The sequence below is a fragment of the Sorex araneus genome, chromosome 6 (genome assembly GCF_027595985.1).
Source record: "Sorex araneus isolate mSorAra2 chromosome 6, mSorAra2.pri, whole genome shotgun sequence".
In the NCBI taxonomy this organism is placed as follows: Eukaryota; Metazoa; Chordata; class Mammalia; order Eulipotyphla; family Soricidae; genus Sorex; species Sorex araneus.
This window is the reverse complement of record NC_073307.1, coordinates 76867935-76940023: the sequence shown is the minus strand read 5'-3', so window position 1 is coordinate 76940023 and position 72089 is coordinate 76867935. Positions and strand designations below refer to the sequence as shown.

At 39.7% G+C, this 72089-nt stretch overlaps 1 pseudogene; it reads right to left on the bottom strand.

Annotated features, from left to right (window-relative positions):
• Positions 1–35208: 35208 nt before the first annotated feature.
• Positions 35209–37967, bottom strand: LOC101549081 (coiled-coil domain-containing protein 117-like; annotated as a pseudogene).
• Positions 37968–72089: the final 34122 nt, after the last annotated feature.

Sequence of the window (72089 nt, the reverse complement as noted above, 5' to 3'; positions counted from 1 at the left end):
GCAAGCTATTGAGAGTATTGCACCTACATGGCAGAGCCTGGCAAGCTACCCATGGCGTATTGGATATGCCAAAAATAGTAACAATAAGTCTCACAATGAGAGACATTACTGGTGCCCGCTCGAACAAATCGATGAGTAACGGGATGACAGTGACAGCATCTTAAGAACTTTCAGTTAGTGACTGAAATTATTTTTATCAATATGTTTTTAAAGCACACTGTTTTTCTCCCCCAGGATATTGCTTTTTAACACTCTTTTAATGTGAATTTTTTTTTCCTCAATAAATTTTTGTAGAACTTGAAATAAAAATAAAGGTCCTTTCACAACTTCTGGAGTGTGTCCATTATGTTTCCTTTGCATAAATGTCATAAAAAAGTTGCTCAAGTTAAAATACACAATTTACTGTTAATACAAAACAATTCTACATGAGTCACCATATATGATGTTGATGCCAACATGCCCCTAAGTTTTAACCCAGAAAATTTTATACTGTGTGAATTTAACATGCATGCCAGTTAGTGGTTGTTTTTCTCAGGATGTTTCTGCCCTGTAGAGAAAGAAGTCCATACATTATCATATAGAGAGAGCAGTATCAGATATTTTAGTTAGTAAACTATCAACTGTGGATAATCCAACTTTGGCATAATAATTCTCATTTGATAATCTTTAAAATGAAGCCACAACTTGATAATTTTGAATCCATTAAATGTGTAACTTATAAAAAGGGTATGAATCATTTAGATGAACCTTTTTGGATGGAAATTATAAATAAAATATAAATGACTGCTTATCTCTTCCCCAATGTTACAGAGAAGAAATGACCATGAGAAATTCTAACCAGCTGTGCATGGCAGAAAGGGGCCACTCTGGCACAGTAAGTTCCACACTGTGTCATTTACAAGAAAAACAAAGTGGTAACAGCTAGTTCAGGGATGATATGCAAAAAAGGTTAACTATGAAAAGCAGAAGAAAAACACCTTATGCTGGAAAGAAACACAATAATTCTCTGGGAAGAACACCGAACTTAAGAAAACCATTAAAGCACGTGCCATAGCCATGCTGCCAGACCCCAGCCAGGCTGTTTTTTTCAGGGAGACCCAGAGGGGGGCTTGTGAGTTCTCTCTCGAACCCCAAGGACCCAGTCCTGGAAGCCCCAAATCTCCAGAACTCAACTACTGACATGCTCACCGCCACTCTCCACACTCTTGCGCCAAGCCTCACCAATGAGTGAATCTGCAGAAAAAACAGATATGTGGGACTTGTGTTTGGAAACTCCAGGCTCAATAGAACCGAGAAAGGATGACCTCCCTCATATCCCCCTACTTCGGACAACTTGACACTCATACCCACAAGCCACCTGTGGCTGGAGCCAGATTATGTCATCAACAGCCATGATCCAGAGACTCATTTTAAATCTCCCAGAAGAGAGCATAAAACGACACACCACAGCCATGCCTCTGGCCCCTGCACCAGGCTGTTTCATTTGGGGAACCCGGAGGGAGGCGGTTAAGTTCTCTTCCTTGCACCAAAGACCCAGCCCCGGCAACTGAAAAGTTCCAGAACTCAATTGCTGTCATGGTCATGGCGAGTCTTCACACAATCAGGCCGAGCCTCACCCATGCATGAACCTACTCCTTGACTGCGTGGCCACATTCATGGCTGCAGGATATCTCATACCTCACACCATTAATATTCCAAGAGTAGCACACCACATTTGATGGCGTTTAAAGTTGAAGGCAACCAATCTTAGAGGGAAGCATATTTTTACAGATATATATTTACATGTATGTATATATGCATACATACATATAAGCACACAGGGCTCAACATTTAACAACATGTTAGTAATCTCTTATAGAAGGTCTTATTTGCCCCTTGTTGAAATACAAAAATCTTCACACACTTTCCTTTAAGCAAACATATTTGGAGCATTTTCAGCGGTTAATAACTAACAGTACAAACAAACAAACAGTACAACATAAATTCTTTCAGTTCTGCTTTGGGTAAGGGGTTGGCATTCAGGATGGAAACATGTGAAATATTGTGGTGGGAAGGTATAATGGTGGTGGGATTGGTGTTTGAATATTAAATGCAATCAAATGTTGTGAGCTACTTTATAAAAATAAAATAAAAAATTTAAAAATAACAACATAATTATTAAGTTACAATAATGTGGGTTGAGGAAATGAGTTCAATGTGCTTGCCTATATGATAATCAGAATTCTTTGGTCATCAAGTATAGTGTTATTGCTAAAGTGAAATTTCTCAGACTCCATTGTCACTTAATTACATTTTTATCAGCCATAAACTGCCTATGTGTCATTGTTCCCAAAGACTGCTACACCATAAGCTGAAAATGTAGATTATATCATCTAGATTTTTATAATTATACTCCATAACAATATGCAGTGTTAACATAACAGCAAAATCAGTTAAAAACATTAATTCTCAAAATATATCTCTAGCATAAGCCATATATTACCATATTCAAGTTAGAAAGACTGTGAATAGGGTCCAGTAAACTGTTTTAACATATCCTCCAGGTACTAAACACTAAAAGTGGTCGCAGACAACTGATTTAAGAGTCTACTGCTAGGTCAGTGAATACTTTAATCTTCCTCTAGATAGTTCCCCCACACACACATAATCCACACTGCCACTTAATACATGATTTTGCTTACTCATGAGAGTATGAAAAGCCCTTGAGAACAAAGACAGGAATAGTTGTACTGCTAAGAAGAATAATTGCTAATACTTTCTATTCCCATAAGAACTTGGGAAAGTACAGCCACTTTCTGTACTTCTGTTTTCAGACTGCAAAATTAGATAGTGTCCTGGAAGATCTATCTCCTTTTAGATATAATATTGCATGGTTCTTCTAGGAGCCAGGGCTAATTCTAAATATCCACACTGCTCTCATTATGCTTGTTTTAAAGGCACTCTAAAGAAAACAGAATTTGTCAATTCTCAGAATATTCTTCAATATTCTTCAATAAACTGAAGAAGCTTTATAGATAATGGAATCCTTAGTAAAAAATGTCTATGACATACATATTTAAGATAGAATGTGATATTTAACGATCACATATCTTAATTTATCTGTCTCCACACTTGAGACATACACTTTGTAGGATGACATTACTTTGTCCTTTCCCTCCTTGCCACAAGTAGTTTGTCCCGGTTTTCCCTGGAGTTTAGGCTTACCCCAGTCACACCCATCAAGGTGTTCCTGAATCTCTCCCATCCCTTTGTTTAGCTATAATCACTTCTCCATGCTCTCTTCCCCAAAAGAGTTAATCCTTGGCTTTCTCTTAATCTGACTCTGCTAATTTGTAAGGTCAGAACTTCCTAGGATACTGAATTTATATTATATAAGTTAATATTGCCTTTCTCCTCTTCTTGTGCCTTTTGAATAATTTACTTTAAAGCTATGTCTGTTTTGTATAGACACAAGAAGACAATATTATGTTTTTATAACTTGGGAATTAATTGGCCTCGAATATTATTCCCTCCCAGGCATCTGCTTTCTCCACTTAAGCCTCAGTTGCCCTCAGTTCTTAGCATCCCAAAGTAGGGTCCCCAACGTGGAATGGGAAGGATCCAGGGCAAGCGGTGAGTTATGTGCTACCCTGGCATCGAGATGGGCCTGGCCAAAGTGCCTAATTCTTAACTATAAGTTAAGAGCTTGATCATAGACAAATGCTGTCATGATCCAATAGTAATTATGAGACTGGAACCCTGCCAGGGATAGGAAAGACTGATCTGGCCTGAGCACTGTAGTCTGAAATTGAGATGCTCCCAGGAGAGCAATTCTATAAGCTTTAATGCATCTCTTATTGTGTCCATACAAAATAATTAATATTATGAATTCTTATATGTTTGCTGGCTGAGGAGAAGAGAAACACATTCATGGGACTCTGCCCTTGGGTGGATCCTCCTGCTGGAAGAGAATGAAGTCCTAGGAGAAGCATCCCCTAAGGGAAAGGAACCTTACCCTATTGATGGGGACCACACCTATGTGTATGCCCCAACCCCTTCATGCTGTGGAGATTTAACTAGGCTGTAAGAGTGGGTTCGGGGGGACAGATCCACGGGCCAGATCCACGAGAGCCAGATCCAGAGATCCAGGGAGAGACCGAGAGCCGGGAGAGAAAATGAAATAAACTGATCGAGCAACCAGTCTGGCCTTCTTCCTTCCGTCGCCTGCCCTCGACCGACAGCACACTGCGGTTCCAGGGCACCGAACGTGGGTGGTGAGACAGAGCCGCCCGGAGAGCCCGTGAGTGCGCTCGCCCCTCGGCGAGCCTTAGTTTTTTACACACTTAGATAGTATTAGTAAAATGTTAGTTTCTCACATAGGTTATTCTATTGGTATTTCCAATAAATATGGAATGATTAAATGGTAAATCTAGGTAAATACAAAATGTAGTAATAGCAATACCATTATATAGCAATAAAATGGCAATAGTAATACCATTACATAAAAATATAAAATGTAGTAAATACAATTATATAACAATAATAGTATATATTTTAATATCAACATGCAGTAAATATATCAATAATGTGCATATATATTAATACTATATGTGAGACCCAAAGCACTGGAAAACATTTTGGAAAACAGATGGATTTTTATTTTTATTTTATTTTTATTTAACAGGAGAGACTATTTCTGGCTTAATAAATTGTTTATTTTATTAAAACATGTTAAAATGTTCTTTTTAATTGACTATTTCAAATATATAAAAATTGAACACAAAAGAATAATTAACCCTAAAAGTCGCTGAAGTTAGTTTAGGTAAAAGTTTATACTCTAGAAATGTGCAAATAGGGACCCAAGAGATAGTACAGGGGTTAAGGTGCTTGCCTGCATGAGACTGACTCTGGTTTCATCCTTGAGCACTGCTTGGAGCAACCCCTGAGCAGAGGGCCAGGATTAAAGCCTTGGCCCCGAGAGAGAGAAAGAGAGATAGAGAGAGAGGTGGAGAGAGGTGCAAATAGTGCTTAAAATTCAGTGATGAGGGAGCAGAAATCAGAATACTCAAGAGCCTCATTAAAATCTAATGCTTTTTGTGCAGAATTCCTGAGAAATACTGTTGAGACCAGTCTCTGTGTGACTTATGTTGTGGTCCAAAGCACACAGTGACAATTGAGGCCACTCATCTGAATGATTTTTCACCTTATGCTTCCAACATTATAGTTTATGAAACATTCCTTGAATTCCAATAGAAATGGGGTAATATCATCTATAGGAATAGAAAGTGGTAGAAAAGAACTTGAACCCAACCAGGTAGCCTCTAGAATCTATGGCTAATTTGCTGAAATACCCCTTGATATTTACAGAAGTTACAGGGGAACTCCTTTGTTTTATAAACACAGGAGAAATTAAAAGGAGCAGTTTTAGACTGGAAGACACATCTTTTGGTTTACTGGGAAACCCAGCAAATCAAAATTAAATACTGGGATCTTGAGCAATAGTACAGCAGATTTGGCACATGCTTTGCATGTGGCCAACAAGGATTCAATCTCCATCATCCCATATAGTTCCCTACACCTCTCCAAAAGTGTTTCCTGAATGTAATCCAGGAGTAAGGCCTTACCACTACCTGTTGTTACCCAAAAGCAAAAATAAAATAATGCCTACACAAAACACATTGCATTTATATCCCAACATATAATAGAGTTATCATCCTGGAAGCTTTAATTATTCTTCTATTTTCTAAAAATAATAAATCCTTAATTCATATACACATGTATTCACAGAGCTTTAGATGTAGAAGGAGTTACAACTAGGGAACTTACCCAAGGCAGTGACTAGTCCATTCTGAGAGCAGTCATTTTCCAGTGTTTCATGTTACTTCTGAGGTTTTTCTTTTTTATTTTATTGTGATTTTTGAAGTGCTCAAAAAATAAAACCACAAGATTCTCAGAGTTGGTTTCAAAACACAACATTCTTGCTTGCAGATTATTTTGGGCTAAAACAAATGATAGCCTAAAAACATGGCTCTTGACTTTTCTCTGATCCCTTTTTACTCAAACCTTAATGGAAGGAGACCTCATTACTTCTTTTAATTATATAGAAGAATGTGGTCTGAAGAACATCACTCAGATATAGTTGTATCTATAAACGTGTCTTTTTAAAAAAATACTGAATCACTGTGAGATTGATCCTTACAAAACTGATCATGTCATAGAGTATGGTTTCAGTAATACAGTGTTCCAACACCAATCCCTCCACCAGTGTGCATTTCTAGCACCACTGTATCCATTTCCCTCCCATACTCCCCCACACACACACCGCCTGTCTCTGTGGTAAGCACTTTCTCTTTCTCTGTCTCTCTGACTCTGTCTCTGTCTCTGTGTGTCTCTCTGTCTCTGTCTCTCCCCACCTTTAGACATTGTCGTTTGCAATACAGATACTGCAAAGTTATCAGTTTATCACTTATCTACTTTTAACATGTAGGTCTTTTCCAGAGTGATCATTTCCAGCTATTATTGTCAAACTGGTCCCTTCCCTATGTTACCTACCCTCTGCCTCACACACACTTATGGTTGATTCCAAACCAGTCCACCCTTCCTAGTTGCTGTTTTCACTGCCACGGATATTAGTCTTCTAATATAGATAGATAGATAGATAGATAGATAGATAGATAGATAGATAGATAGATAGATAGATAGATAGAGAGGGAGAGAGAGAGAGATATCACTGTTCTCCCATTGTTCATCGATTTGCTCGAGTGGCACCAGTAACATCTCCATTGTGAGACTTGTTGTTACTGTTTTTGGCATATCAAATATGCCATAAGAAGTTTGCCAGGCTCTGCCGTGCGGACTGGATACTCTCGGCAAACATCCTATCTGCTGTGCTATCGCTCCAGTCCATATATTTTATATATACATATATATAATATATTTCTATGGGCTGGAGCGATAGTGCAGCGGGTAGGGCGTTTGCCTTACATGCGGCCAACCTGGGTTCAATTCCTCCACCCCTCTCAGAGAGCCCAGCAAGCCACCGAGAGTATCCCACCCACACGGCAGAGCCTGGCAAGCTTCCCTTGGCATATTCGATATGCCAAAAACAGTAACAAGTTTAAAGATGAGACATTACTGGTGCCCGCTCGAGCAAATTGATGAGTGACGGGATGATAGTGATCCAGTGACATTTCTATATCTGTCCCTCTCCTTCTGACTCATTTCACTCAGCGTGATATTTTCCACGTTCATCCATTTATAGGCACATTTCATGACTTTGTTTCCCTATGAATACATCTGCACAGTATTACACTGTGTAGATGTGCCACAGTTTCTGTATCCTTTTGTCTGTTTCTTCTGTTTGTTTCCATGTTCTGGCTATTGTGAATAGTGCTGCAATAAACACAGACATGTAGATGGTGTTTCTGCTGTGTGTGTTTGGGCCCCCAGGTATATTTCCAAAAAGTGGAATGGCTGGGTCAAATGGAAGCTCAATTTATAATTTTTTGAGGAATGTCCATATTGCTTTCCAAAAAGGCTGGACCAGTCAGCATTTCCACTCACATTGAAGGAGAGACCCATTCTATCCACATCCATGCCAGCACTGGTTGCTCTTGTTCTTTGAATGTGTGCTAGTCTCTGTGATGTGAGATGGATACCTCATTGTTTTGATTTGCGTTTCTCTGGTGATTAGTGATGAAGAGCAGTTTTTTATGTGCCTTTTAGCCATTTTAATCTCTCCTTTGAAAAAGTTTCTTTTCCTTTCTTCTTCCCATTTTTTATGGTGTTGGATGCTTTTCTTGTAGAGTTCAACCAGTGTCTTGTATATCTTTGATATTAATCTCTTATCAGAAGGATATCAGTTAAATAATCTTTCCCATTCCATAGTCTGTTTTTGTGTTTTGGTTACTGTTTCTTTTGAGGTACAGAGATTCTTAGTGTGATGTAGTACCATTTATTTATCTTTGCTTCCACTTGCTTGGTGAATGGTGATTTATCTTTGAAGATCCCTTTAGCTTCAATATCATGGAGAGTTTTGCCTACATTTTTTCCATTTTTGGATTCGGATCTGATATTGAGGTCTTTAATCCATTTTATCTGACTTTTATGCATAACATTAGAGAAATGTCTGAGTTCTTTTTTTTTTTTTTGCAAGTAGCTGCCTAGTTTTCCCAGCACCACTTGTTAAAGGGGCTTTTACTTACTCCACTTCATATTTATTGCTCCCTTATCAAAGACAAAATAATCATATATTTGAGAATGTGTGTCAGGATATTCAGTAGTATTCCCATGGTCTACAGGTCTGTCTTTATTCCACTGCCATGCTGTTTTAATTACTACCACTTTGTGGTACAGTTTGAAGTTGGGAAAGCTAACACCCCCCCATCTTCTTTTTCCCAAGAATTGCTTTAGTTTTTCATGGGGGGATTATTGTTCCATACGAATTTCAGGAGAGTTTGATCAATTTCTTTGAAAAATGTTAGAAGAGGGGACTGGCTTCCGGAGCCACATCCAGACTACGTTTAGAACTCCACGGGACCACTGGGACCCAGAGAAGATAGCCCTAACTCCAATTTCCAGCTGCAATGACCCGAAAAATTCCAATTACAGGTCAGAACATCCGTGGGAGTGGCTTTGGGAGCCACATCTTATAAGACAGCCACAAATTAATCTCTCTCTCTCTCTCTCTCTGTACCCCATAAGAACGATAAATTAGCTTCTTACATTGACTTTTCACTAGGGCAGGCTGATTGCAAAAACAAATTAAGCCAGTACATAATTAACCCCTACCTCAATTAATACTACACCAAAAACACTATAGTAATGGGGAGTGTAAAAGTCCAATCCACAGAGATCACAATAGAAAAGCAACATGAAAGCCACCAGGCTTTTTGAGTGAAACAAGCCCTAGATGACTCAACCAGTAATAGTGAACTAGACAACCTCTCCAATAAAGAATTTAGAAGGGAGCTATTAAGGATGTATTGGGAGCTAAAAGAAACAATGTAACACACTGCCAATAAAACACAAGAGGACTTGAGGACAGAAATGAGGAAAATGCAAATAAAAACTACAAGCAGAAATGACAGTTTGGTAAAAACTTGGTAGGAGAATTCAAAAACTCAGTGGAAGGCCTCAGCAACAGGGAAACAGCTGCTGAGGCCAGAATCAGTGAACTCCAAGATGAGGTGCAGAGAATCTCCAGACAACAGCAGAAAATGGAAAAAAGTTTCAAAATGAACCAACAGATATCAAAAGAAAATCAGGATGAAGCCAATAAGAGTTACATAAGAATTATTGGAGTCCCACAGGGACAGGAAGAAAACCCTGACAAAAGAAACTGTTAAAGACATTGCTAAGACATTCCCAGAGCTGCAGAGCACATTCGACCAGATTCAGGAGACCTGAAGGGTACCAGCTAGAAGAAATCCAAATAAAAATACTCTTAAAAACATCCTTATCAAGATGACAAAAATTTTAGACAGAGATAAAATTCTGAAAGAAGCAAGATTAAATAAAGAAATTGCCTATAAAGGAGCAGCCTTAAGATTTACTGCCAATTTACCTGATGCAACCCTCAGGGCCTGAAGACAGTGGTGGGATATAGTGAAAAAACTCAGTGAAATAAAAGTCTCACCAAAATTATTTTACCCAGCTAGATTCTCATTCATATTGGAGGGAACAAAACACAGTTTCATAGACAACTCAGGAACTTCATAGATTCAAAACCATGGTTACAAGAAAAACTAAATGAGCTCTTCTAAGACAAAACACCAAATTTCAGCAGAAATATGGGGCAAAACTTCATAACAATAATCTCTCAACATCAATGGGCTAAATGCACCAATTAAAAGACAGAGTGGCAGGATGGACCAGAAAATTGAACCCAACACTCTGCTGCCTGAAAGAAACACATCTGAACAGTCAGAGCAAACACAGATTCAAAGTCAAAGGCTGGAAAATAATTCTACAGGCAAAAAACTCCCTCAAAAAAGCTGGGTTGGTCATTCTGATATCAGACCACAGTGATTTCAGACTGAAGAAGGTCACAAGAGACAGTGAGGCCCATTTCTTATTGATCAAGGGATCTGTACAACAGGAAGAACTTACACTCCTAAATGCATATGCACCAAATGAGGGACAAGCAAAACACTTAAAACAACTCATAGACTTGAAGAAAGACATCAATAGCAACACAATACTAGTGGGAAATTTCAACACCACTTTATAACCTCTTGATAAATCAACTAGACTCAAGATTAGTAAGGACATACTTTATCTGAAGAAATGAAAGAAAGGGGCTTAGTAGATAGATATACATAGGACACTTCATCCTCAAAAACTGAATACACACATGCTCATTGGACATTCTCCAAGATAGACCACATGCTGGACTACAGTACATACATCTATAATATTAAGAAGATAAAGATTGTATCAACGATCATCTGAAACCATGATGCACTGAGAATAGAAGTGAATCACACACACAAACAGAAAATCAAATCAATACCTGGAAATTAAAGAGCTCACTACTTAACAACGAGCAGCTTAGAAGGAAATTAAAGAGGAAATAAAAAGATTCCTGGAAACAAACGAAAATGAAACCACGAGTTACCGGAATTTATGAGACACAGAAAACACTGTGTTAATAGGAAAGTTTATAACTCTACAGCATTCCTCAGGAAGGAAGAGCAAGCCCACATAAGCAACCTAACTTTACAGCTTAAGGTCTTGAAGAATGACCAACAAAAGAAGCCCAACCTAGGCAGGAGAAAAGAAATTAAATAAATAAATAGATAAATTCCGAGCAGAAATTAATGAGATGGAAGCTCCCACCCACCACAAATCCAAAAGATCAGTGAAACAAAGAGCTGGTTCTTTGGGAAAACAAACAAGATTTATAAACCTCAAGCAAGACTCACAAAACAAGAAGAGAGAAAACCGTAATAAAAATAGTCAAAAATGAAAATGTAATATCAAAACAAAAACTACAGAAATTAAAAGGATCCTCAGAGATTACTTTGAGAATCTCTGTGCCACAAAACAAGAAAACCTCAGGAAACGGATGAATTTCTGGATTTCTATAGCCTCCTGAGGCTGAACCAAGACCTGGAATACCTGAACAGACTCATCACCATCGAAGAAATTGAAACAGTAATTAAAAAGTCTCCCCCAAAACTAAAGTCCTGGCCCAGACGAATTCACTAGTGAATTCTTCCAAATCTTTAAAGAAGACTTACTCCCCCCAGATGAGATCCGGAGCAGCTGTGCGTGATGCGGCTCCTCTGCTCCTTAAAGACTATGATCCAGGAGGTCTACTAACACATTTTGGCACCCAGAGACTTATAGAAATGCATCTAGGCTGTAAACTGAGCGAAAACAACAGAAATCCAAAACCACGCAGCCGCGACAGCAGCCACGCAAGATCCTATAATCTTCATTCTCAGCAATGGAAAACAAACTATCAAATGATTCCTTTTTTGCAGGTTTGATTGTTGAGGGAAACTCCAAATAATAATAGTCAGTCCTTTGTTGAAATATTGAATGTATCCAAAGTATAGAGAGATAAAGTGAAGATAATTGGCCACTCAGGTGCGGGGGGGGGGGGAGAGGGGGCATATTGGGTTTCTTGATGGGAGAACAGGTGCACTGGTGAAGGAATGGGTGTTTGATCATCATATGACTGAGACTTAAACCTGAAAGCTTTGTAACTTATCACGGTGATTTAATAAAATATCACTGTATCACTGTCATCCCGTTGCTCGTCGATTTGTTCGAGCGGGCACCAGTAACGCCTCTCATTGAGAGACTTATTGTTACTGTTTTTGGCATATCCAATACACATGGGTAGCTTGCCGGCTCTGCTGCGCGGGCTCGATACTCTCGGTAGTTTGCCAGGCTCTCCGAGAGGGGCGGAGGAATCGAACTCGGGTCGGCCGCGTGAAAGGCAAACGCCCAACCACTGTGCTATAGCTCCAGCTCGATAAAATAAAATAAAAAAAGAAAGAGGACTTACTCACAATCCTCTTTAAGCTTTTCCAGGAAATTAAAGAACCAGAAACACTTCCAAACAGTTTCTATGAAGCAAATATCACCCAGATACCAAAAGCAGACAGAGATTACACAAAAAAAGAAAATCACAGCTGATATCTTTGATGAACACAGACACAAAGATCCTCAACAAAATCCTATCAAACAGAATCCAACAACTCATCAAAAAGATCATACACTATGACCAAGTAGGATTCATCCTGGGGGTGGGAGTGCAAGGATGCTTTAACATTCGCAAGTCAATCAACAATCCATCATATCAATAAAAGAAAAGATAAACCATATGATCATATCAATAGATGCAGAGAAAGCATTTTGAGAAGATCCAGCATCCGTTTATGATAAAAACTCTCAGCAAAATGGGCATTGAAGAAACTTTGCTCAATATAGTCAAAGCCATCTACCACAAGCCCATGGCAAGCATTATTTTCAATGGGGAGAAACTAAAAGCCTTTCCTATAAGATAGGGGACAAGAAAGTTTGCCCATTCTTGTCACTCCTATTCAATGTATACTACATTGGAGGTTCTTGTGATAGCAGTTTGGCAATAAAAAAATATCAAGGGCATACAGATAGGAAAGAAAGAGATCAAGCAATTCCTATTTGCAGATGATATGATGATATAGTTTGAAAATACTAAAGTTTCTACAAAAAAGCTCCGAAAAATAGTAGCTTTTTATCATAAATTGACAGGCTACAAAATCAATACTCAAGTGTCCATGACTTTCCTATATACAAATAATGAGAGAGAAGAATCATCATCATCATCATCATCCAGTTGATTATCAATTTTCTCAAGCAGTCTCAGTAATGTCTCCATTCGTCCTAGCCCTGAGATTTTAGAAGCCTCTCTTCACTCCTTCTTTCCAACAGTGCCACATTGGAGGTTCTTTCAGGGCCAGGGGAATGAGACCCATCATTGTTACTGGTTTTGGCATATGAATACACCACGGGGAGCTTTCCAGTCTCTCGAATGTGGGCAGGAAACTCTCCGTAGCATGCCAGGTTCTCTAAGAGGGAGAACTAGGCTATAAGATGTCGCTTGGTTTTACAGTCTCTGATGTTGGCCATTGATGGGATTACACAGTGCCGGGGGCAGTTTTTGCTACTGGAAAATGGGGGATTTGGGTGGAAGAGGCCAAGTCCTGATCCAAGCAGGCTTGTAGATCTCAGCCCTGGGTCCCGCACACCTGGGTTCCTCTGCCAGTTCCTTCATGCATGAGGCTCATCCGAACGTGTAGAGAGGTGCCTTTAGCATGGCAGTGGCTGAGTTCTGAAGGTCTTTGGTTGCCCAGGCTCTGCTTGGCATGGGAGGGAAACTCAACCCACCCCCTCTGTGGGTCCCTGGTGAAGAAAGAGAAGAAAGAGACATTAAAAATGCAATCCTGTTCACAATAGCGCCTCAGAAAATCAAGTACCTTGGAATTAGCTTAACTAAAGAGGTGAAGGATCTGTACAAAGAAAACTACAAAACACTACTTTAAAAAATAAGGGAAGGCACTGAGAAATGGAGACACATCCCCTGCTCATGGATAGGGAGAATTAATATTATCAAAATGGCAATACTCCCCAAAGCACTATACAGATTTAATGCAGTCCCCATAAGTATAGCCATGGCATTCTTCAAATAAATAGACAAAACACTCCTGAAATTCATATGGAACAATAAACCCCACAAATAGGTGAAGCAATCCTTGGGGAAAAGGATTCCCAACTTCACGCTGTATTACAAAGTAGTAGTTAATTAAAACAGCATGGTATTGGACTAGAAACAGACCCGAAGACCAATAGAAGAGAGTTGAATATTCTGTCACAGATTATCAAATATATTATCACTTAATCTTTGATAAAGGAGCAAGAAATGTGAAGTGGAAAAAGAAAAGCCTCTTCAGCAAGTGGTTCTGAGAAAACTGAACAGCAAAAAAAAATGAACTCTGACTTCTGTCTAATGCCAGGCATAAAAGTCAAATCAAATGGATTAAAGACCTTAATATCTGACCTGAGTCTATAAGGTAAATGGAGCAAAATGTAGGCAGAACCCTCCAGAACATTGAAGCTAAAAGCATCCTAAAGGATGAAACACCATTGACCAAGCAAGTGGAAATAAACATAAGCAAATGGCACTGCATTAAACTAAGAAACTTCTGCACATCAAAGAAAACAGTGACCAAAATAGGGAGAGTCTATGGAATGGAATAGAATATTTAGGCAATACCCATCAGATAAGGAATATTCCTCATATGTATATTCCTTATGTATATTCAGGATATACAAGACACTAGTAGAATTGTAGAAGAAAAATTTCCAATTCCATCAAAAAATGGGGAGAAGAAGTAAACAGAAATGTCCTCAAAAAAAGAAGTGCAAATGCCCAAAAGGTACATGAAAAAAATGCTCCACACAGCTAGTCATCAAGGAGATGCAAATCAAAACAGCAATGAGATATCATCTCACACCACAGGGACTGGCACACATCCATATCAAGAACTGTGAATGCTAGAGCAGATGTGGGGAGAAAAAGACTCTCTTTCACTGTTGGTGGGAATGTCCACTGGTTCAGCTTATTTGAAAAACAATCTGGGTATTCCTTAAAAAATTAGAAATTGAGCTTCCATACCCCGTATTACCACTCTGGGACTATATGCCAAGGGTGCAAAAATGCACAGTAGAAATGACATCTGCAACTGTATGTTCATTGCAGCACTGTTCACAATAGCCAGAATCTGGAAACAACCCGAGTGCCTGAGAACAGATGACTGATTAAAGAAACTTTGGTACAACTACACAATGGAATACGATGTGGCCATTAGGAAAGATGAAGTCATGAAACTTGCTTATAAGTGGATGGACATGTAGAGTATCATGCTAAGTGAAATGAGTCAGAAAGAGAGGGAAAGACATTTGTGGAATATAAAATAACATAATATGAGATTTACACCCAAGGACAACGGAGACAGGGCCAGACATATTGCTTCATGTCAGCCTGCCTTATGAGCTGGGAGAGACGGCATCTGAATAGAGAAGGGATCACTAAGTCAATGATGGTTGGACAGATCGTTTGGGATGGGAGATGTGTGTTGAAAGTAGATAAAGAAACAAATGTGATATCCTCTCAGTATCTGTATTGCAAAACATAATGCTCAAAGCAGAGAGAGAGTATGGGGTTATTGACTGCCATAGAGGCAGGGGGAGGCTTGGGGTGAGGGGGGAGATACTGGGGACAATTGTGGTGGAAAATGCACACTGGAAAAATGGGTGTTCAGTAATTGTATGACAAACTTAAACATGAAAGTTTTGTGACTGTATCTCATGGTTATTTAATAATGTGCCATATTCTCCCGTCTCCAGCAACTCAGCAGTCACACCCATAAACCACCTCTGGTTGGTACCATATAATCTCGTCATCAGACACAATCCAGAGTTGCATATTCTTCTCTCCCAGGAAAGAGCATAACATGACACTTGTCATTAGTCATGCCACTGCACCCTGTGCCAGACTGTTTCATTTGGGGCGCCCTAGAGGGGGGTGGGTGATATCCCTCCCTGTTCCAAGGGACCCAGCCCAGGCAGCCAAAAACCTCCAGAACTCAACTGCCACCATGCCCAGAGCCACTCTCCACATGCTCGGGCTGAGCTTCACCCACGAGTGAACCTATTCCTGGACCATGTGGCCATAAATATCTCACATCTCCAAGAGTACTTCACCACATTTGATGGGGTTCAAAATAAAGCGGCAACCAATTTTAGAGGGAAATATATATTTTTACAGATATATATAAAAGCATACAAGCTCAACCTTTAACATGTTAGTGATCTTTTATAGAAGGGCTTAATGGCTCCTTGGTTAAATACAACAATCTTCACAATCTTTCCTCTAAGAATGGTTTTTTTTGTAGCATTTTAAGCGATTTTTAATAATAAACAATACAAAATATATTATTTCAGTTCTGTTTTGAGACAGGAGTTGGGATTCGGGATGGAAACATTTGAAATATAGTGGTGGGAAGATGTAATGGTGGTAGGATTGGTGTTTAAGTATTAAATGTAATACAATACTGTTAAATACTTTATAAAATAAAAAAAAACTTTAAAAAATGTTAGGAGTATAGTTATAGGGATCACATTGAATCTGTATAGTGTTCTGGGGAGTATTGTCATTTTGACCATGTTAATTCTCCCAACCCATGAGCAGAGGATGTGTCTCCATTTCCTTACATTTTCTTTTATTTCTTGAAGTAGCGTCTTTTAGTTTTCTTTATAAAGGTGCTTTGCCTCCTCAGTTAAGCTGATTCTGAGGTACTTGGTTTTCTGAGGTATGATTTTGTTGAGGAACAGCTTTCCCTCCAACAGTGCTTGAACACTTGCGCACCGGTCTAGGCAGGTGTGGGGCAAAAGATACTGAGCGCGTGGACAAACACCCTCCAGGAGCAGCTGATGTCTGCTCACTTTATTGCTAGATAAACACATATTTTACAGAGGGTCTCAGCTTGCAAGAAAGTTCAATCACATGAAGTTCAGCATTATTGACCAATCATCGCTCCTTCTCTGCTATGCCCCGGTCCAATCCCAGTCAAGGCTAGATGCTGCAGTTAGGATTACTTGCTAAGCATTCATGACAGTTTCTGTGTCTAGGGCTCATGTGACTAGGAGGTCGAGTGAGGCTCAAGGCCAAACACCTGGTGCTGGCTGACATACTGTTCTTGCCAACTTTGCCCAGATACTTCCTCTTTCGAGGCTTTGCTTCTGGGCTGCTCTGCAAGGTCGGATGTTATCTGCACCAGTGTCTGTCACCCTGCTCCACATGATTTGAACAGTATTTTTTAAAAAATATCACTTTCATTATTTGCATATAGGAAAGCCATAGACATTTGGCTATTGATTTTTAAAACTGCCATTTTACTAATTTATTATTTACAAATCTATTATTCTAGGAGCTTCTAGGAAGAGGCTTCAAGGTTCTCTAAGTATACTACATTGTCATCTGCAAATAATGAGAGCTTGACTTCTTCCTTTCCTATCTTGATGCCCTTGATGTCTTTTCCTTCCCTAACTTCTAAGACATGTCTTCTTAAAAAGACAATGTCTCCCCAAACCCCATTAGTTTTGGTTTTCAAGACACTCTCAGCAATATTCACGGCTTACTCATGGCTCTACAGACTCAGGATAATACTAAGGAGGGCTTGAGGAACCATATAAGATGCTGAGGATTGAACCTGCGGCAGCTGCATGCGAATAAGTGCCCTACCCACTGTACTATCTCTACAGTTTCAGTTATGTGTTCTTTTTTAATTTTTACTTATTCATTTTTATTTTTCATTGATATTATGTGATCTATAATGCTATCAACAATGGTTTCTCATGTACATATTTCCAATACCAGACCAGTGTACCTCTTCTCTCTTCTGATACCCTGACAACCTCCCTCCAAACCCTCCCCCTCACCCACCACCTTAATTATGTTGATCAGTTATTTCATTATGTTGACTTTGGACTGTTGTTTCTACCTTGCTGTGCATCTTAACGTCCCAAATATGAGAGCTTTAATTCTCTATCTTTCCCTTTCCTTCTGACTGACTTCACTCCCATGATATCTTCTAGTCCATCCATTTTGCTGTAAATTGCATAATTTTCATCTTTCTTAGAGCTGTAAAGCATTCCATTGTGTGTATATATCCACAACTTCTTGATACATTCATCTGTAGTTGGGTGTTTGGATTATTTCCACATCTTAGTTCTTGTTCTAAGTGCAAAAATGGACATAGGTGTGGATATATCCTTTTGAATTTATGTTTTTGTATTTTGGGGATAATGTCAAGAAATGGTATTGCTGGATCATAGGATGATAAATTTCTATTTTTTTTTGATAAATCTCCATACTGCTTCCCATAATGGCTGCAGTATGACACACCCACCAACAGTGGATGAGGGTTTCTTTCCTGCCACAACCCTGCTTACCTCTCTAAGGCCAGGCTGGGAAAGTCTTCTGTGTCCCAGCAAGTGACAAGGCAGACTTTTTTCTGTAATGAAGAAATCCATCTTCAGTTTCATACTAAAAATGAAGCTTTTATGTGTACTTTATATATCCTGGATATCAACTCTTGATCTGATGCGGATATATTTTCCCATCCAGTTATCTGTCTTTCAGCTTTAGACCATGTTTCTCTTGATGAAACTCTTTAATTTTATGTAGATCCACTTATTTCTTTTAAATCTTTTTTTTTTTCTTTTTGGGTCACATCGGGCGATGCACAGGGGTTACTCTTAGCTCATGCACTCAGGAATTACTCCTGTTGGTGCTTGGGTCACCATATGGGATACTGGGAATTGAACCCAACACTTACTTCTTTTTTTTGTTTTGTTTTGGAGGTGGAAGCAGGGATGAGAAGAAACTTGGTGACACTGGTGGAGTGAATTTGACACTAGTTGTGAGACTGGTGCTAGAAAACTATATATTTAAAGCTTAACTATCAATCACGATCACGATATCCCGTTAATCACCGATTTCTCGGGCGGGCTCAGTAGCATCTCATTTCCCCTTTCCCTGAGATCTTGGAAGTCTATCTCCACTCGGCCCTCCTAACGATGTTGCACTGGGGGCTCTTCAGGGTCAGGGGAATGAGATCCAGCTTGTTACTGGATTTTGCATATGAATACACCATGGAAAGCTTGCAAGGCTGTCCCATGTGGGCAGGAAACTCTCAGAGGATTGCCAGTTTCTCCCAGAGGGAGAAGTAGGCAAAAGATATCGCGAGGCCGCTTTAATTTTAAGTCTCTCTGGATGTTGGCCGTTGATGGGATTACACACACCTGGGTTCCTCTGCCGGTACCTTCATGCATGAGGCCTGTCCGAACGTGTGGAGAGGGGCCTCCAGCATGGCTGCAGCTAGGTTCCGGTGGTCTTCGGCCACCGGGAGCTCTGCTTGGGGTGGGGAGGGAAGCTGGAGCCCATCCCCTCCGAGGAGCCCCGGGGAAGACAGCCAGGCATGCGGGCAAAAAAATCTCTGCATCACTCTCTCTGAGAGCTTGCTTTTAAGTCTCTGGATGTTGGCCGTTGATGGGATTACACATCCCAGAGAGTCTCTTGCCCGCACGCCTGGCTGTCTTCCCCGGGGCTCCTCGGAGGGGATGGGCTCCGGCTTCCCTCCCCACCCCAAGCAGAGCTCCCGGTGGCCGAAGACCACCGGAACCTAGCTGCAGCCATGCTGGAGGCCCCTCTCCACACGTTCGGACAGGCCTCATGCATGAAGGTACCGGCAGAGGAACCCAGGTGTGTGTAATCCCATCAACGGCCAACATCCAGAGACTTAACTATCAATAGCTTTGTAAATTAGTTAATTAACGAAATTTTGAAATTAAAAAAAAATTAATGATCCTTTACCCAGTGAGGTACCCCACCTCCCTTCCCGATGCCCAGGTTTCCCTAATCTCATTCCTTGGTTTAGGATTCAAATCCTGCTCCCCTAGAAGGAACAGGGACCTTTTCTTGTAATCATTATAGAATTATACTAACATGCAAATATTTTCTCCTACCTACTTGTCTGATTCTATTTTCACTATTTGATCATCCTGAGAAGAACACAGAAAGAAGTAACTTACTCCTTTACGCTGAGGATTTAAAAAAAATAAAAGCACAGCATTTTCATCATAAACACTTTAAAAGCACATATGAAAATAAATAACAGATATTTCTATATATTTTAATATGTCACATAGATGTTAGTCCTTTCAATATTTTTATGAAACTATATTGTAAGGCATTAAAAATATAACTTGCAGTGTAGTTGTAGTTAAAAAGTAATTGAATGATTTCAGAGTAATACTACTGATTGTTCCAGGCACTTAAAAATGCATAAATAATACAGACAAATGTTATTCTAAATTACAAAGCAGACTCAACAGAGAGTCCCATGCTTAGAAAAGAGGATGAAAGAATTATAACTTGAATCCATTTTTAAAAGCTGACTTCAGACTAGTGGAATTTCAAAGGGAAAATACAGTGTAAGGTTAGATGTACTTGAAATCAGAAATAAAACAAATAAGGTCCCTTTGTGAGATGTTTTAACAGAACATGTGTTGCAATAGGCATTTTATTTACCACAAAATTCTCAAAGTTAATATTAGATGTGTAGATTGAAGAAAATCTAAAATCAAAGTCCTTAAATATTAAGTACAGGACTTAAAGCTTATCTTGGCACATTTTAGAGAAATTCAGAAGGCCTTCAAGCTATTAAAAAAGCAATTTGCTGAATGTATAGTGACAAAAAGGAATGTAACATTTTGTTATTATTATAAAAAATAAATTGAAGCAGAACTAAGATCTATCTATCTCTATACTATTATCAGAAAATATATTTAGGGGTAAAAGTTTAATTTAAATAATAGCCAGTAACACTGTGTATGAAGATTTTTCCATAGATATTCTAGCAGCATTTGTCAACAGCTATCAAATTAAATTGGAAAAAAGAACATGACTAGCTTATGTCTTCAGTAAAGATATTTGAAGTTGTTTATTGAACTGGAATTCAATCTCCATAATTTTGTGGCTCTCTCTTCTCATCCATAATAATTCATCTCTATAATTAAAACCTAATGAACCAAACAATTTTTCTCTTTATAATCAACTTCACCAGTATGAGTGGCCAACATTAAAATAGAATATTTCCAGTAAATGAATTCAGCAGTCCTAGTTAAAAACATCCTTCTTTCTTTGAAATATTACACTTACCCCATTTTCTCAAAAATGATGGACTATCATAAAAACAATTTTAGTCAATTCTGATTACTTCGAGAACTAGAAAAAACTGTTTTATCAATTAATTAATTTATTGATAAATTTAAGAATGTTTATATCATCTGTGATCTATTGAAGGAAGATTTTCAATCCCTACATATTTGTCACTTGATATTGTCTCAATCATTGGTAGGAGAAAATGAAGAAAGAAGATGAAATTTCCTGTCTTTGAGTCCTTATTCAAAATTTAAATTTCTCTTGCAAATTTAAGGTTTTAAGTCATCATCAGCTATTATCTTTGGGCATGATATCCAGCTGAGACCAAAAGGAAGATTTGTTCTGAGTTCCTTTTGTAAAGACCCAGTTAGGGAAAGAATTTATGGGGTGAAAATGCTAAGCTTTTTCTTCTTTTATAGTCTTAGGTAGAGCCAGCCAGTCAAGGTAATGCAAAAAAAAAAAAAAAAATCAATTTCTGTCATTGAAATAACAGCCAACAGCCAACACAGTTAACTACCATGATCAGTTATAAAAAAATGTTTTTGTTGGAATGATTGTAAGTAAAATTATAACTGCATCATTTTATTTATGTATATAGGCATGTGTATATACATATATACCTATTATATATATATACGTATAGGGACGTATATGCATGTATATATGTATATATGTGTAGCACTGTTGGCCTGTTGTTCATCGATCTGCTCAAGCGGGCACCAGTAACGTCTCTTTTGTGAGACTTGTTACTGTTTTTGGCATATCAAATGTGCCACGGTAGCTTGCCAGGCTCTGCCATGTGGTGGGATACTCTCAGTAGCTTGCTGGGCTCTCTGAGAGGGACGGAGGAATCGAACCCAGATCAGCCACATGCAATGCAAATGCTGTGCTATCACTCCAGTTTCATGATGAGGCCATGGAGGCCAAGCTAAAGCCTTAGTACTGAAGCTCCAAGAACAACAAAAATATATATTAATTAGTGCTGGGGCTAAGGAGGAACCCGGGGCCGAGATCGCCAAGGCTGTTTGGATTGGGACTGGGCCTCTTCCACCCAGATCTCTCATTTTCCAGTAGCTGGGCAGTCACACCCAGAAACTTCCCCCACCACCGTGTAAGCCCATCAATAGCCAACATCCAGAGACCATAAAACCAAGCCCCCGGAAGCACGAGGCCGCATCTAATATCCTAGTTCTTCCTCTTGGAGAATGTGAAAAGCTACCGAGAATCTATTGCCCACACAGTAGAGCCTAGCAAGCTCCCTGTGGCGTATTCATATCCCAAATACAGTAACAGATATATATATATACCTCTCAGAGAGCCTGGCAAGTTACCAAGAGTATCTCGCCCTCACGGCAGAGCCTGGCAGGCTACCCGTGGCGTATTCTATACGCCAAAAACAGTAACGATAAGTCTCATTCCCCTGACCCTGAAAGAGCCTCCAGTCATTGGGAAAGACGAGTGAAGGAGGCGCTAAAATCTCAGGGCTGAGTGTAATAGAGACATTACTGGTGCCCGCTCGAGTAAATCGACGAACAACGGGATGACAGTGATATAGTGATACAGTACTGGGGCTGGAAAGATAGTAATCCATATAGGGTGTTTGTCTTGCATGAACCCATCCAGGTTTGATATCCTAAAATCTGAATGACCTCCAAGCCCCACCGGGAGTGATCTCCAAGCAGAGAGGCAGGAGTGAACCCTGAGCACACCTGAGTGTCAGCACACCTGAGTGTCAGGGTTCACTCCTGCCTCTCTGCTTGGAGATCACTCCCGGTGGGGCTTGGAGGTCATTCAGGTTTTAGGATACCAAACCTGGGTGGGTGGGTGCAAGACAAACACCCTGTATGGATTACTATCTTTCCAGCCCCAGTGCTAATTAATGTATATTTTTGTTGTTCTTGGAGCTTCAGTACTAAGGCCTTAACTTGGCCTCCATGGCCTAACCGTGAAACATTGTAGTTAGTGAGTTATGTCCTATGTTTCGAGCCTGAGAAGACTCTATATAACATTAAGTTAGCTAATGCTAGTTAGTTAAGTTAGTTAATTAAGTTAGTTAATAGCTCAAAGAAGATAGCTCACAGAAAAATGTGCACGTCATCCGGTTTTGAAAAATGGGGAATTGTGATAAAACTAGTCTTACTTTCTCACAATGGTAATGAGGACTTTGAAATGGGGATGTATTCACCCATTTGCCCTGGGCCCAAAATGTCTTCCAACTCTAAGGCTATGTCATCATTGTTATTGAATTTATTTTTGTAATTTGGCAGAGAAATATTTTCCTCCATAACAGTGGAGGAACTGGAGGGATAGTAAAGTGGTTAAGGCACTTGCTCTGCACTTGGCTGACCCAATTCAATCCTTAGCATATCATATGGTCCACAAACAATTCTAGGAGTAATCCTTGAGTGCAGAGCCAGGAATAACTCCTGAGCATTACTGTGTGTAACCCCCCTCTGCAAAAAAAAAAAAAAAAAAGTGGGACATTTAGTGGGCTGGAGAGTATAGCAGGTAAGAGGCTGTTTTTGCACTCAGTCTGCAATCTCCATGGGTATTGCACCCCGTATGATATTCATTTCCCTCCAGAATTGATCCCAGAGCACAAAGCCAAGAGAATGCCCTGTGTACTATTACGTCTGGCCAACAAAACAAAACAAAATGAAATAAACACTGAAACAAACAAGAAAAATAAACGTGGTTTTAGCAGATTGAGCAACACAGGCTTCCTTGGAGGCTTAGAGGAAATTTTACAAAAGAAAACTCAACAAGCACAAAAAAAAAAGAAAAGAAAAGAAAAAACATTTCTGGCTCTTAGGAAACAAAGTACCACTGTAGCAGTGTAGTCCCATTGTTCATAGTTTTGCTAGATTGGACACCAGTAACATTTCCATTGTGAGACTTCTTAATGTTTTTGGCATATCAAATACGCCACAGGTAGCTTGCCAGGCTCTGCAGTGCAGGCAGGATACTCTCGGTAGCTTGCTGGGCTCTCCAAGAGGGATGGAGGAATTGAGCCCAGGTCAGCTGCATGCAAGGCAAACGCCCTACCTGCTGTGCTACCGCTCCAGTCCAGGAAAACAAAGTATCAACAACAACAAAAAAACTAATCAAGGTCCAGAGTGTCCTTTCCCAGCAGCCAAAAGTAGATATATTCACACAAAAGAGCAGGTGAAGACATGAGGATGTCAGGGGCCATCAGTGCCATGGAGGCCAAAAGCAAGAACTCAGACCTCAGAGGGGCAGATAAACAACTTTGAGATAAGGCTAGTTCCTACTTCTAGCCTTTCTTGAAGGTCATCTGCTGATGGAAAACTGCAGGAGTCCTGCAGTGACCTCAGAGGACATCTCTGTATGGTGACGCCTCTGTATCTTCCGTTCTTCCAGGACTGAAGAAAGCTTTTCAACTTCCCTCTCAGAGTAATAGTCCAGGTCACAAGTTTGAGTTAGATGGAAGCGGCAATCAAGATAGGGACAGGTGTTAGGATCAAGGAGACCTGAATCTGATTGATCAAGACCAAAATCACCCTTGCTCACAGTGAAAACCCACTGTCCTCTTAAGACGGGGTGTCTTGGCAGAAGCTTAAATGTGTAGAGAAGGTATGAGACCTTATCCCAATTCCCCATGGAAATCACTGAGTCATCGAGAAACTGCAACATCCATCAGCTATTAAAACATGGAGTCCGCATCAGTCAGAGGCACCATGCTGGATGCTGACACCGGCCATTCGTCCTGAGCTCCCTCACTGTCCAAAATAGCCCTCTGGGTTGTCACCAGTAAAAATGAACCACCCAGACTGACCACAGTGGTAACATCTGAATTGAAAACCTGAGAATGGCTTCTAGGAAATGGAGCTGGATTTTTGTGTGCCTTGTCTGCAGCAACAATGATCTCAGTATAACATTGAGAAGGAAGCTCACACGTGTCCCTCGGCTTCATGTGTTTCAGCATTTGGGATTATGATTGAACCTTTTAAAAGAGTTGTTGGATTTTATCTCAGTTGTACTTGCCTGACCTGTGCAGGTTTCCCACTCTTTTACCACAAATGGGTCTTAAAGACACACACACACACACACACACACACACACACACACACACACACACACACACACGCTCAAGACAACTCAGGGACCAGTTGAGATTTGCTATACCCTTTTGATTCTACTCATTAAGTTTCCCTGTCTTACCACTTTGGCCATTTGTGTTTTTAAACCTTAGCTTCTTTAAGGAAGGTGGTAGGAGTGGCTCCTGATGACATTAAGGTCCGTTGTTAAATATGAAAATTGAACAGATAGATTAATAAGAGAAAAACATGGCCCTTTAATAAGTTCTATGTGACAAAAGAATCTTTTTTGATGAAATGAAGGCCTGAAGAGACTATATCTTATCCTAAATTTAATGAAGAGTAAATTCCATAAAAATATGAGTTATCAGATACTATAAGGTAAGTGTGGTTAGTGAGGAGGACAGCATGACTTTTGGTTGTAATTCTTTTCAGAATTCTTTTCTTTGGAGGTATGGATGCTCCTTTCCTTCATGTGTGGGAAAGGGACACCTCTGATATGACCTGACTCAAGGGAGAAAGGGAAAAGGGACCTGCTTCTATCCTTTTCTCTATTTACAAACTCAAATGAGGGGATGGTGAGATAGCACTGCACTTAGAGCACATTCCTTGCACATGGTGGACCCAAGTTCAATCCCCAACACCCAACATCTCATATAGTCCCCCACCCCTGTGAGGAAGGATACCAGCATTCATGAGCATAATCAGTAGTAATTCTTGAGCACAGATTGATATAGCACCAGAATAAAAAATTAAATTATCAACAATTGTATATGTATTATTGTTATTATTTATTGGGGGTAACTGGCTCATAAGAATATATATATATGTGTGTGTACTTATACATACATGTTGTGCTATCACACAATACCTATGACCAAAGTGCCAGTATCTTTCTACCAGTATCTGTAAGACATGTCCTTAACACTACCCTACTTACACTTTAGTTATCTAAGTTCTGTTGAGAGAGCCTAAAAGGTTTTTAAGAATGATATTATCTGATATGTGTCTTTCTTCTTCTGATTTATTCTAGTTAACATGACACCCTCTAGTTCCATTCATTTTATAGCAAAAGCAAGATTATATATTTTCTCATAAGTTGGTAGTATTTGGGGGTTTGAGGTAGGGACTACCCCTGCCAGTGCTCAGGCCTTATTCCTGGCTCTGCATTCAGGAATCAGAATCAGAAACTCTTGGTCAGTTCAGAGGATTTTAATCCTCTGACTATATAGAGATGGAAGTCGGGTCAGTTATAGGCAAGGCAAGCACACTAACCACTATCTGGCCCTGTTTATCTACTTATATGTTTGGGGGCATTTGGGTTGCTTCTAGATCTGTGTACTATAAATAGTGCTTTAATGAACATAGGAGTGCATATAATATCTTTTTTTACACATGGATATTTGATTTTAATGCATAATATATTTTTAACTAAATATATCAATTTTTAGTTTTACATATCCACATATGCATACATAATATTCGTATATTTAAAATAATTCTATATACTTTTATTTTATTTATTTTTTAATAATTTTTAATTTTTTTCATAAAGTTGTTCACAATAATTTATTACATTCAGTATTCCAACACCAATCCCGCCACCATTACACCGTCCCACACCATTAATTGAAGTTTCCTACCAAAACTCAAGCCTGCCCCACAGGCAGATGCTAAATAATTTATTTTGTATTTCTTGTTATCAATGGTATGATAGCTAGTATGATAGACCACTGTAAGGGTCTATCTCACAGTGATTCAACAAAATAACAACAACAACAACAACATAGTATGAGATGTCATGTGGTCGCAAAAGCGTCTCCATGCTCCTGGAATTCTAAAATTTAAAATAATCGGGGTCCGGAGCCATCTCTTCAGGGAGCTGCTTGGTTTGGAGATTTATTTGTGAGTCTCTGGATCATGGCCATTAATGCTCTTACATGGTATCTGGAAGCCATTCATGGGCATGAGAGCCAGGACCCCTGAAGGGCAGGGAGATGGAAAGAGACTGCCCAGTCTTGACCCCTTGAGGCCTGGCATTTTTCAGTCACTGGTCCCGCATACCTGGTTTTTTCAGCAGATTTATTCTCTTTCGTGGAGGGCCCAGGATGAGCCTGTGGAGACTGGCCATGAGAATGGTGGCAACTGGGTTCTGGAAGTTTGAGGCTTCTGGGGTTCATCTGGTGCAGGTGGAGAGAGGAAGCCCACTCCCATCTGATGTGCCCTGGTGAAATTAACCTGGTATGGTCCAGAGCCATCTGTGCAGTGAACCATTCAGTTAGTACCTTTGTGTTCTTAAAATAGATACCAGGAGTGGAATTACTTGATAATATGGTTATTCTCTTGTTTAATTTTTGATGTCTCCATACTATTATTCTAAGTGACTAAATTTTAAAGATTTTAGTGGAACTAGTCAATGATTCATAAATTAGCTTGCATCTATTCCAGCAGACAGAAACTTTTCAAGACTACTGCATTTTAGACAAGATGACAGAAAAGAAGAGTAACAAAGGCATTAAGCTAGACTCCCAGAAGGGTACTGGTTGTTGAAAGATCACTTTCTTTTTAGGGAACAGTGATCTAGTATATAAATTACTTGATTTTAGATTAGTATAATAATTTTTAGTATAAATGTCTTTAGGACACTTGTTTTCAAAGATACCTTTTAGCTTTATTCTTTAACATATTAAACTTCTTTATCTTAAAGTAGTCAACATCCCAAGATGTCATATTTAGGGCAATAGGTGCTGAATTCCGTTGATGGCAGCTGGCTATTTTTGAGGAGTCTTAAAGAAAAAAATAATTGTTGGGGAGCAGTTTTTCCCCATGGTGCTCAGACACATGGAGCACCAGGTCCAGGTAGACCCGAGGTGAAGGCTGACGGTTGTGCAGAGAAACCACTCCAGGAGAAGCTGATAACCACTCACTTTATTGCCGAATACACACATATTTTATAGGGGGTTGGCTTAAGAGGATGGTCCAATCAATCACATAAAGTTTAGCATTGCTGATCTATCACCTTTCCAACTATGCTTTGCCCTGGCCCAATCCCAGTTAGGGCTGGACGCTGCAGTTAGGGGAAAATTCTTGGGGGCGTTGGGTCAGACTCAACATTGGGTACCTGATGCTTGTAAAATGCTCCCAGACACTCCCTACTGGGATGCTGTGCAGGGACAGGTCTGAGCTGCTATGCAGGGATCAGTTCTGGCACCTGTTGTCATGCTTCACAGACAATGGGGGTTCCAAAAGAAGTTATGAATTCTCAAATGTCTAAAATATGTAATTAATTATATTGTTGCCTCTATTAACCTGAATTCAGGAATTATGTCTGTGAGGTAAGCCTCTGCACACTTAGAGACAGGCTGACACTTATTAAATATCTGGTGCCTGCTGATTTCCCACTAGATATTTTATTTTGTTTTGTGTTTTATTTTGGTCACATTCCTGCCTCTATGCTCAGAGATCACTTCTGGTGGGCTCCTATACCATATGAGGTGTCAGTAATAGAACTTGGTGCGGCCACGTGCAAGGCAAAGCATCCTACTGCTGTATTATTGTCATTGTAAATATCTTAATTATATAGAAGATATGTCTAATATTATTTTTAGGATTTCCCACGGTGTTCGGTTGTGCTTTATTCCTAGAGTAAAGTAGGTTTAATAAGAGTTCAAGATGCTGCTCTGTCTAACACTCGATTCTTTTGAGGCTGAAGTGGTGGTCATCGAAGCCCTAGCCAAACAGGGCATCCAAACAGGGCATTAAGACCCTCCATGAGCTGTATTACGGATTCACCACCAGGATCTCACCACTCTACAAGGAAGCAATTAACAACTTCCTTGTAATCCTTGTAAGGAGAGGGATTTCAGTGGACATTCAACCTCAAGAATGTCATGTGACAACTGGAATAGGAAGGAATGGGAGTGAAGATAGATAGTTGGCAACTATACCACCTCTGCTTCGCTGATGACATCATTCTACTAACACCAAACATTAGCCAAGTGGCATGAATGCTGGCTGACTTCGACCGTGAGTGTGGAAAGTCAGTGTGCAGCTGAATCTCATGAAGACAATGTTCATGAAAAACAAACTAGTTGCTGATGTTCCATTTGCTCTCAATGGAGCGAACATCTACGATTTCATCAGTTATGTGTACCTAGGCTGAGAACTCAACATGACGAACGAATTGGTGCCAGAACAGCACAGGAGGAAGAGAGCAGTGTGGAATGCCTTCAAGAGCGTCAAAGGAGTTGTTAAGAGGACGAAGAACCTCCGGCTCCAGGCACATCTTTTCGGCTCCACCATTCTTCCTGTACTAACATACGTCTCAGAGACCTGGGTCCTACGAAAACAGGATGAGAACACTATTCAGGTCCCCCAAAGAGGAATTGAAAGCACTATACTTGGAGTATCACATTTCACTCAAGTGAGAGAAGGAATCCAGAGTTCCAACCTCCATTGATGATTGAGAATCAGGGACTCTGGCTCATTTGCCAAGGTTTCGAAAATCAGATGGGCTGGACATATAATGTGATTTGGAGATGACTGCTGGAATAGAGCCATTACTGACTGGATTCCACGGGATGTCCAAAGAATGCCTGACCACCCACCTACAAGATGGTCAGAATTCTTTGTCAAGACCCTGAATAAACGGTTTGAGGCTCTTCGTGTTCCTGGAGTGAGCAGATGCCATTGGGTTACACTAGCATGAGGCAGGGACAAATGAAGGTGTTACTGGTGCCTGCTTGAGCAAATTGATGTACAATGGGATGACAAGTGACAGATGATACAAGTGAAGGTTTAATCATAGGGTTTCATACATAAAATTTTTCACTGACCATTTTGGAACTTTGTCTCAGTGTCTCCCTACATTTTTTTCCCTATCCCTCCACTGTGGTAAGCTTCCTAATTTAAACGGTTTTTCATTTTGTTTACATTTTTGGTATTTTTTCCTTATTATTTTTTATATTCTACAAATGCTGTATCTCTCCCTCTTCCGACTTCACTCAGCAGAATATTCTCCAGATCCATCTATATAGGCGTAAATTGCATGATTCTTTTCATATAATTGATTCGTATTCCATCGTATATATACATACCATAGTTTCATTATCCAGTCATCTCTTCTTGGACAGTCGGGCTGTTTCCAGATTTTGGCTACTGTGGTTAGTGCTGCATTAAATATTGAAGTATAGATGCCTTTTCTGAAAAGAATGTTTGGTCCCCTGGCTAGATGCCAAGAAGTGAAAGCACTGGGTGGTACTGAGGCTCAATTCCTAGCTTACCTAAAGTATCTATATTTTCCAAATGGTTGGTATATTCCCAGTATCAGTGGATAAGGGTATCTTTCCCCCCACATCCATGCCAACACTGTTAGATTTTATACTTTGTGATGTTGTATGATGATATTTTATGTATGTTTTGAGTTGCATCTCTCTGATCATTTTTTTCATATACCCCTTGCTATCTATATGTTTTTGAGTAAGTTTATGTTCAACTCTTCCTCACATTTTGGTTCAGGGATTGATTTTTTTTTGTTAATTTTACCATTGTAGGAGCCATAGAGATAGTTCAGTGGGTAGGGTGCATGCCTTGAATGCAGCCAACCCAGGCATTCCATTTGGGATGATCCCTGGCATCTCATTTCATCCCCAGGACCTTGCTATGAGTGATTCCTGAGTGTAGATCCAAACGCAAGCTCTGAGCACTTTATGCAAGTGCCTCCATGCCAAAAAAAGTTATACTACTGCTTTATATATCTTGTATTTTAACTGTTGGTCAGTTGACTGGTAGGCAAATGTTTCCTCACAATTCATGGAATATTATTTTATTTTGTTCATCATTCCTTCAGTGGTGCAGAACTTTAATGGAATTTGATGTAGATCCTTTTGTCCTTTTTTTGCATAGTCAATGAAATTGACTCATTAAAAATATCTCTAGATTTAATGTCATGAAATATTTTGCCAATGAAATTGACTCACCAAAAATGGCTCTAGATTTAATGTTATAAAATATTTTGCCTATTTTTCTAACTATAATTTATGAATTCAGATATGGTTTAGATAACTTTAGCACTTTTTTTTAAATTAATTTTATTGAATCACCATGTGGAGGGTTACATAATTCTCAGGATTATGTCGGTTATACAATTCTCAAACACCCTTCCCTTCACCAGTGCCCATCTTCCATCACCAACCCCCCCAGTATACCTGCCGCCCCCTCCCACCTCCCCAGTCCCCACCCTTGTACATGATAAGTTTCACTTCGTTTACGCCTTATCTCGATTACATTCCATGTTTCAACACATAACTCACTACCGTTGTTGGGGTTTCCCCCAAAAAAGAAAAGCAGTCCTATTGCCAAGGAGGCATTTGATAGTTCTCCACTGCTAAGAATATAGAGATATTAAGTCCCGCTGTTTGTTACATAACTTTTCTTTTTCCCCCTTGCCCCGCGCCACCGAGTTCACGCCTGTTTAGTAATCGCCACGCTGCCTGACAAGGGAAAAAAAAAAACGAAAAGGATGGTTATTTCCCGTCATCGGCAGGCGTGGGGCTCTGGCTTAGTTGATAGACTAGTAGAGTGTCTGCAAGCAGTTTCTGGAACCGAAGGACTTGCGCTGGTATCGGCTCCGGCTAAAGATTCCACCAGCGTCCCACTGTTCCATGTACATAATTTTTCCCCTTATATCCCATTCCCACGCCACCAGGTCTGTTTGCTTAATGGACATCACACTGTAGTTGATGACACGCCGCGTTTCTTCCCGAGAAAGAAGAAAATTTCTTCTCAGCCGGCGTGGGGATATAGCTTAGTTCAGTCTAGAGAGATGGCTACCACTTTGATTGCCGTCAGTATTTCAGCAACAGACTTACTATTCTTGTTAGGATCTCCCACAAAAGTCCGACCCATTCAAAAGGGACATATTACATATTGCTGATGCTAAGATGACATAAGGTCGCGCGGCCGCGCGGTTTTGGGTTTCTGTATAAAGTCCAGGGAAAGTACAACCAGAAATAACATCACTACAAACTTTTACCCTTTTATGGTACTCATAAGATGGAGAAGCCTAGAGAGAGGCTCGGTGTCTCCATTTTTCGCTCAGGAAAACCGCGAATCCTGCGCTGTGCTCAGGAGGGAGGAGTGGAGAGAGAGAGAGGTTAAAAGAATTGGGGGATGCCCGGATCCCACTGTTTCAGCGCACCGTGGGGTCTCTGGTCCCATGCCGGAATTAGTTCAGTGGGCTGTTTGGAGTCCAAGGGCGCTTCCTTGGGCTCTTCCATCATGCTCGCTCCACGGCAGGGTCCAAAGGGAAGCACACGTGGGGGAGGTGGGTTTAAGGCAACTTTAGCACTTTTAAATTTTTTTTGTGCATGTGTGATAAAGGAATATGTTAATTATTTTTACTTGTTATGGATCAATTTTTCCAATACCATTTGTCCAAGAGCCTTTTCTTATTTTGCCATAAATTCTTTTATCCTTTGTCAAATATTATATACCACATACCCGAGGATCTGTCTCTCTATTTTCTGAATTCTATTTCATTGGACCAGGTCTATTCATAGTCTAAAACCGTACTGTTTTGATTACTATCACTTTATAGTATAATTTAATGCTTGGGAAAGTGAAGCCTCTTATTTTCTTTTTCCCTAGAACGATTTTGCCTATCTTTTCCCCAAAGGTCCAAAACACACATTTTATTGAAAACAATAAAATACAAAAACACCAGATTCTCATTTTTAAAGTAAAATTGACAGCATTTTAAAGAACTTTCCTAAAACTATGCCATTCATATCACTATTAAAAATAAAACTAAATTCCAAATCCAATATTATGAACCTGTTGATAAACATTTTTCTTATATTTCTAGCTCCTATCTTTTTTTCTAAATTTACATTTGCACCTCTTCAAGACTGAGTATCAGGTTTTATTTTTGCTTTTTTAACAAATACCAGTCAATTTCTGACAACCAAATCTACTTTCTCCATATTTTAAAAAATCAAACCACACACACCCTACTCAACTCACAGAAAATATATTTTTGTTCATTTAAGCTCACCTACTTTAGAAATCTTTCTCTTCAGACATTAGCATAATAAGCTAATGTTGATCCATGCACCAGAAGCTGTACAAAATGAAAAGACCTGTTAACTTCTAGGGACAACCTTAAGGCAAAAGCAAAAGCTTCCCACTCCAAAAGAAAAACAAAGCAAAAGACATAGGGACTGTGGCTTAGATGAGTAAGCACCACAAGTATGAAGACATTTTGTTCAAACATATGCCACAATATAGCAGATAATCAAACTCCTGAATCAAGTTCTGTTGGTATCCCATGAACAGAACCTCAATTCCCTCCTATTTTACCAACAGTATCAGCGTCTTGTTTTGTAGGCTCTCTCCTCTTTTTCATTATACAGACTATTGATGAGAGAAGTGTCCCAGTTATTTCTATTGAGGATAATCAGAATGCTGGGCCCTTCTTTGGAAGGCAGTTATTTCCCGTTCCAGCCTGACATGGAAACTATTCTTAAGTTCCAGGCAATCATATCACATTTTTACATTGTACTCAAACAAACCTTTAAGCATGTAGATTTAAGGCTACAAAATTTTAAAGTTGGTCCTATTACTCAATGACTTAGAGGCAGGAATTTTTTTGAATGGCATGAGCCAAGCACTTGCACATTTCAACCGAATACAGTTTACATTCATCTCTAAATCTGAGAGTAAGAAACTATTAGCTGGTTTCCAACTGGTTTCAATACTGGTTTGAAGTTTGAATGACCTTATATTTAGATATTAAATATTGTTTAAATATTAAACATTAAATCTTTTCCTGACTATCCAGAAAGAGAAAAAGCAGGTACAACAGGCAAGAGAAGAAACAGTCCATATAACAGACTGGTGACTTCTACACCATGTGTAAAAATGAGAGGCATTTCAGCACGGGTTCCAAAAATGCCTGGGAGTTAGTCTCTAGAAAGTCATTTCTACTTGAAATAAACTATTTTTAACACAAGTATCTGTTCCTACAAAGAGGGAAGAAAGCCAGATAACAAAACAAAGAACTGGGTGGTCTGTAGTGTGATGAAAGGGCCAATCTTACACTATTACACTCAATTCATAACTTATAGTGGGTATTCTGCAGCTCTAAAGAAACTGTACTTTGCACTACAAGTGCTTGCCGCACAGAAGATATCTTCCTGAGAAACAAAAATCTTTCCATCTTGGTTATCAATACCTTAAGCCTGGTTGAAGACCTCAGGATGAAGACTTCCTGCTAGCAGGAGACTTTTTCCTACTAATTTTAGGCTTACCATGTCATAGTTGGAGCACTAGGCAAATTAGCTATTTCAGTAAATATGGGTGTCACTTGCCCAAGATTCTGTCAACTATTCAGTCCTTTTTCTCATTAGCCTTAAGAAAATTCAACTCCAGGTACCACTTTTTTTTAAAGACTACTGAAGTTTCCTGGGGTTAGCTGACAGCACTTCCTGGGGATTACCATGACATGAGATACTTCTTCCACAATTTGTCACACTTTGTTGGAAACTTTCAGAGTTAAGTTGTAAACATTACTGAATATTTGATTTATCAAATGTGCAAGAGAAACCAAGGGGAAACAGTAGCAGAAGGCAACAAAAGCCTTGAAGAAAACACTTTTCCTTTTATTTTTCCTACTGTACAGAGTTAAGCCACAATGCTACTATTTAATCAATAAAGATACAATAAATTGACAACAAATACACAAGTCTCAAAGCCTGTTAAATTTCTTAGCAATAGGCTTAGGCTACTGCTTCTTTCCCTCCTTCACACAAACCATGTATATGTATGTGTATAGAATATAAATATTTGTGTGTGTAGATAAGAGCTTTGTTGACCCTGGTGAAATAGTATATATTTATATTTATAAATATAAATATTATATATATTTATATTTATAAATATAAATATAATATTTTATAAATATAAATATGTATTATTTCACCAGGGTCAACAAAGCTCATATATATAGACAAAGTTGTGTGTCCAACCATTAAAGTATATAGTAGGAAAATCCTTCTTTCTTAATGCATCTTTTCTGTTACCAGAATGGTGTTAGACAATTTGATGATGACTAAGTCACCCTTTCATATATAGCTTCTGTACTTGCCACTGCAGTCTATAATCTCATTTCCTCAATAAGTCCCCTAAAATTGCTTTTCCTTTGAGATAAGCTTCCTTGGCAAAATGCTGAACCCAAAAAATAGCTAACCCAAAATGAGAGGCCCACCCCAGATCATAGGTGGAGATATTATGACACCCGTTTCATAATGCTCAGGTCCCTTACTATACAAATTGACTCATGACTGAATACTTGAGCCTTCTAAACAACAGCTTTAGTGCAGACACCAATTTCTAGAGTTCCATCTCTTCTTCTGTGCAAGATGCTGACTCCGAACTATTGGAAACAGGCATAGCTAATTGCTGAGGCTCCAAGAACAGTTCAGTTCTCTGAGAGAAGGCAGGTGCAGGAGTTGCATGCTTATTTTGGCTCTCTCCTGGGTAATTCTTAGCATTAGATGATGGCTTTGGCTTATCAGAGAGGAGTTCAGGGAGTGGTTTCCAGAGCACAAGTTCCATGGAAGGACCTCTAATGGACTCTATCTATCATTTCTTTGTAAAGACTTCAGCAAATTCCCTCTTCAAAACATTTTTCATTGTACCGAAAGGACAAGGCTGGGGAGATGGTTAATATTTCTGTCTGCTTCAACTTCTTCATCTTCATCAATTAACCTATCTTCAATTTTTTAATTTCTTTCCTTTCTTCCTTCCTTCCTTTCTTTCTTCCTTCCTTCCTTTCTTTCTTTCTTTCTTTCTTTCTTTCTTTCTTTCTTTCTTTCTTTTTTTCTTTCTTTCTTTCTTTCTTTCTTTCTTTCTTTCTTTCTTTCTTTCTTTCTTTTTATTGAATCACCATGTTGAAAGTTACAAAGCTTTCAGGCTTAAGTCTCAGTTACATAATGCTCGAACACCCATCCCTCCACCAGTGCATGTATTCCACCACCAAGAACCACAGTAAACTTCCCACCCTCCCCAACTTCAAACTTTACTACAAAGCAGTAACAATTAAAACAGCATGGTACTGGAACAAAGGCAGAACCGCTTATCAATGGAACAGGGTGGAATATCCCTACATGCAACCCAAATATATATGATCACCTGATCCTTGATAAGGGGGCAAGAAATGTGAAATGGAACAAGGAAAGCCTTTTCAACAAATGGTGCTGGCATAACTGGACAGCCACATGCAAAAAAATGGGCTTAGACATCGACCTAACACCATGCACAAAAGTCAGATCAAAATGGATTAAAGACCTCAACATCAGACCACAATCCATAAGGTACATCAAAGACAAGGTCGGCAAAACCCTTCACAATATTGAAGCTAAAGGTATCTTCAAAGATGACAGGGAACTAAGTAATCAAGTAGAAACAGAGATAAACAAATGGGACTATATTAATCTTCAATTTCTTGAAGCTTCCTCCGGGCAACTGTGGTTCTCCAGTTGTCCGATCCATTTCTTTGCAAGCAACATCTATCATGCCAGGGGCAGAAAGGCCACTAGTGCACTTATTTCTCCACGTCCCTCTAAATCCTGATGTGCACAAAGAACCGTCATTAGGACCAGTACCGAGTCTGGCTTTGGTAGTCTTTTCTTTCTACTGGACAGTCATCATCCTCTTCATCTCGCTTGTGTTTCTTTTTACAGTGAAGCATGAAGCATCCACTTGCCAAGCTCCCGCCCAGGCTGTTCGCGACCACGCGGGTCCGGCGCCTGGGGCCAGCTCGGCGCTGTCCGACCCGCGCGAAGGCCGACCCACCAAGGCTGGTGGCGGCTGGAGGAGCTCGGAGCCACTGCCGGGGGAGGCAGCTGAAAGGCCGGCCTAGCGCTGCCCTGGCTGCGGATGGGAGGAACTGCGCCCAGCACCGCGGTGCCTGCCTCCCTGATTTTACCTATTATGGAGCCTCTATTAGTCCACAAAAATTTCACCAGAGTTTATGTCACTAAATAACGACATATCTCTTATATAGGGATTGTGTTGAATCTGCATAGTGCTTTGGGCAAGTTTGTCATTTTGTCAGTGTTATTACTTCCAATCCCTGGACCGTGATTTATTTCTCTTTCCTACTGTATTATTCTCTTTTTTCCTTTTAAAAACATTTTTGTCACTGCACTGTAGCACTGCCGTCTGTTTTTTCATCAATTTGCTCAAGCGGGCACCAGTAACTCTCCATTGTGAGACTTGTTGTTACTGTTTTGGCATATCAAATATGCCACGGATATTTTGCCAGGCTCTTACCCTTTAGACTTACATCATTTCTTTTATTTACTTCAGTAGTGTTCTTTTCATATGTCTTTCACTTCTTTGTAAAGCTGATTCACAATATTTTATTTTATGAGAAACGATCATGAATGAAATTCACGATCACGATCATGAAATCCCGTTAATCTTCAATTTCTCAAGCGGGCTCAGTAACCTCTCATTTCATCCTTTCCCTGAGATCATAGATGTGTATCTCGACTCCGCTCTCTCAACGATGATGAATGAAATTATTGTTTTAATTTGTTTCCTAATTATTGTTGTTTGCGTATAGAAATGGCATGGATCTGCACACTGATTTCATAGCCTGAATTTTACTGTGATGCAAAAGTTTATTGTTTCAAGACGTTGCTTATTTTTGTAGATTCATTGCATTTTTCTAAATATAGTAATCATCTGGAAATAGTGGTAATTTGACATCCTCTCCTTTAATTTGGATGCCTTTAATACATTATTCTGCCCAATTATTTTGACAAGGATTTCCAATATCATATTGAATGGTAGTAGAGAGAGAGGCCAACCTTACATGTGCCTGATCTTAGAGGGAAGTCTCTCAATTTTTCTCTGTTGAGTATGTTTGCTCTAGATTTGTGGTAAATAGCTTAAACCATATTGAGAAAAGCTCTTTCAACCCCATTTTACATTGAGTTTTAATCACAAATGGGTGTTGGATGGTGTGAAATATTTTCTCAATTGGCATGATCACATGACATTTATTTTTCTTGTATTAATATGATGCATTACATTGATTTACCTGCATCCTTGCATCCCTGGGATAAATCATACTTGGTCATGGTATATAATCTTTTGATGTGTTGCTGAATTTGGTTTTCTAAATTTTGTTGCAATTATTTGCATCTATATTCATTAAGAGTATAGGTATACAGTTTTATTTTTAAATGATGCCACTGTTTGCTTTTGGTATCAGGGTAATGATAGCCTCATAGAAACTGCTTTTGGAAGAGTCATGTTTCTTCAGCTTTCTGAAATCCTGAAAAGGAATGGAAGTAGAACTTCTTTAGAAAGTTTAGGAGAACCAACTAATAAACTCATTTAGCCCAAGATTTTATTTTGGGGAATATTTTTTTTGATTGTTGTTTAAATTTTCTCAATTGGGCAGCTTAGTTGCTCTATTTCCTCTTGATTCAGACTTGAAAGGCTATAGGAGTCCAAGAATTTATGCATTTCCTCTGATTATCCAGCATTTTGGAATAAAGATTTTAACAATACTCCCAGATGATCCTTTGAATTTATTTGGAATCTATGGTAACATAACCCCTTTAATTTCTCACTCAGTTTATTATAATTTTATTTATTTGTGAGTCTAGCTAATGATTTTTCTTTTTTTAAAATTTATTTTTTTCTTTAATTAGTGAGTCACCATAAGGGTACAGTTACAAAATTACCTATTTTTGTGCTTATGTTTCCCTCATACAATGTTTGAGAACCCATCCCTTCACCAGTGTCTATTCTCCACCAATGAACCCACCCTCCCACCCTCCAATCCCGCCCCCCCCCTCACTGTAGCAGAGTACTCCATTTTGTTCTCTCTTTCCTATTGGGTGTTGTGGTTTGCGATAGGGGTATTGAGTGGCCATCATGTTCAGTCTCTAGTCTACTTTCAGCACACATCTCCCTTCCCACGCAGGATCTCAACCATATTTTACTTGGTGTTCCCTTCTCTATGCGGGCTGACTTTCCCCCAGCATATGAGGCCAGCTTCCAAGCCATGGAGCCAACCTCCTGGTATCATATACGACTATTCTTGGGTGTTAGTCTCCTACTCTGCTATTTTATATTCCACAGATGAGTGCAATCTTTCTATGTCTGTCCCTCTCTTTCTGACTCATTTCACTTAGCATGATACTTTCCATGTTTGGTCCACTATATGCAAAGATCATGACTTCATCTTTTCTAACAGCTGCATAATATTCCATTCTATAAATGTATCAAAGTTTCTTCAACCAGTCGTCTGTTCTCTGGCACTTGGGTTTTTTCCAAATTCTTGCTATTGTAAGCAGTGCTGCGATGAACATATAAATGCAGATGTCATTTCAACGATACTTTTTTGTTTCTCTGGGATATATTCCCAGAAGTGGTATTGCTGAATCAAATGGAAGCTCAATTTCGAATTTTTTGAGAATCGTCCATATTGTTTTCCAAAGGGGCTTAACCAGTCGGTATTCCCACCAGCAGGGTTTGAAGAGTTCCTTTCTCCCCACATCCTCTTCAACAGCGGTTGCTTTTGTTCTTTTGGATGTGTGCCACTCTGTGGTGTGAGGTGGTATCTCATGGTTCTTTTGATCTGCATGTCCCTGATGATTAGTGATGAAGAGTATTTTTTCATGTGCCTTTTGGCCATTTGTATCTCTTCCTTGGAAAAGTTTCTGTTCATTTCTTCGGCCCATTTTCTGATGGGGTTGGATATTTTCTTCTTGTAGAGTTCAACCAGAACTTTATATACCCTTGATATCAACCCATTATCAGATGGGTATAGGGTGAATATCCTTTCCCATTCTGTAGGTTGTCTTTGTATTTTGGTCACTGTATCTTTTGCAGTGCAGAAGCTTCTTAGTTTATTATAGTCCCATTTGTTTATCTCTGTTTCCACTTGGTTGGTCAGTTGTGTATCATCTTTGAAGATACCTTTATCTTCAATATGGTGGAGGGTTTTGCCGACCTTGTCTTCAATGTACCTTATGGATTGTAGCCTGATGTTGAAGTCTTTAATCCATTTTGATGTGATTTTAGTGCATGGTGTCAGGTCAAGGTTTAAGCGCATTATTTGGCATGTGGTTGTCCAGTTATGCCAGCATCATTCATTCAAGAGGCTTTCCTTGCTCCACTTCACATTTCTTGCTCCTTTATCAAAGATTAGATGATCATACATTTTAGGTTGTGTGTAGGGATATTCCACCCTGTTCCACTGGTCTGCAGCTCTGCTTTTGTTCCATTACCATGTTGTTTTAATTGTTACTGCTTTGTAGTAAAGTGTAAGGTTGGGAATGATGATGCCTCTCATCATCTTTTTCCCAAGAATTGTTTTAGCTATCCGTGGGCGTTAATTGTTCCATATAAATTTCAGGATTGTTCGATCCATTTCTTTGAAGAATTCCCTGGGTATTTTTATAGGGATCACGTTGAATCTGTATAATGGTTTGGGGAGTATTGCAATTTTGACAATCTTGATTCTCCCTATCCATGAGCAGGGGATATGTTCCATTTCCTCCTGTCCTCTTTCATTTCATGGAGTAGCATTTTATAGTTTTATTTGTAGAGTCCTTTACTTGTTTGGTCAAGCTGATTCCAAGGTACTTGATTTTCTGGGGCACAATTGTGAAAGGGATTGCTTTTTCATGTCCCTTTCATTTGTCTCATTGTTTGCAAATAGGGAGGCCATGGATTTTTGGGTGTTGATTTTATAGCCTGCGACTATACTGTACAAGCCTATTGTTTCTAAGAGTTTCTTAGTAGAGGTTATAGGCTTTTCTATTTTTTTTCAGGGATTCTAAATTTTTTTTAATTTTTAAAAAATATTTTTCTTGAGTCACCATGTGGAAAGTTACAAAGTTTTTAGGTTTAAGTCTCAGTTATACAATGCTTGAACACCCATCCCTTCACCAGTGCACATATTCCACCACCAAGAATCATAGTATAGCCCAACCCCGCCCCCCCACAACCCTAGCCCCCCCCCTGTGTAACTTATAAATTTACTTTACTTAAACTTTGATTACATTCAATATTTCAACAAAACTCACTTTTATTGTTTGGAGTCTCTCCCCCCTAAAGTCGGACCTGCTGAAAAGGAAGCTTTTGATAATTTGTTTTCCATTGCTGAGAATGAAGAGATTTGAGGTCGAGTGATCACACTAGCAGCCTCACGGTATTGGGTTTCTGTATTTCAGTATTTTAGTAAATAAGTCCAGAGAAATATCTGCCAGAAATTTCATCACTGCAAACTTGTACTTCTCAGTATATGAGTGCAATCTTTCTATGTCTGTCTCTTTCTTTCTGACTCATTTCACTCAACATGATACTTTCCATATTGATCCATTTATATGCAAATTTCATGACTTCATGTTTCCTGACAGCCACATAGTTTTCCATTGTGTATATGTACCAGAGTTTCTTTAACCAGTCATCTGTTTTGGGGCACTTTGTTTTTATCCAGATTCTGGCTATTGTAAACAGTGCTGCAATGAACATAGAAATGCAGATGCCATCTCTACTATACCTTTTTTGCCTCTCCGAGATATATTCCCAGGAGTGGTATTGCTGGGTCAAATGGAAGCTCAATTTCTAAGTTTTTGAGAATCGTCTATATTGTTTTCCAAAAGGGCTGAACCAGTCGCATTCCCACCAGCAGTGAAGAAGAGTCCCTTTCTCCCCACATCCACGCCAACACCGGTTTTTGTTTTTTGGGATGTGGGTGTGAGATGATATCTCTCTCATTGTTGTTTTGATATGCATCTCCCTGATGATTAGTGATATTGAACATTTTCTCATGTGCCTCTCAGTCATTCGGATTTCTTCTTTGGGAACGTTTCTGTTCATTTCATCACCCCATTTTTTGTTCAAGTTGGCAGTTTTCTTCTTGTGGAGTTCAACCAGTGCATTGTATATCCTTGATATCAGCCCTTTATCGGATGGGTACTGCGTAAATATCCTTTCCCATTCTGTAGTTTGTCTTTGTACTTTGGTCACTGTTTATCTTGAGGTGCAAGAGCTTCTTAGTTTGAGATAGTCCCATTTATTTATCTCTGTTTTCACTTGCTTGGCCAGTGGTGTGTCAGCTTTGAAGATACAAGTGTCTTCAATGTCATGGAGTGTTTTGCCGACCTTGTATTTAATGTACCTTAGGGATTCTGGTATGATGTTGAGATCTTTAATCCATTTTGATCTGACTTTTGTACATGGTGATAGGTGGAGGTCTAAGCCCATTTTTTGCATGTAGCTGTCCAGTTTTGCCAGCATAATTTGTTAAACATGCTTTCCGTGCTCCACTTCACATTTCTTGCTCCTTTATCAAAGATTAGATGGTCATATATTTGGGGGGGGGGGGGTGTCAGAGTATTCAATCCTGTTCCATTGGCCTGCCGCTCTGCCTTTGTTCCAGGACCGAGCTGTTTTAATGACTACCGCTTTGTAGTAGAGTTGGAACTTGGAGAGGTTGATTCCTCTCATTTTCTTTTTGCCAAGAATTGCTTTAGCTATTCGTGAGGGCTTATTGTTCCATATGAATTTTAGGAGCACTTGCTCCATTTTTTTGAAGAATGACAAGGGTATCCCTATAGGGATCACATTGAATTTGTACAATGCTTTGGGGAGAATTGCCATTTTGACAATATTAATTCTTCCAATCCATGAGCAGGGGATATTTTTCCATTTCCTCGTGTCTTCTTTTATTTCCTGAAATAGCGTTCTGTAGTTTTCATTATACAAGTCCTTTACCTCCTTAGTTAAGCTTATTCCAAGGTACTTGATTTTTTTTGAGGCTCAATTGTGAACAGGATTGCTTTTATCATGTTGCTTTCTTCTCTCTCATTTTTTGCATATAAGAAAGCCATGGACTTTTTGGTATTGACTTTATAGCCTGCAACTTTACTATATGACTCTATTATTTCTAGGAGTTTCTTGGTAGAGGTTTTAGGGTTTTCTAAGTATAATATCATATCATCAGCGATAGTGAGAGCTTGATTTCTTCCTTTCCTACCTGAATGCCCCTAATATCATTTTCTTGCCTAATTGTTTAGGCTTTTCTAGATATAGTATTTTATTGCCTGCAAATAGTGAGAGTCTGATTTCTTCTTTTCCTACCTAGATGCCCTTAATATCTTTTTCTTGCTTAACAGCTATTTCAAGTAGTTCCAGTACTATATTGAATAGCAGTGGTGAGAGTGGGCAACCTGGTCTTGTCCCTGATCTTAGAGGAAAGGCCCTTAGCTTTTCTCCATTGATGATAATACTTGCGATAGGTTTGTGATAGATGGCTTTGGCTATCTTGAGGAAAGTTCCTCCAAAACACATTTTGGTGAGAGTTTTCATCATGAACGGATGTTGGAACTTGTCGAATGCTTTCTCTGTATATATTGATATGATCAAATGGTTTTTATCTTTACTTTTGTTGATATGATAGATTATGTTGAGTGATTTCCGAATGTTAAACCATCCTTGCATCCCCGGAATGAATCCCACTTGGTCATAGTGTATGATCTTTTTGATGAGTTGTTGGATTTTATTTGCTAATATTTTGTTGAGGATCTTCACATCGGTATTCATCAGGGATATTGGTCTATAGTTTTCTAATTTTGTGGTGTTTTTGTTAACTTTTGGTATTAGGGAGATATGTGCCTCATAGAAACTGTTTTGGAGGGTTCCTGTTTTTTTTTCAATTTCCTGGAAAAGCTTGAGGAGAACTGGCAACAGGTCCTTTTTAAATGTTTGGAAGAATTCGCCAGTGAATTCATCTGGACGTGGGCTTTTGTTTTTGGGAAGACTTTTGATTACAGTTTCGATTTCCTTGAAATCTGTGGGTCTATTCAGATATTCCAGGTCTTCTTGCTTCAGTCTTGGGAGATTGTAGGAATCAAGGAATTCATCCATTTCTTTTAGGTTCTCTTGTTTCATGGCATACAGACTTTCAAAGTAGTCTCTGATGAACTTTTGAATCTCCTTGGCTTCTGTTTGATATCCCCTTTTCATTCCTGATTCGGTTTATTAGGGTTCTTTCTCTCTCTCTTTCTTTGTGAGTCTTGCTATTGGTTTATCAATCTTGTTTATTTTCTCAAAGAACCAGCTTTTGGTTTCATTGAACTTTTGAATTGTTTTCTGGGTTTCCATGTCGTTACTTTCTGCTCTAATTTTTATTATTTCTTTCCTCGGTCTGGTTTGGGCTCCTTTTTCTCATCCTTTTCTAAGATCTTGAGCTGTGCAGTCAAGCTATCTATGTAGGCCCTTTCTTCCTTCCTAAGGAATGCTTGCAGAGCTATAAATTTTCCCCTTAGCACGGCTTTAGCTGCGTCCCATAGGTTTTGGTAGCTCGTGTCTTCATTCTCATTTGTTTCAAGGTATCTCTTGATTTCTTCCTTGATTTCCTTCCTAACCCACTCATTGTTCAACACCGAGCTGTTTAATTTCCAGGGTTTGCTTTGGTTCTTTGTGTCTGTGTGTGATTAGCTTCTATCTTCAGCGCATGGTGGGCTGAAAAGATAGTTGATACAATTTCTATTTTTCCGATTCTATTGAGGTATGTTTTGTGGCCCAGTACATGGTCTATTTTGGAGAATGTTCCATGTACACTGGAAAAGAATGTGTATTCTTTCATTTTGGGGTGTAAAGCCCTGTATAGGTCTACTAGACCTCTCTTCCATTTCTTCTTTTAGAGTCAGTGTTTCCTTGCTGAGTTTTGTTCTTGTTGATCCATCCAGAGGTGATAAGGTGGTTTTGAAGTCTCCAACTACTATTGTGCTGCTAGCGATGTCCTCTTTAAAGTCTGTTAGGAGTTGTTTTAAGTATTTAGCTGCTCATTCATGAGGTGAGTATATGTTTAAGAGTGTGACTTCTTCCTGTTGTACATATCCCTTGATAAATAGAAAATGACCTTCCCTGTCCCTTCAAATCGTTATCAACCTGAAATCTATGTTGTCTGATACTATTATGGCCACCCCAGCTTCTTTTTTGAGAGAGTTGTTTTCCTGCAGGATTGTTTTCCATCCTTTGACTTTGAGTTTCTGTTTGTTCTGACTGTTCAGGTGTGTTTCTTGCAGCTGTAGAATGTGGGGTTTAGTTTCCGAATCCATTTTGCAACTCTGTGTCTCTTAATTGGTGCATTTAGGCCATTGACATTGAGAGAGATTATTGTCATGAGGTTTTGTGTCATCTTTCTGTGGGGTTTGTTGTTCTTGTGGGGTTCTTCCTAGTCTTACAATAGCCCCTTTAATCTTTCTTTTAAGTTTGGTTTTGAGTCTAGGAAGTTCTTGAGTTGTTGTTTATCCGAGAAATAGTGTATGGTTCCTTCGAGTTTGGGTCTGATTTTAGCCGGATAAAGTATTCTTGTTGATGCGTTCATTTTATTGAGTTTTTTTATCATGTCCCACCATGGTCTTCGGTCTTGGAGGGTTTCCTCTGATAGGTCTGCTGTAAATCTAAGGGGTGCTCCTTTGTATGTGATTTCCTTCTTTGACCATGCTGCTTGCAGTATTGTGTCTCTATCCACAGCATCCATCATTCTGACTATGATGTGCCTTGGAGTCTTTTTATTCGGGTCTCTTTTTGTTGGTACTCTTTGGGCTCCTTGGATCTGAATGCCTGCCTTTTCCAGCTCTGGGAATTTCCTAGCAATGATGTCTTTCACTGTGTTTTTTTCATTGAGGTTACTTCTCTGTGCTTCTGGTACTCCAGTGATTCTTATGTTGTTCCTATTGATGTCATCCCCTAGGACTCTGATTGGCTCTAGAGCTATTTTGAGCTGTTTTCCCATTGTTTGTTGTTGTCTGTAAGCTCTGTGCAGCTCATCTTCAAGCTCGCTGATTCTGTCTTCGGCTGTAGCCATTCTACTGTTGAGGGATCCTACTGAGATTTTTAATTCATCTACGGATTCCTTTATTTGTGTGACTTCCGTTCGTAGCTTTGAAATTTCTGCTCTCATTTCTTCCTGAATTTTCTTGGTGGACCGCTCCAATGCTTCATTTATATCCTCCCTTAGTTCATTGGATGTCTGTTCTATGGTTGCTTGGAGTACATCTACTCTCCTCAAGATTTCCTCTCTGAATTCTTTTTCTGAAAGGTCATATATGTGGGTAGCCCCTGTTGAGACTTCTGGAATCTTTTCTTCATCCTCTCTTCGTTAAGGGGATTTTCACTATTTCTTCATATTGGTATGGAAGTATAGAGTTGGAATCTTCTAGTTGTCTATCCCTATTCCCTCTTGCTGCGGGAGGAGGGCTCTGGTTTTGCTAAATTTATAATGGTAGCCTTGTTCCTATTCTAGAATTTTTCCTTACTCTCAGGTGTTCATCCTGATTTATGTGGGGCCTCTAGTGAAGGTTTAAGGCTATGCTCCCCTTGCATAGGTTTTGTGCAGCTTCTATTTTTCACGGATAGTTTTTGTGAAGTTAGCATAAGCTGATAGACTATTTGACATAGAGCGATTGAGATGGCCAGGGTATTTTTCAAAGAAACAGGTTTTACAGATTATGCTAAAAAATAATAATAACTGCAGCGGCTCTGGCTGGAGACCACGCCCCCTGAGATACAGACCACGCCTCCAGTAACCACTTGGGACACTGGCAGTTCTCAGGGTGGGCTGATTACTTGCAGGACAGGGGCGTAATTTTTGGGGAGCGAGCAGAGAGGCGTGGCGATGGGAGGCAGGGTCTGGGGTATTGTAGCTAATGATTTTTCAATCTTGTTTGTTCTTTGAAAGAACTAGCTCTTGGTTTCAATGATTTTTAATAACATTTTTTGTTTCCATTTCATTGATTTCTGCTCTGAGTTTTATTCTCTCTTTCCTTATTCTTTTCTTTTGGTGTTTTTATAGCTGACTAAACTGTACTCTTATTTGTTTGGGTTCTTTCTTCATTGCTTTGCTATAAACTACCTTTTTTTTATTATAAGGTAACACAGGAAACACACTTTTTCCTGTGTTCTGTATGTTCTGGTAACTCATGTAATTATTCTCATTTGTTTCCAGCAATCTTTGGTTTTCTTAACTGATTTCCTCTGTGACCCACAAGTCTTGCAATAGTGAATTTTTAAAATTTCAAATCGAGTCTTTTCCCATATGTCTGTGATTTCAATGCATCATGGTCCTAAAAGATATTTGATCGTTCTTATAACCTTGATTTCATAAAGATATGTTTGGTGACCCAATATTGACTTACCTTAGAGAATGCCTAATGTGCATGGGAGTGTCTTAGACTTTGAGAGGATGAAGAGCCTATACATGTTTACTAAACTCATCTCTTCAATCCTTTAAATCAGTATTTCTTTGTTAACTTTTATCTTTTATCCAGAGGTAATAAAGTAGTGTTGAGTTCTCAAACTACTATTGTATTGCTATCAATATCTTCTTTCAGCTTCTTAGAAGTTTTAAAAAAATATTTTGCTAGTCTAGTATTAGGTACATGAAGTTTAGGAATGTGAGTTCTTTGTAATGTATATTATTCTTGATTCTTAAGAAATTATCATCCCTCTTTTATAACCTTTTAAAATGTTAAGTCTATGTTGTTTTTAATGCCCAAAAGTAGAGAGAGAGAGTATGAGGAATATTGTCTGCCATGGATACATCCATGACGTCGGCAATTATGGCCTGATCTGCCTATTGTCCATCATCTATAAGTTACTCACTCAAGTCATCCTGAATAGGATTGGCAGAACACTAGATGAAGGACAACCATGCCAGCAAGCCAGGTTCCGAAAAGGATTCAGCATGATCAACCATATCCACACAATGACCAACCTCACTGAAGTTTTGCAAGAGTTAAGGTGCTGCTCTGTCTAATATTCATTGACTTAAAGAAGGCCTTTGATTCTGTTGTGACTGAAGCGGTCATTGAAAACCTAGCCAAACAGGGTGTTCAAACTCAATACATCAGGATCCTCCATGAGCTGTATTATGGATTCACCACCAGGATCTCATCGTTCTACAAAAAAGTGACATTGATGTAAAGAGAATGGTTCAGCAGGGTGACACCATTTCACAGAAACTCTTCAGTGCCACCCTCAAGAATATAGTGCGACAACTGGAATGTGAAGGAATGGGAGTGAAGATAGTCGGCAACTACACCACCTCCTCTTCGCTGATGACATCGTTCTCATAACACCAAATATCAGCCAAGCAGCATGAATGCTGGCCAACTTTAACCGTCAGTGTGGAAGGGTCAGACTGGATATGAATCTCACGAAGACAATGTTCATGATAAACGGACTAGTTTCTGATGTTGCATTTGCCCTCAACGGAACGAACATCTCCGAATGCAGCAGATATGTGTACCTAGGTTGAGACCTCAACATGACAAATGATCTGGCACCTAAACTGCGCAGGAGAAAGAGAACAGCGTGAAACTCCTTCAAGAGCATTGAAGAAGTAGTTAAGAGGACAAAGAACCTTCAGCTCTGGGCACATCTTTTCTACTCCACTGTTCTTCTTGCACTAGCATCCACCTCAGAGACCCGGGTCCTATGAAAACAGGATGAGAACACTATTCAGGTATCCCAAAGAGGAATCGAAAGAGCTATGCTTGGAGTATCACCTTTCACTCAAGTGAGGGAAGGAATCTGGAGTTCTGACCTTCATCGACAATCAAGAATCAGGGACACTGTCTTGTTTGCCAAGTCGTCAAAACTCAGATGGGCCAGACACATAATGCGATTTAGAGATGACCGCTGGACTAGAGCTGTCACTGATTGGATTCCACAGGATGTCAAAAGACTGCATGGCTGCCCACCTATGAGATGGTCAGACATCTCTGTCAAGATCCTGAATAAACAGTTTGAGGGTCTTCGTGTTCCTAGAGTGAGCAGACACCATTGGGCTACATTAGCATGTGACAGGGGCGAATGGAGTCATTACTGGTGCCTGCTCCAACAAATCCAAGAACAACAGGATGACAAGTGATATAAGTGATGGAGGCAGGGGGAAAGTGGGAAAGGGGAGGTACAGTGGGGATATTGGTGGTGGGAATGTGCACTGGTGGAGGGATGGTTGTTTGATCATTGTGTGATTGTAACCCAAACATGAAAGCTTGTAACTATCTCACGGTGATTCAGTAAAATTTTTTAAAAGAGTCTATGTTGTTTTAAGTATGGCCGCCCTAGTCTTTCTAAGGGAATTGCTGTTTAAAATATTGTTGTTCCACCTTTAACTCTAAGTCTGTGTTTGTTCTGAATGTTCAAATGTGTCTCTTGTGGGTAGCAGAAAGTTTGGTTTATTTTCTTATCCACCCTTCAATTCATTGTCTCTTGTTTGGTGAGTCAGTCTATTTATTTACATTGCGTGAGGGCACTGAGATGAAGTGATTAGTCCCATCTTTTTGTAAAAATAATGTGTGATTGTGAGATTAACGTTACCCTTTAGAGAAGCTCCACTAGTGTTCCTTTCAATTTGTTTAGAGGTTCCTAAGCTGTTTCTTCTCCATGAAGTTTTGTATCATTTCTTCAAAAGTGAATGTTAATCTACCCTGATAGAGTATTCTTGGTGAGGTGTTCACTTCATCCAAATTTATACTATATCCACCATTCTCTCCTTTTCTAGAGAGTCTCTGATAGATATGCTATGAATCTATGGAGTTTCCTCTGAATCAGTTCCTTCCTCGGTTTTGTTTCTTACGGTATCCTCTCTCTGTCATTGACCTTTGTCATCATGATTACGTGTCTTAGAACTTCCATTTGGATCTATTGCAGTGGAGCCCTTTAGTCCTCTTGAATCAGTGCATGTACTCGACACTGGAAAAATCTCACCTATGACTTCTTTGACTATTCTTCATCATTCTCACCTTGCTGTTCCTTGGGAAATCAGCTGATCATTATATTGTTCCTCTTGAGCTCATCCCAATGTTGTCTGGATGCTTTTAATTTCTTTTCAGACTTTCTTCCATTTTATGTTGGTTACAGATGGTTATCTGGAGCAATAGCACAGCGGGTAGGGCGTTTGCCTTGCACATGGCTGACCCAGGTTCGATTCTTCTGTCCCTCTCGGAGAGCCTGGCAAGCTACCAAGAGTATCCTGCCCGAATGGCAGAGCCTGACAAGCTACCTGTGGCATATTCGATATGCCAAAAGCAGTAACAAGTCTCACAATGGAGATGGTACTGGTGCCTGCTCGAGCAAATTGATGAACGATGGGACAACAGTGCTACAGGCAGTGCCACAGGAGGTTACTTGCATCCGATCTTGGAGCTCAACAATTTTTTCCTGAGATATTACTCTGCTATTCAAACCTTCCACTGAGGTTTTGTATTTGTCTAATATACATATATATATATATGGCACTTATATTTATTGTTTTTTCAGTTCAGCTCTCATCTGTTCTTGTTTTTTACTGGATAACTGAGCCATTATTTCTTTGAGCTCATTAAACATCTGCACCGTGGTGTCCCTAAAGTCATTATCTAAGAGACTATACAGCTGTTTTGTACTAGAGAACTTTGGGAATATTTTTGTTTTCCTGGACTTGGTGGGCTTTTTTACACTACTTCCACAATGTGTATGCTGAGGTGGATCTTTCTAATTCCCTGTCATGGGAGTACTCTGAGTGATTTAGAAAATAGGAAAAGGAGGGTCACCCCAGAATGGTGTGTTTCCACAGGGGACAGTGGAGACTGCAGTGTGGGTTTAGAGAAACAGAAATCTCATGTGGTTTCATGTGCAGCCACATGACTCGGTGATAAAAACTTAGGATTTCATCTGATCTTCCCACACAGCTCTTAGCTGACTGAGTTTGAGAAGCCATCCAGCAGTCACTGGAGCTCCAATAGGGAGGGGACAAGTATTAGTCTTCAGACTGAACTTGGCACAGGTGCCAGACTCTGCAATACACTTTTCCAGAGAATTCCCAGCTCAACAGTGGAAACTCTTTCTATGAAATGTATCATTAGGCATTTTTTTAGGGTTTTGTACATCAATGAGTAAAATCTTTTAAAAAAAATTAGATCCTATAGTCTTTTTTGAAAACTATTGTGGTTGATTATTAATCAAAATATGGTTCAATAATGCATGACGTTATAATATATCAGCATTTTATGGTGATATTTTTTCTTAATCTTTAATTGTGGGTATATTTCTTATAATGTGGGTAAATTACTGATTTCAAAGAAATTGAAAAGACTAACTGGAAATAATAAAGTATTTTAGTGCTTCAGTGGCTGTTATTCAAGTCTTGAATTTTCGTCATTTTGTTTATTTCACATACATTTCTTAATAATTTTCTGTACCTTCCATATGATCATATCAATAGATGCAGAGAAAGCATTTGACAAGATCCAATATCCATTCATGATGAAAACCCTCACCAAAATGGGGTTTGGAGGAACTTTCCTCAAGATAGTCGAAGCGATCTACCACAAGCCTACAGCAAGAATTATCCTCAACAGGGAAAAAATAAGGGCCTTTCCTCTAAGATCAGGCACAAGACAAGGATGCCCACTCTCACCACTTCTCTTCAATATAGTACTAGAAATATTTGCAATAGCTATTAGACATGAAAAGGAGATTAAGGGCATCCAGATAGGAAAGGAAGAAATCAAACTCTCACTATTTGCAGACGATGTGATACTATATCTAGAGAAGCCTAAAGCCTCTACTAAGAAACTTTTAGAAACAATAGACTTATACAATAAAGTTGCAGGCTACAAAATCAATACCCAAAAATTCATGGCCTTCCTATACACAAACAATGAGGCAGAGGAAAGGGACATGAAAAAAGCAATCCCATTCACAATCGTACCCCAGAAAATCAAGTACCTCAGAATCAGCTTAACCAAGGAAGTAAAAGACCGCTACAAAGAAAACTATAAAACGCTACTCCATGAAATCAAAGAGGACATGAGGAAATGGAAACATATACCCTGCTCGTGATAGGGAGAATCAATGTCATCAAAATGGCAATACTCCCCAAAGCATTATACAGATTCAACGCGATCCCTATAAGTATACCCATGACATTCTTCAAAGAAACAGATCAAGCAATTCTAAAATTTATTTGGAACAACAAACACCCACGGATAGCTAAAACAATTCTTGGGAAAAAGATATTGGGAGGCATCACCCTCTCCAACCTCAAACTTTATTACAAAGCAGTAACAATTAAAACAGCATGGCGCTGGAACAAAGGCAGACCCGCAGACCAGTGGAACAGGGTGGAATATCCCTACACACAACCCCAAATGTATGATCATCTAATCTTTGATATGGGAGCAAGAGATGTGAAGTGGAGCAAGGAAAGCCTCTTAACAAATGGTGCTGGCACAACTGGACAACCACATGCAAAAGAATGGGCTTAGACCTCGACCTGACACCATGCACAAAAGTCAGATCAAAATGGATTAAAGACCTCAACATCAGACCACAAACCATAAGGTACATTGAAGACAAGGTCCGCAAAACCCTCCACCATATTGAAGATAAAGGTATCTTCAAAGATGACATGCAACTGGGCAACCAAGTGGAAACAGAGATCAACAAATGGGACTACATTAAACTAAAAAGCTTCTGTACCGCAAAAGATACAGTGACCAGAATACAAAGACCATCTACAGAATGGGAAAGGATATTTGCACAATACCCATCAGATAAGGGGTTGATATCAATGGTATATAAAGCACTGGTTGAACTCTACAAGTAGAAAACATCCAACCCCATCAGAAAATGGGGTGAAGAAATGAACAGAAACTTTTCCAAGGAAGAGATATGAATGGCCAAAAGGCACATGAGAAAGTGCTCTACATCACTAATCATCAGGGAGATACAGATCAAAACAACCATGAGATACCACCTCACACCACAGAGACTATCACACATCCAAAAGAACAAAAGCAACCACTGTTGGAGAGGACATGGGGAGAAAGGGACCCTTCTGCACTGCTGGTGGGAATGCCGACTGGTTCAGCCCTTTTGGAAAACAATATGGACGACTCTCAAAAAATTAGAAATTGAGCTCCCATTTGACCCAGCAATACCACTTCTGGGAATATATCCCAGAGAAGCAAAAATGTATAGTCGAAATGACATCTGCACTTATATGTTCATCGCAGCACTATTTACAATAGCCAGAATCTGGAAAAAACCCGAGTGCCCTAGAACAGATGACTGGTTGAAGAAACTTGGTACATCTATACAATGGAATACTATGCAGCTGTTAGAAAAAAGGAGGTCATGAATTTTGCATATAAGTGAATTGGCATGGAAATTATCATGCTAAGTGAAATGAGTCAGAAAGAGAGACACAGATATAGAAAGATTGCACTCATCTGTGGAATATAGGATAACAGAGTAGGAGACTAACACCCAAGAATAGAAGAATAGTAGAAATAACTACCAGGAGGTTTACTCCATGGTTTGGAGGCTGGCCTCACATTCTGGGGAGAGGACAACTCAGAGAAGGGATCACCAAGCATAATGCGGTCGGAGGCCATGCGGGGGAAGGGTGATGCGCACTGAATGTAGACTAGAGACTGAACACAGTGGCCACTCAACACCTTTATTGCAAACCACAACACCTAATTAGAGAGAGAGAACAAAAGGGAATATCCTGCCACAGTGGCAGGGTGGAGTTGGGGGAGATGGGATTGGGGAAGGTAGGAGGGATGCTGGGTTTATTTGTGGTGGAGAATGGGCACTGGTGAAGGGATGGGTTCTCGAACTTTGTATGAGGAAAACATGAGCATAAAAATGTATAAATCTGTAACTGTACCCTAATGGTGATTCACTAAGTAAAAATAAATTTTAAAAAAAGAAAACAATAATTTCTGTGCCTTTTATGTGAATTTTCTCTTTACATAGCTTGATTTTTTCCTAAAAATTTCATTTATTGCTGAAAACCTAATTTTTATAAATAACAAACCTAATTTATACTATAGTAAAAATGTATTGTGATACTCATAAATATCATAAGTTAAATATCAAAATAAAAGATTACTTACACTTTAGCTAAGTAAATACATCAAGTGAAAAACAATTTTCCCCAATCAGACTATATTAGTTGTCTTTTATAAAATGACATGTGCTACTAAAATTATTAGTCTGCATAAATAAATCCTACTTGATAAGTAGTAAAGTTTTAATTAAAATAAAATTATTTTTGGAACTCTGAAAAAAGTTACAATGTTGTATACACAGAGGATAGGAAACTATAGAAAGCATTTCTTTTTTCTCTATGAAATTGAATAATAAGAATATAATGGTTACTATGTTTCTTCACAGATTTGTAATCCATTAGAGTAGGCTGAATAAGCGCTGGTATCTTTTAACTCAGCCATCCAGTTGAAAACAGAAGACTTCTCCAGGATCCAGCCAGTATCTAAATTTCAGATGTGTAGTGTGGAGCAGAGAGGAATTAGGGACTAAAACTGGCTGAAGATGAAGCAGAGTCAGTAGGTTACAGATAAACAGGACAGAGGAGAGCAGCGGGCAGCAGGCTCCGGAACTGGCGGGGCAGACGCATCTCTCAGCGCTCTGAACAGCGTATATAAAACAAAATTTCTGCGTGAATGACTGTAAGTGCCCTGTACATATCTTCTCTCAACAAAGGCGTGGCTTTCTGTGAAACCCGACTGGCACTGGTCTTGGGGCGCCGGCAGAGGGGGACGCGCAGAGCCGATGCTCGGAGGCTGATGGAGCACCGCAGCTCGTGCCCTGGGCAGTGGGCACCGCTGGGGCAGAAGCTGCAGGATCTGGGTGGGCTCTTCGGGCCCAACTGGCCCTACTGCGGGGCACGGCCTGGAGCTGAGGGCGTGCCCAGCTCCCACTGGGAAGCGGCTAAAGCGACTCGCTGGGGCAGGGAGTCCTGCCACCTTGTCCCGGACCGGCTGGTGCCTCCAGCGCTGCCTACAGCTTGTTACGGAAGAAGACCTCCCTGAGCGCCAACTGTCTGCAGACCCAGGGTGGGCGCTGGCCCCTGGGCAGGTTCTGCAGCCCAATCAGGACCTACAGATGACAGCAGCTCCAGCCTGGTTGCTCACTGCCGGGGTCCTGACTGCAGAGTCGCCACTAGGGCCCCGAGGACGCAGCTCCACCGCTGGGTGGGCCTGGACACAGGAGACGGAGCGAGGGATCAGCAGCCTGGAGATGCCCTCAGCCTTTCCGACACCCCAGATCGCTTCTGTGCCTCTAGCCGGACTCCAACAACTCAGGGCCAAGTTTTCTGAGAAAAGGAACCACCAAAAGTTGAATTAGTGTGGGTGGGTGTGGGAGCCACACGCACACGCCACCGCCAGCCTAGCCACGCAAGCTCATTTACCAGCCTTGCTCCAGATACAAATAGATTTCTGAGGAGATAAAAAAAAAAAAAAAAAAAAAAACAACCTCAGTGAATCTCACACCCACATAATGCTGAACAGACCAGGGTAGACTGAAGGTGGGCGGGTTTTCCTGGTGTCCACCCAAATAGCCTGGCAGCTGCTTGCTCCTATAATTCAAAATTGTTTACTCGCCCCGTGGTCTTTCTCCACCATTTTGAGACAGACCTTACCAAGATGTTAATCTGCTGAAAATTTGGGTGTGCAGATTTTGTGACAAATCTCCAGGCTTTTTCGGGGTCAGGATGGACTACCTCCCCCTACTTCCTTGTGCTTCTGGAAGCTGTCCACCTCAAAGCTGCCATCCACTTAAAATAAGTCACTCCAGCCGCACCTTCCTGATAAAAATACTGAACATCCTGAACAAATGTGATGTGTTAGGATCTGTATTGCAAACCATAATGCAGTGAGAAGTGGGGGTGAGAAGGGGGGAGAGACTCTGGGGACATTGGTGGTGGGACATGTACAGTGATGGAGGAATGGGTATTGGAATGTTGTATGACTGAAAACTCACCATCAACAGCTTTGTAGTGATATATGTCACTAGTGATTCAATGAAAAAAATCTATAAAAGATATAAGATGGTGTTTGTGTGAGGGCCATATCTCACCCCAAGTGAGATCAGATAAGGGGAATCCTACAACTCAGCAGGCAGGCATGTTGGTTAAGGCAGATAAACATGTGCCATGGAGTATGAGACACACATGACCTGGTGTGGGGCAATTCACCAGACCTTCAGTATCCTGGGAGGCAGCATCCAGTCCTGCATTCGTTAGAGCTCTCTCCTTTCACTTAGTCTCTGTCTCAATGACTCCCCCAGTCTCCCCTGCAAACCCCAAGCATGATCATGCATAGTCATCTTAAACCTTTCTTCTTCTTCTGTGTTTTTCTTCCTCTGTATTTCTTCTGTGTTTGTGGACACTCTCCTTATCACATTACCTTTCATGCATCTTCAAACTTAACTTCAAAAGTGGAAGGTCAATACATCCAAATCCAGTTTGTGGTTTTTCAACAAAAGACCGGGAAGGAAATTGTGTGCGAGCACTAGAAAATTGAAAGTCTAGGAAACTCTTTTGAAGGTTAAGAAATTTAAATAAAAATCTCAGAGGAAAAGCAACAGTTAGAAAGCTTGAATGAGGCAAAGGTTTTGCTACATATTTTTGTCTTGTCCAAAGCTGATTTGGTAATGATACTCACATTCCATTTCGAATGCTGATCCTGTATCAGTGTCACCTCAGGAAAATATGCAGATTTCTATGCTCAGTTCTTGTCTAGCTGAAATAGATATATCAAATATATATCAAAATTTCATTATAATTAGAAAAACATGGGCTTTTTAAATTACTAAAATAATTCACAGCAAATTGACCTACAGCTGAATCCATTATCAAATTTTCTACTTATCAAAATTTTACCTTTGTATATGGAATCTTTCTTTCAATTTATAACTATCAGCATTAAAAAGCATAAAAAATTAAATATAAATTAAGTACCTAATACACTCCAGGTTGTTTCCAGGCACACAAATACTGAAAATATTCAAACAAAAAAATCCTCCTAGGGGTCGGAGCGATAGGACAACAGGTAGGGCTTTTGTCTTGCACATAGTCAGCCAGGATCCAATCCCTGGCACCCACTATGATCCTCTCACCCTGCCAAGAGTGATTCTTGAGTGCATGGCTAAGAATAAGGCCTGAGCACTGCTTGGTGTGGCTCCAAAATAAAAACAAAAAATTATTTGGCTTCTGGAGCTAATTTTCAAATGGGAGAAAGCAGCAAGAGAGGATGTGGCTTGAAAGTTACTTGATAAGGATATTGGAAGCATGAACTCCAACAGACAGAGAGAGGGACAGAGAGAGCGAGAGATCTTTTCTCAGCAGATACACTGGACAGAGATAGAATCATGTCAAAAGAATCACTGCAAACTTGACTGAGGGAGTCAAAGCTGGACAACATTATATATTTTTAAATTTTGTTTTCCTCTTACACCTTGTATATTAAATGCTATGGTTTACAAGAACTTCTGATATTTTACTGGATAATGTAAATTTATTTGACTTCAAACAGTGGTATATTTTTGAAAAAAAGATGGGAGATGTGACTCAAAGGTAATTCAGATATCATCAGAATTGCTTCAGTCACCTAGAATACAAAGACCTAGGTACAAGGATATCTTCTCTGATTCAAAGTAAAACTCTCTTCAATTTCTATCAGTTAATATGTTGCTGCCATCCAAAGGCTCAGGGTTAAGACTTCCTCTTGAGCTGAAAGGACAGTGAATCCCCAGTGGGTCTGGAACTTAAAGCATCAAACCAGGAGAAGATCATCCTAAAGCCCTAAATCTTGCCAGGTTTGAGATTTGTTTGCAAACCTTTTCTTCTTTCCAGTTTATCCTTTTAGATGAGATAGTTTTTTGCCTGTACCACCATTGTATTTTGTAAAAAACAAAATAAAACAAAAATATGATTTATTGGATTTCACAGCTTCATACTGGGAAATGGGCTGGAGTGATAGCCCAGAGGGTAGGGTGTTTGCCTTGCACGTGGCAGACCCGCGTTCTATTCCTCCACCCCTCTCGGAGAGCCCTGACAAGCGACCGAGAGTATCTCGCTCGTGCATCAGAGCCTAGAAAACTACCTGTGTCATATTCAATATGCCAAAAAAAGTAACAACAAGTTTCACAATGGAGACCTTACTGGTGTCCGCTCAAGCAAATCGATGAGAAATGGGATGACAGTGATACAGTGATAGTTGGGAAATAATTTTACCTACTAATAATGAAGTGGGTTAACACTCTGGTATTAGCTAAGATGGAGGTAAATATATTTTTCATGTGACAAGTATATTCCCAGTCTCAGTCAACTTTACAAAAGGCTAAAATAGAGGCAAGAATGAAAAAGCCTTATTGAGTATAGTGTGCGTCCACTGTGATAAAGCAGCAAGTAACAGTGGTATATTTACAGAGCTAAGGTCTCCCCTGGGTGTCAGGGACCACCTATGAACAGGGTCATGTTCATTGCAGATCATGTTTCTGCTGCTCAAATTTACAATAGGTAGAGCTTCTTTCCCTTATATATCCCCAGTAGCAGCCTGTTCTTAAAAAAAAAAAGAACAGAGGGTGGTTTTGTGACAGGAGTTGTTTCTCGCCATGGATATTTTCTTACAAATAGAAGGAGTTTTGAGCCTGAGACCACAGCCAGAGTCCTGATGAAAAGCCTCAGATCCACAACCCTGAAGGTTCCCTTCTCACCAACCCTAGCCCCTAGATCAAGGAGTTGCACCATCTGACATTAGCTCCAATGACAGAATGACAGATTCTATACATAATAAACTCAAGGAACTAAAAAACAGAATAGCAAGCCATAGAAGTAGAATTGCACAGATACATATATAGATGAATGTGAAGAAACAAATGCAAGCCAGCATTTATAGAAAACTGGTAAAAAAAGAAAAGCACTAGAATGAAAGAGAATGTAAGGTACTAATGGATAAAAGCAAGAGGAACAACATCTGAATTATAGGAATGCCAGAAAGAGTAGAAAACTAAAAGTGGAAGAACAAGTGGTAGGGGAGATCATAGCTGAGAATTTCCCCACTCTCTGGATTGGGGTTTACATATAGATGCAAGAGACCCTACGAATAACAAGAGGCCCAAAATAAACCATAAAAAGTTATAATACAAACAATAATCGAAACGTCAAAATCCAAAGAGAGAGGTGGACTTAAAGTTTCTAGAGAGGCGAGAATTTCAGTATAAGGGAAACATCATAAGACTTACAATAGATCTCCTATATGAAACAGTAAAGGAGAGAAAAGAGTGGAATGACATAGTCAAGCTACCAACAAAAACATTTTTAACCTAGAGGTCACTACCCTGAAAAGCTCCTCTTTAGATGGGAAGAAGTTTAAAAACATCCTCAGACAAACAAGAGATGAATTTGTAATAACTAATGCAGCCAAAAGGAAATACTTAAATTGTCAAAGCAACAACTCCAGACAATAAAATGGCAAAACAGTCCTTTATATCAACAATTTATCCAAATATCAATGGCGTGAATGCCTCCACTCCCGCCAACTCAACAAAAGACAGAGTGGTGGAATGGATCCAGAAATAAAATCCATCTATTATAAATTAAATCACAGGATAGGTTCAGGCTCAAAGTGAAAGGATGAAAAACAGTCCCATAAGCCGACAGTAAACTGAAAAGAAAGTTTCAACAGCCATTCTTATATCAGACCAAACAGCATTGAATCTAAAAAAGTAATTGCAGACAGGAGGGACACATATTGTTGGTTAATGTAACAATAGATGAAGAAGTACAAACGTTAAGTAACCTATATGTACCAAATGAAGGATAAGCACAGTTTATAAGGCTTTTGTTCACATCCTAAAGAAAACTATGGATGGAAACACAATAGTAGTGGGGGATTTCAACATTCCACTATCACCAGTGGAAAGTTCAACTACACAGAATGTTAGTAAATGCATAATAGCACTAAATGAAGAACTAGAAGAGGCGGAACAGAAAGAGTAGAAAACTAAAAGTGGAAGAACAAGTGGTAGGGGAGATCATAGCTGAGAATTTCCCCACTCTCTGGATTGGGGTTTACATATAGATGCAAGAGGCCCTAAGAATAACAAGAGGCCCAAATATATGTAGATATATGTAGGGCCTTACATCCTCAAAAACATGAGCAAACATTCTTAGCTAGTGCATAGGGTACATTCTCCAGGATAGATCATATATCAGGATAGATCTCAAGGATAACCACATATCACATATCACAACCTATATAAATTCACAGACATAAAAATTATACCAAATGTCCTATTAGACCAAATTGACACAGAGACAAATTTATCATAAAAAGATTTGGAGAAACTCTAATACCTGGAGACTGATCAAAACACTACTAAATCACAGCTGGATCAAAGAGGAAGTCAAGGAAGAAATAATAACTAAGAAATGAATCAAAGACTAGTAAAAGGAAGGAAATAACTAAAACCGGAACAGAAATATAGAAGCCAAGAAAGCAACAAAAAATTCAATGAAATAAGAAGATGGTTCTTTAAAAGAATAAATAATATAAACAAATCTTTGACAGGACAGAAGAGGGACAAAAGAGAAAGTGCTCAAATGATCAGAAGAAAGGAAGGGGGAGAAATTACAACAGAACCCTCAGAAATCTAAGACATCATGAAAGCTTACTATGAACAACTTTGCTCAGGTAAATTGGAGAACCTAGAAGAAAAGTACAGATTCTCAGGCACATGTAATCTCTCAAAAATGAACAAAGAGGAAATAGAAAAACTGAACGGGCCAATTACAAGCAAGGAAATTGAAACAGTAATCATAAATCTCTCCCAAAACAAGAGCACTGGTTCAGACAGGTTTACTGGTGATTTTAATCAAACTTTCAGAGAAGAATTACTGTTGATCCTTAAGCTTTTTTTAAATTTCAAAGAAACAGTAATCCTTCCTAAGATATTCTATGAAGCTAATAATACTATTCAAAATAGACATTTCAGAAAATGAAAACTTCAGACCTTAATGAACACCAATGACAAAATTCTCAAGAAAATCTTAGCAAACCAAATCCAGAAGCATATAAAACAACACACACCATGATTTAAGTGGGTTTTTTTCCCAGGAATGCAAAGATGGTTCAATGTACAGAAATCAATGAACATAATACACCACATCAGTAAAAGGAAAGATAAAAAGCATATGATTTTATCAGTCAATGCAGAGAAAACTTCATCAAGATTCAACATTTGTTTATGATAAAAATCCTTAACAAAATAGGAATTGAAGAACCCTTATTCAGGAAACTAAAGACTACCTAGCAAACTCACAGCAAATAGTATTCTAAATGGTAAAAAAGTGAAAGTATTCCTACTGAGACCAAGTAAAAACAGGATGTCCATTGTTTCCAATCATATCAAACATTATATTAGAAATTCCAGGAACAGCAATCATGCAAGAAAAGTAAATCAAAGGGGTCCAAATTAGAAAAGAAGATGTAAAATTATCTCTCTTTGCAGATGACATGATAGAAGAGCCTAAAGAGTTCAGAAATAAACTTCTAGAAACAAGCCAATATAGCAAGCTGGCTAGCTACAAAGTCAATTAATGATTCAGTTTGCATTTTTTATATACAAAAAATGAATGAGAGCACAAAGAGATCAAAGTGTCTTTCCCATTCAAAACAGTGTACAAGAGCATCGAGTATCTAGGAATCAACAAAAAAAGGTGGGAGATTTATACTATGAAAACTTTAAAACACTGAAGAAATAAATAGAATTTAGGAAATGGAAAAGTATCCCATGCTCTTGGAGGAAAGAATCAATATTGTCAAAATAGCTGTCTTACCTAAACCACTACAATATAGATTAAATGAAATTCATACCCAAATTCAGACAACATTCTTCAAGGACTTAGCACTGTCCATAATAAAATAATAAAGTTTGTATGGAATCATAAAATACACCGATTAGCCAGAGCCATACTGAAATTTAAGAAATGGGGGGGGCTATCTTATGACCTAATTTGAAACTATTTTAAAGCAGAGTAACTAAAATATCATTGTACTGGAATGAGGACAGATCTATGACCAATGGGTCAGAATAGAATATCCAGGGACAAACCCCAACTTATAGAGCCAGGTAATATTTGACAAAAGAATTGAGATCATGAAATAGAGTAAAGAAAAACTCTTCAACAAATAATACTGACAAAAATGGTTAGCCACGTGTAAAAATTTAAAACACCTTATACAAGAGTCAACACAAAGTGTATCAAAACCTTGAGATCAGACCAGGATCTGTAAAATGCATTGAGGAAAATATGAGCAAAATATGAGCATTTTGCTCCAAGATCTGGACATCAACGTATTTTCAGTGATGCAACACCATTTTCAAAGATAACAGAATCAAAACCAAACAAAAGTGACTTCATCAAATTAAAGAGTTTCTGCACAGCAAAAGAAAACTAAAAATCAGCTAACTGAATGGGAGAAAAAATTTTCAGTCAACACATTAGATAGAGGTTGACATCTGGGACATATGAAGTATTCATAAAATATTCAAAATAAAAAACTGGGAGAAGAAATAAACAGGGAATTCTCTGAGAAGACACATGTATGGCTAACAGGCACATAAAAAACATTCATTATCACTTATTATCAAAGAAATAAAAATTAAGACAATAAGTACCATCTCATACCAGTGAGAATGGCACATATCAAAAATAATGGGAACAATTTCTATACACAGGGATATGGTTAAAAAGGAACTCTCATCCACTGATGGTGATGTGTCTGGTTCAGCCCTATGGAAAACAGTATGGATGGTTCATGTAAAATTAAAATTTAGCTATTATATGACCAACAATTCCACTTTGGGGTATTTACCCCCAGGATAGGAAAAAATTCATTCAAAAGGACATATGCACACCATTACTCATTGCAGCACTAAGTGCAATGGATAAGATTTGGACTCAATCTAGACGTCTAAAAACAGATCAGTGGATCATAATGATATAGTATATATAAACATTTGAATAGTATGTAGCTGAAAGGGATGATGAAATCATTCAATTTTCTGCAAGATGGGTGGAACTGGAAGATAAGATGTTAAGTCAGAAGGACTAACAGAACAATGTCACTTATATGTGGTATTTGGAATAACTGGATGAGGAAATTCAATGGGTTAAAAGGGGAATACCTAGATTGCCCAGAATATTGTTCGAGCGGGCACCAGTAAAGTCTCTCATTGAGAGACTTTTTGTTACTGTTTTTGGCATATCCAATACACATGGGTAGCTTGCACGGTGCTTGCCAGGCTCTGCCGTGTGGGCTCGATACTCTCGGTAGCTTGCCAGGCTCTCTGAGAGGGGCGGAGAAATCAAACTCGGGTCTGCCGTGTGAAAGGCAAACACCCAATGGCTGTGCTATCACTCCAGCCCCCAGAATATAGGGAGGAGAAATCAAGAAATAGAGTGAAGGATATGGAGAGAAGAGACAGATGAGAAAACATTATGCCAGGGGCCAACGGGATTCATGTACATCAGTGGTGCTCAGAAATGATTGTGCTAAGTATCCAAACACAGCATTAAAAACTGAAATCATGAGACTCAAACTTTATTAACCAAACCTAAAAGATGCCTGCCGAGATGGCAGTCTGCAACAGGTGCAGGGGTATAGGAGAGGGAATCTGTGAACACTGGTGAAGGGAAACTGACACTGGTAGGGGGATCCATGATGGAGCATTGGTTTGTCCTTTCTGCCTTGCCAGAGGAAGCTTAAGTTTATTGGGTTACTCCCATAACAGTGATCTCATTCCTGTCTTTATTTGTAATCTCTTTCTTTGCGCTGTTAACTTGTAAATATTGCTTTTTTCTTCTCCTTAAGTCCTTTGCATAGTTAACTCAGAGCAATGTCCTTTTTGCATTGACACAGGAAGACAATTAATGCTATGCTTTTGTAACGGGAGTTAACTGACTTCGAATGATATTCACATCAGGGGCATCTGTTTTCTTGGCTTAAGTCTCAGTTGCCCTTACTCCTAGCACCCCAAAGCTGGATCCCAACGAGGGACTGGATAGACCTAGGGCAAGCAGTGAGCTACCATGTCAACAAAATGGGCCTGGCCAAAGTGCCATAATGCTTAACTATAAGTTAAGAGCCTAGTCATGGACAAATCATGTCATGATCCAAAAAGTAATAACTAAATTTGGACCCTGCTAGGGTTAGGAATGATTAATCCAGCCTGAGCACTGTAGTCTGAGTCTGTGGCAAGATGTACCCAGGAGAGCCACCCTACAGGCTCAATGTATCTCTTACTGTGTCCATATAAAATAACTAATATTAAGAAGTAGAATTGAGATGTTAATTAAGATGTTAATTAAGTTACTGGACTAAGGAGAGGAGAAACACCTTAGGCAGTATTTCCATCCCTTAAACCTGATGGGCCATCAGGAATGGCTTTTGATATGCTGATTTTGCTACCCTCAATGCCAGGGAGTTGGAGAGAGACTAGGGAGAGAGCAGGGCAGGAAGATGGAGCACGGAGAGACTAGCAAGGGGGACAGAGGGAGAAGACTGTAGGGAAAGAATGCAGGAGCAGGCACATGGAGAGAGAGAGATGCGGCTGCAAGAGGGAGCATGGAGAGATATGGCAGGAGAGACAAGAGGAGAGGGAATGAGGGGCAGTGTGAGACTAGAATGAGGGGCTCAGTGAGACTGGAACAGGCGCGTGGGGAAAATGGAATAAACGGCAACTGATCATCAACCAGCCTGGCCCTCGTTTCCTCCTTTATCCACCCATAGCATGGGCTGCCCCGGGAGGAGGGGCAGTCTGAGTCCACCAAACTAGGGTGGCAAGAAAGAGAGCTCCTTCGAGTAGCCACCCAGGGATTACCAGCTGTTGACCCTGGCTGCCCAGAGATTACATGAGCATTGTATGTCAAAAATGCAACTGTAAATATCTCATGGTGCCTATTTTTTAAAGAATTTACTTTTATTGCAAGACTGTGAGAGCAGCTACAGAGTTTTTGGTTTAAGTCTTGGTCATACAATGGTGAAACACCCGACCCTTCTCCAGTGCACAATTTCCACCACAGATAAAACCATTATGCCCCCCCATCCCACACCTTCCCCCTACTTGTGTGGCATAGGATTTCCACATTACTCTCTTTCTACTTTGATTACATTCAACATTTTGACACCAAACCCACCATTGTTACTTGGGGTTTTACCCCAACACTCAGATCTGCCGAAGAGGCAACATTAGACAATTTGTTTTCTATTGTTGATTACGAATTGCATGTGCTGATGTGCGATCGTTATTGAAGCCACGCGATTTTATAATACTGAGGTTTTAATAATGAAATCTAGAGGGATTTCTGTCAAAGGCTGCTGTGTTCCAAGCTTTGTTTCTGGGTCTCTGGATCATGGCCAATAAGCAGCTCGACCAGCAGCCAGAGGGCTCGTTCATGGGTGACAATTTGGGACCCCATATGGGTGGGGAGGGAAAGGACTAGATCTGCCCCCATCCCATGAGGTCCTGCATTCCTCATCACTGCAGGCCCCTCCCTGGTTTTCTCTAGGCCTTTGGAAGATATTAGCAGCAACCGAGCTACCAGGGGAAACAGGCCAAGGCACGAAACCCATTCCCACCTGGAGTGGTCCAGCGCCAGAAACCTAATATGTAGTCCAGACGCATGTCTGTCAAAAGCTACTGGGTTCCAAGCTTTGTTTCTGAGACTCTGGGATCATGAACGATACGCAGCTCAATCAGCAGCCAGAAGGCTCATTCGTGGGTGGCAACTCGGAATCTGGAGTCGGGGAGGGGGTGAGGGAGGGCTGGCTCTGCGCCCATCCCATAAGGCCCTATGTTCCTCATCACTGCGGCCCCTGGCCTGGCTGTCCCTAGGCCTCTGGAAGATGACAGTGGCGATTGAGCCATCAGGAGAAACAGGCCAAGGCACGAAACCCATTTCTACCTGGAGTGGTCCGGTGTCAGAGACCTAATGCATATTACAGACGCATTTCTGCCCAAAGCCACAGGGTTGATATTCAGCAATAGAGTGATCAATCACCCAACCCTTCTTCAGTGCAAACTTTCCACCACCAATATCCCCATTGTCCCCTCCTTTTGATTTCTGTCCTTACCCTGCCTATATGGCAGACAATTGTTCAGATCCTCTCTATAGTTTTGGGCATTATATTTTGCTTGGATGTTCCCACCACCATTCAAGCCTGCCTTCTAGGGGCAGATGCTAGATCATCTATTTGCCATTGTTCACTTTGCATATCAGGAAAAGTCCCGGTCCCCATATATCGGAGCCTTGCTTGTAATTGATGGGATTCCATCTGGCGAAGGCGGGGAGACTGCGCCTGCTCCTTCTGGGGCACCCGGGTGATATCAGCTAGGTTTGGGGCCTGGAGCATTCTCCAGTGTTGCTGCACCCGCCCGGCAGGATTCTTCACTGTTCAGTGCAGCAAGATGGCCTATTATTTTTTAATTTTTTAAGTAGATGCTTTTTTCCTTTTGGGCCACAGCTGGTGATGCTCAGAGGTTGCTCTTGACTCTGCGCTCAGTAATTACTCCTGGTGTTGCTCCAGGGACCATATGAAATGTCAAAGATTAAACCTGGGTCAGCTGCATGCAAGACAAACACCCTCCCAACTGTACTAATTTTCTGGCCCCACTCACTGTGACTTAAATAAAACAAAATCTGAGGAAAAAACAGAATGAGTCTCTCAGTCAGGTAGCCTGCATCACTGTGATCAATATATTATTTTGTAGCACAGATTAAGAAAGTCAACGGGGTTGAGGAGAATGCCTACTGCCTAAATAGCACCTACATAGAGGCTATTAAGGTTAATCAAGTCCATAAGGATAGGGCACAAATTCAAACAGACTATTGTTGTTATAAGAGTATCACTTCACTTGTATCACTTGTCTTCCCATTGATCTTTGAGCAGGCACCAGTAATGTTTCCATTCGTCCCTGTCATGTGCTAGTGTAGCCCAATTGTATCTGCTCACTCCAGGAACACGAAGAGCCTCAAACTGTTCATTCAGGATTTTGATTAAGAAGTCTGAACTATTTCGTAGGTGGGCGGCCACGCAGTCTTTTGACATCCCGTGGAATCCAGTTGGTAACAGCTCTAGTCCAGCAGTCATCTCTAAATCACATTTTGTGTCCGTCCCATCGGGTTTTCGACAGCCCCTCCGGATTCCTTCTCTCACTTGAATGAAATGTGATATTCCAAGCATAGCTCTTTTGATTCCTCTTTGGGATACCCGAACCATGTTCTCGTCCTGTTTTCCTAGGGCCCAGGGCTCTGAGGCATATGTTAGTGCAGGAAGAAAGGTGGAGTCAAAAAGATTGCCTGGAGCCGGAGGTTCTCCGTCCTCTTAACTACTTCTTAACGTTCTTGAAGGCATACCACGCTGCTCTCTTCCTCTTGCACAGTTCTGGCGCCAAGTCATTCCTCATGTTGAGTTCTCGACCCAGTACGCAAAGCTGCTGCATTCGGAGATGTTCATTCCATTGAGGGCAAATGGAACATCAGGGACTAGTTTGTTTTTCATAAACATTGCCTTCTTGAGATTCAGTGCAGTCTGACCTTTTCACACTCACGGTGAAAGTCGGCCAGCATTTGTGCCGCTTGGCTAATATTTGGTGTTATTAGAACGATGATATCCGAGAAGCGGAGGTGGTGTAGTTGCAGATCTTCTATCTTCACTCCCATCCCTTCCCATTCCAGTCATGGCATGACATTCTTGAGGGTTGCACTGAAGAGTTTTGGTGAAATGGTATCACCCTGCCGAACCTATATCTTTACGTCAATGATTACTTCCTTGTAGAATGGTGAGATTCTGGTGGTGAATCCGTAATACAGTTATAAGAGTAGGAGGAAAAATACAGATGCATATCTCTATTTATATATATAAAACCATGTGGAAATGGTGATAATTGATCATCTGCAGTCCAAGGACAGAGACCTCAGCAGTTACTGAGCCTCCCAGTACCTTGATCTTGTTTCCAGCCCCATGAGAAAATACGTATCTGGGTTTTTCTTGGGGGAAGCGGGGGTGGGGGTTGGTGTGTATTTGTGTTTTCCTTCTTCTTATTTGATTGAGATTCATTTGCAATACTGTTAGTAATATTTTCATGCCACATGAGAAAATGCGTATCTGGGTTTGGAGGGACTTTTTGGTGTGTATTTGTGTTTTCCTTCTTTTTATTTGATTGAGATTACTTTGCAACACTGTCAGTAATGTTTTCATGTGTATGATCCCAGCAGTGTACCCATCACCAATGTACTACATCCCTCCCACAAGAACCCCTAAAGCACTTTTTTCAGTACCACCACACATCAATTCAGTTGTGTTCATAAGATTTTTACATTTTGTTGACTTTGGAAGCTTCTTGCTTTATATCTATTTTCAATGCTATTTTAGACCATGTGGTTTTCAATATTGATAATTGCAGTGTTCCATGCAATAAACATTCCACACCATACCCTTTGCTACAATGTCATCTTCTCTCCACCATGTCCGGTTTTCCCAGACCCATCCTACCTCCACCCTTCTTAGAGTAACATGCTTCCTATTACAGACAAATTCTTAGTTTCAGTTGAATACTTGTCTGTTTACTATGTTACTTTATATGCCACTATCAGGGAGGTCATGATATAGCCATGTCTTTCTGACTCACTTCACTCAGCTCTCTTTCCAGATCCATCCATGTACCTGAAAAATTGCATAATGCTGCATTTTCTCATGGCTGAGTAGTACCCCATTGTGTATAGATAGCACTGTCATCCCATTGTTCATCGATTTGCTCAAGCATGCACCAGTAATGTCTCCATTCTGAGACTTGTTACTGTTTTTAGCATATCGAATATGCCATGAGTAGCTTGCCAGGCTCTGCTGTGCAGGTGGGATACTATCTGTAGCTTGCTGGGCTCTCCGAGAGGGGTGGACAAATGAAACCTGGGTTTGCCAAGTGCAAGGCAAATACCTTACCCACTATGTTATCATTTTAGCCCTATATATGTATATATATATGTAGCACATTTTATTTATTTAGTCACCTGTTCCAGGTTTAGATACTGTTTAGATACTGTTTCCAGGGCTGTTTTCAGATTTTGGTCACTGGGAATAAAGCTGCAATGAACATTGGAGTAAAAATGTCTTTAATGAAGAGAGTTCTTTATCCTTGGGGTAAATGCCAAAAAATGGAATTGCTGGATCGTATGGGAAATCAATTCCTAGCATTTTTTTCCCAGAAAATTGTGGAGAGAGGCACAACATACCTCTCAGAGAAGTACAGCTGAATGGCCATTAGGCAGATTAAAAAAATTCTCATAAGGGAAATCCAAATCAAGATGACAATCAGATATCATCTCACACTAGTAAGAATAGCATATATAAAAAGTACTAGGAACAATCTGTGATGGTGATCATGTGGTGGAAAATGAACAGTTATTCAGTGCTGGTGGGAATGTAGTTTGGTTTAAGCTCTGTGGAACACAATATGGAGAGTTTTAAGTAAACTTAAAACTGAATTATCATATAACACAGCAATTCCACTTCTGGGTATCTACCCCAGGACAAAAAGTATTCATTCAAAAGGACATATGAACATCATTAGTCATTGTAGCAATTAGTACAATAGCTAAGAGAGGGAATCAACCTAGGTATCCAATGACAGATAAAATGGATTACGGTAATGTGTTATATATACCCAATGGACTACTATGTGGAATACATACAAAATGGTATATATGCACAATGGAATACTTCCAGATGTAAGGAAGAAATATACTGCAACCTGGTTGAAACTGGAAGTTATGTTGAATAAATAAAGCCAGGACAAACGTAGGATGACCTCACTTATCTTTGGTATATAAAATAACTGGCTATGGAAATATAATGTTATAAAGGGGGATACCTAGATTACCCATGATCCAGAGTGTAGGAAAGAGAACAGCAAATAAAAGAAATAGAGAGGGATGGAAGAAGATGAGAAAGGAGAATAATGGGGTAACAGGCCAGGGGCTTTTCTTATACTGGTGATGTGGAAGAGTGTTATAGCTATATATGAAAATCACAGACTCTATAGCACTGAAAATATGAGATTTTAACTGCAACTACCAAACTTTTGAATTGTGATTGTCAAAGTGGCAGACAACGAGTGGGTAGAACCAGGAGAGAACATGGGAACACTGGTGGAAGGAAAGTTGACACTGGTGGAGTGATTTGGGTTGAAATAATGTGTGCCTAAAAGTGAACTATCACTAACTCTGTTAACCACAGTTTTTTAATTAAATTCTTTTAAAAAGCAAAAATAAAATAAATCCCAGTTGACTAGGCCATAATTGGAAATTGTAACTCATAGAACAAGTTCATTTTGGACACATTTTACATCAGGGGCACTCTTAGGTATCTTGAAGTTTAAGACCTGCTGTGGTTTTCAAGCTCTCCCTCATCCTCACTGTTGAAACTTCATGCACACTTTTTAAATGAAAAGAAAGCAAAAATTATCTGCTGTTTAATTAAAACTTTCTAATCAGGAAATTTTTAAATCAAAATCTGATTTTCCCAGTTAATTTTTCTTATGAAATCTTGCAAATAAAAAACCTAGCAGAAAAGAACTAAAAATTAAAGTTTTGAAATATTCCCAAATACCACAATAAAAAACGGTTCTATTTGTTCAGAAATTTTATTGTTCAGAAAAATCTTATAAATTGTTTTAATCCCCTGCAGCTGGCAAAAAAAGTTTGTAGTACATGAAGGAATCTATTAGAAACATTTTGTAAAGAGTAGAGGGTACACAGGAGGTTGACTCCATGGCTTCGAGGCTGGCCTCACGTTCCGGGGAAAGGTCAACTCAGAGAAGCGATCACCAACTACATTGTAGTCGAAGGCCATGTGGGGGAAGGGAGTTGCGGGCTGAATGAGGGCTAGAGACTGAGCACAGCGGCCACCCAACACCTTTATTGCAAACCACAACAGCTAATTAGAGAGAGAAAACAGAAGGGAATGCCTTGCCACAGTGGCAGGGTGGGGTGGGGGGGAGATGGGTTTGGGGAGGGTGGGAGGGACACTGGGTTTACGGGTGGTGGAGAATGGGCACTGGTGAAGGGATGGGTTCCCAAACTTTGTATGAGGGAAGTATAAGCACAAAAGTGTATAAATCTGTAACTGTACCCTCACGGTGATTCTCTAATTAAAAATAAATAAATTTAAAAAAAAAAAAAGAGTAGAGGGTACAGAATTTTGTTTCATTGTGAATAATGATGTTGGTATTTTTAAGGAAGATCTTAAAGGAAGAGCTTTGATTATAAACATGGTAAAATATCTATTGTGATTGAGTTCCTGTTCTGAATTCTAAGACTGAGGATAGGTTCTAAAGAATAATAGTCCTGAATAGGAGAGAATAATAGCGCAGGAAGAATCACGAGTTTTTAAAAATCATGTGTGAAGATAAAAGAAATGCTTGTGTGGGAATAATAAATGTACCTCAGTCTTTTTCACTATGCAAGCTTATAGAGAGTCATATTTCTCAAGCAAGAACCAGTTTCTGACAAGAATTAGGACATTTTTTAACTCAATATTGAAATGCACACTGACAGCAAAAAATGTGTTAATAATTTTTAATTATTCAACAGTGTTTGAAATTTCCTTAAGGTTAACTTTTAAGTGAAATTCAAATGTCTGAAAATGCCTGGTATTTACAGAATTCCCTTTTCACTCTTCCAAGAATTATCTTTCCTCTTTCTTTAACCCCTACCTTTTCAGGTGTGGCAGGGATACCACTGGGCATACTGGATGTAGTACTCAAGGGCAATGAGTGGACTAAAATCAATTAAAATGGTTCTCTCTTTTGGAAACTATGAAGAGTTTAAAAAAAGGACTGGAAAAAGATCCCCCATTCTTTCCTTTGATTCTTCACATGTGCTGCATGGGAAGAAACAGCCTTATTTCTGCTTTCTCCATAATCACCAACTCAGAATGGTATATGACTGTGGTTGTCTAGTCCAAATATTTTCCATGCAGAAAATAACTTTGTGTAAGAAGAGAAAAATGACCTCAAATATACAGACAAGTAGATAGCTGTAAAAAACTAAAGCTCGCCGAAGGGCAAGTGCACTCGCAGGCTCTCCGGGTGGCTCTGTCTCACCGCCCGAGTTCGGTGCTCTGGAACCGCAGTGTGTGGACTGGATCGGGACGGCCGGTGGTCAAGGACAGGCAAAGGAAGAACGGGGACCAAGTTGGTTGCTGATTAGTTACCGTTTATTCAATCTTCAAACTTTCTCATCTCCTGCACTCCCAGCTCCAGCCTCTCTCTGGATCTACTCTCAACTGCTGCTTCTCCTGGCTTCT